The sequence below is a fragment of the Prionailurus viverrinus genome, chromosome C1, assembly GCF_022837055.1.
Source record: "Prionailurus viverrinus isolate Anna chromosome C1, UM_Priviv_1.0, whole genome shotgun sequence".
Lineage (NCBI taxonomy): Eukaryota > Metazoa > Chordata > Mammalia > Carnivora > Felidae > Prionailurus > Prionailurus viverrinus.
The window spans coordinates 79,882,061-79,954,149 of NC_062568.1; positions in this window are offsets into that span (position 1 = coordinate 79,882,061).

Sequence of the window (72,089 nt, forward strand, 5' to 3'; positions counted from 1 at the left end):
AATCTATTTTAATGAGTTGCAGATACAATGAAGCATGATTAGAATAACAAAAAATGCAAATTTAAGACTACAACATGAAAATGAAATGTTAAGTAAAATACTTCCCTATTTCTTGAATGTTAGTTGAGACACACTGACTAATTGAGGAGAAATATTACTAATAATATACTGGTTTGAAAATATGGAAGTTTCTATTAAAAATTGAAAACAATCTTGCTTTTCAAATATGTGCAATGAATATAAACAAAAATAATTATTGATTTTTTTTCTTCTGACATGATAAGTCCTTGGAATCTCACAATATGACTTCTAAGGCTATCAGTACTCATGCACCATTTTTGAAAATTATGTTCCTAAATGACCAGTTTCATAGAAAGTGTAGGCAGGTTTTACCATTGCTATCATATTTTGGCTTCCTCTAGTTCTTTATATGCTACAGACACCTTGGATTTCTTACTACATGTAAATGGTTACCTTCTGATTCCAAGTAATTCTGTTTATTGTTGTTGCTTTTGTTGTTGTTTTTAATAAGACTGTTGTTAAAAGAGACAACAGAGTTCAGAAATACTTACTCTGGAACATCTGTCTCTATGCATACTTTGCAAGATTCCCAGTGGCCCCTGTACCTCGACTGTAATACTGGGAAAGATGATTAAAGAGAATCCTCATTTGACTTGTTCTACAGCCTAGAACACTAGGTCATATTTACTGAACAAAGGTCAATTGTTGCAGCAAAACCATCCTATTTAATGACTGAACAATTTAACTTTTAGCTAAATTGACCTCCACCAAATCAGTGGCATTGCATATGCATTCTATAAATATTTTTGTATGTTTACTGTGTGATGTGCCCTCTTATAAACATTCAGGATAGCAAGTCTGAGACTTAGCAAACACTAATAATGATTCTTCCAAAATCCCTAGAATAAATTGAATTACCATGTTGTCACCTACAAAATCTCTTCCACTTCTTCTGACTTAAATCATCTAGGTTTATGGTAATTACTTACTTATGTCTACAACTATAAATGAAGTCTGGGAGTCAGGCATGACACTGCCTTGCCCACAGTTAAATCCCCAATATCCAACAAAGTGCTGACTTACATAGGATAGTTGTTCAAGAACTCATTGTTGAATACAAAACATATCCAAAGCGTAAAATTGAGTCAAATGTGGCTTTGGTTCCACTTTGGTATTTAAAGAGAGAGATAAGTCTAGATAGTAAAATTAATTAATTAAGTTAGAATATGATAAGTAAAAATCAAGATTTTTCATTTTAATCCTTTATATCTAATCAACTCCTTGCCTTCATTTCCCTGTGATTTATTGCTAATTTTCTATATTAAGGTCCATAGGTGCTTTGTATCTCTAGCTAAGTATATATATAATGTTCACATTAAGTCAAGTGATGTCCTCATAGTTATGTTCTGTCTTAAAATATGTCAAATCCCTTATTAAATTAGCTGTATGTAGGATATTTATACTATATGTGCTTGAATTTAGTTAGAGCAAGTGAGTGAATCATAATAGTGTTAAAGCAATTGAAAACCCTGAGGCACACAAAAAGTCAAATGGAACTATGTGTATAGCAATTTTAATTTTATATTGAAACATGCACTCATGTTTCTAAAATGTAGTAAATTATTTAGCTACTAATCTTGTACTAAACTTTTAGGACTATTTCTGATGTTCTTCCTAATAAGAAAATTAAGAGTTCTAAAATTATTTTTTTTAACGTTTTATTTATTTTTGAGACAGAGAGAGACAGAGCATGAACGGGAGAAGGTCAGAGAGTGAGGGAGACACAGAATCGGAAGCAGGCTCCAGGCTCTGAGCCATCAGCCCAGAGCCCGACGCAGGGCTCGAACTCCGAGACCGCGAGATCGTGACCCGAGCGAAGTCGGACGCTTAACCGACTGAGCCACCCAGGCGCCCCAAAAATTATTTAAATTATTTTCAACTCAGTTGTTTCCCTGTTCTAAGTTAAGATACAGACCTCTCATTTCACTGCTCTATATTTCATTCATAATCTAATAATGCAATATTGTATACCTTCTATCAGGGGAATAATTACAATTAGGCAAAGAGTGCAAACATAAATATAATTTCTAGATTATCTCTATCTCAAGTTTATTATTAGATTAGTTTTGAAAGAACGAGGCTCAGAAGAGGGGAGAAAATAACTCCGCATATTGTATGAATCAGAATGACAAAGGCAGAAAATTATGTTTCTGCCTACCCTTCATTACCTGCTAACCCCAAAGATATGTTTGAGTCTGAAGTATAAATCAACTATGATTTGGATTATTTTCTGTTGAAACGGAAAAAAGGAGGGGGTTGTATTTCTAAGTAGGGTATAGAAAGGTAGAAAGCTGAAAGAGAATATAACTCTTCATTGCCAAAGAGAAAGACCAAACAACCCACAAAATTATTCTATTTTTTTTGAGGTTGTAAGGTAACCAGAAGAACTGAACTCCCAAAGGAGACAAGCCCCTCTGAAGAGAGATGGGGAAAATGGACTCTTTAATCTTTGCCAGAGAATGGGAGAAGGTGACTGTCTTATAAATGGATTGGAACAAAACATCTAAAGTCATTAATGAATTCTCAAATAACAAATGCGTTCTAGTATGACAGAACAGGAGCCCTGGAAGTTTCTGACACAGCTTGAATTGGCACTCAGTTCCAAGTTCTTTTCACACTGGTCTGTACTAGTAGTTCATGAGAAAGATTAGGGCAGAGTAGGAGACTGGGGAGAGCCACACCCAGGGTGAGTCATAGACATGAAGTTGCATGAATCTTCTAGATCTTTCTGTCATGCATAGGAAGCATTAAACTCCTATAGGAGAGTGAGGAAATATGCCAATTCTCATGGCCCAGATAAAGATCCTTGACTTCTTGCTGGTGGGAGTAAAAGCAAAGGTCTCTGCCCTGGGGGAGGTACACGAAACCTGCTTGGACCGAGAATTTGCACCAACCCAAGTCAGGGACTGCTTCAAAGTCCTTAGAAAAGTACTGGTAAAACAAATCCCATAACATATTAAAAAGATAGTGCATTATATCTAAATTGTATTTGTCCCAGGAATAGTTAGGCCACTAGATACATAGAAAATAATATGTATAATTTTGAATATCAAGAGGCTAAAATAACAAATACATGTATTCATCTCAATAGCTTTAAAAAGTTAGTTGACAATATTTAAAATCTATTCATTATTTAAAAGAAAAAAAGAATGAATACAGAAAAGAATAACAAAGAACTTCCTCAACTTCACAAAGGACATGGATGAAAAACTACAGCGAATGTCATACTTAATGGTAAAAGATTGAGTGGTTTCTCTTCAAGATTGGTATTAAGGCAAGCGTGGTTTCAACATTTCTATTCAATGTTTCATTGGGGGTTCCAACCAATGAAGTTAGACAAGAAAAAGAAATAAGGCATTATTATTAGAAAGAAATAAAACTATCTTTATTTGATGTCAACACGATTGCCTTTAAAAATGTCCTATAATACCAAATCAATATGTCATTACACCTTAAACTTAACACAGCATTATGTGTCAATCTTATCTCAATTACAAAAATGTAGCATGGAATCTTCAACATGTATTGTAACTCTTATGTGTGTGTATTTTAATGTTTATTTATTCTTGAGAGAGAGAGAGTGTGAACAGGGAAGGTGCAGAGAGAGGGGGGCTGAGTAGAGGATCTGGAATGGACTCTACCCTGACAGCAGACAGCTCAATGCGGGGCTTGAACACAGGAGTCATGAGATCACAACCTGAGCTGAAATCAGTTGCTCAACTGACTGAGCAGCCCAGGTGCCCCTTTTGTGTGGTTCTTAGCAAGGTTTCAGGTTACAGGATCATATACAAAAGTTAATTGTATTAAAATGCATTAACAGCACACATTTGGAGATTGAAATAAAAATAAGACAAAATTGATATAAAAATGAAAATTTAAATAGTATTATAAAATATCAAATTTGTATAAATCTAACAAAATATGTGCTAATTATTGCCTACTGAGAACCATAGAACTTTGCTGATGGAATTAAAGAAGATATATAAAGGAAGAAATATACCATATTCAGAGACCAAAAGGTTTAATATTGTTAGGAAATTAATTACCTAATTGACCAATATATTAAATGCAAAATGAATTAAAAAATCCTGCAGACTTTTAGTAGAAATTGACAAGCTGCTTATAAAATACAGGCAGATAACCTAGAATATGCAAATGATTTTGAAAACAAAAAACAAATTTAGAGGAATTCTACTACCTGATATCAAGATTTACTATAGAGCTGTAGTAATCAAGACAGTGTGAATAGACATATAAATAAATGAAGTACAGTAGAAAGTGAAAAAGTAGGCCTATAAATATGTAGTCAGTTGATTTGTGAAAAAGGGGCCAGTATAGGGAAAGGATTCCCTGTATCTCAAATGATGCAAAAGTTAAGATATTCATTATATAAGAAAATATGGTCCTCTACTTTTATCTCCCATCACATGCAAAAATCAACTTAAACAGGCTCATAAACCTAAATGTAAGAGCAAAACTAACTTCAAGAAAAAATTCAAGGAAAATATGTTTGTGACATCTGGCTAGATAAAGTTTTCTCATCTAGGCTACAAAAATCACACATCATAAAAGAAAAAAATTGAACTTTATCAAAATAAAAAATTTCTGCTCTTTAGGGGTTCCCCAGGTGGTTCAGTCACTTAAGCGTCTACTTGATTGATTTTGGCTCAGGTCATGATCTCATGGTCAGGCTCCACAATGGGTATGGAGCCTGCTTGAAATTCTTCCTCTTCATCTCCTTCTGCCCCTACCTCACTAGTGAGCACATGCTCTTCTCTCTCAAAAATTTCTTCTGCCCTCTAAAATGGCTTGCTTAGTGTGAATAAATTGGAAAGCATCAGATTAAATGGGCAAATTCCTAGGAAAAACATAACCTACCAAGACTGAATCATGCAGACATTGAAATTCTGAAGAGACCTATAACTAGTAAGGAGATTGGATCAATAATCAGAAATCTCCAAAGGAAAGCTCAGGACCAGATGGCTTCACTGGTGAATTCTGCAAAACATTTAAAGCAGAAAACATTTAAAGATTCTTCTTGAAATCATTCCAAAAAATTAAAGAAGAGGAAACACAAACTCATTCTATATGGACGTTATCTGATACCAAAGTCAAACAAAGACACTACAAGGAAAGAAAACTATACACAAATATTTTTAATAGATACTGATGCAGAAGTAAACACACACACACACACACACACACACACACACACACAAAACAAAAACAACAAAATACTAGCAAACAGGTGTTCAACAGCATATTAAGAGAACTACATGCCATGACCAAGTGGGATTTATTTCTGGAACACAAAGATGGTTCAACATATGAAAATCAATCTATGTAATATACCACATTTCCAGTATGAAGAGAAAAAACAACCAACACATGATCATCTCAGCTGATACAGAAAAGTATTGACAAAATTCAACAACTTTTCATCATAAAACACTTAATAAACTAGGAATAGAAGAAACTACCTCAACATAATAAAGGGCATATATGCAAATTTTACAGCTAACAGTATACTCAATTGTGAAAGACTGAAAGCTTTCTCTCTATGATTAAGAACAAGACAAGGATGTTCCCTTTCACCACTTCTATTTAACATAGTAGTAGAGGTTTTCACTAGGGAAATTAGGCAAGAAAAAAAATAAAAAGCATCCAAAACGGAAAAGAAGAAGTAAAATTATCTCTCTTCACAAGTGATAATATATGTATATTATAACATATATAATATAATATATATATTGTATCCCTAAAGACTACTCACACACATACGCACATACACACTGTTAGAACTAATAAAAAATTAGCAAAGTTGCAGGATACAAAGCAACACATAGAAATCAGTTAATCAACACACAGAAATCAGTTGCACTTCTATACACTAACAATGAATAATACAAGAGGGAAATTAAGAAAACATTTCCATTTACAATAAGCAAAAAAACACTTAAGAACAAACTTAACCAAAGAAGCAAAAGACTTGTACACTTAAAAATAGTTCTGAGAGAAATTAAAGAAGACACCAATGAAAAGAAATACATTTTGTTTTTGGATTAGAAGATACAGATGTTAATGCTACCCATCCAGTGCAATCTACCCATTCAGTACAATCCCTATCAAAATCTACATGATGTTTTTTTGCAGAGACAAAAAAGTCCATTCTAATATTCATATGGAATCTCAAGAAAACCCAAATAATTAAAATAATCTTGAAAAGGAATAAAGGTGAGTCTCATACTTCCTGATGTCAAGCTTACTTCAAAACTACAGTAAGCAACACAAAGTTGATAACGACCCCAGAAATAATCCTCCCTGTATGATTTTAAGTCATTTTTGACAAGGGTGCCAAGAGCATTTAATGGGGAAAAGAAACTCTTTTAATCAAGTGGTTTGGAGAATACTGAATATTCACATGCAAAAGAATGGAGCTGGACCCTTACTTTATACCATATACAAGAATTAATTCAAAATTGGTCAAATATCTAAATGGAAAAGCTAGAAATATAAAACTTTTAGGAAAAAAAAACATAGGAGAAAAGCTTCATGACTTTGGACTTCTTTTATATGATACCAAAAGCACAGGGAACAAAAGGGAAAGTAGATAAATTGGACTATATGAAATTAAATCTGCTGGGCATCAAAGTACACAATCAATAGAGTGAAAGGCGACTAGTGGAATAGGAGAAATATTTGCAAATCATATTTATTTTTTTATTTTTTTTAATGTTTATTTATTTTTGAGACAGAGAGAGACAGAGCATGAACGGGGGAGGGTCAGAGAGAGGGAGACACAGAATCTGAAACAGGCTCCAGGTTCTGAGCTGTCAGCACAGAGCCCGACGCGGGGCTCGAACTCACTGGCCGCGAGATCATGACCTGAGCCGAAGTCGGACTCTTAACCGACTGAGCCACCCAGGCGCCCCTGCAAATCATATTTCTAATAAGGAGTTAATATACAGAATATATATAGAACTCCTACAACTCAACAATAAAAACAAAAAACCCAATCCAAAAAATGGTGACAGTTTGAATAGACATTTCTCCGAAGAAGATATATAAATAACCAATAAGCACATTAAGAGGTGTTTAAAATCGGGGTGCCTGGGTTGCTCAATTGGTTAAGTGTCTGACTTCAGCTCAGGTCATGATCTTTTATGGTTGGTGAGTTTAAGCCCCATGTGGGCTCTTTGCTGACAGCTCAGAGCCTGGAGTCTGCTTCCAATGCTGTGTCTCCCTCTCTCTCTGTCCCTCCCCAACTCTCTCTCTCTCTCTCTCTCTCTCTCTCCCTCAAAAATAAATAAACATTAATTTTTTTAATTTAAAAAAATTTTTAAAAAGGTGTTCAAAATCACTAATAATTAGGAAAATAAACTCAAATCACAATGAAATACCTTCTCACACCTCTTAGGATGGCTACTATCAAAACAACAGAAAATAACTGGTATTGCAAGATTGTGGAGAAACTACAACCCTTGTGCACTATTGATTGGATTGTAAAATGGTGTCACTGCCATGAATAAGTAGTATGGCTGTCCCTCAAAATATTAAAAATAAGATTTAGGGCACCTGGGTGGCTCAGTCAGTTGGGTGTCCAACTTTGGCTCAGGTCATGATCTCAGGGTTAATGGGTTCAAGCCTGTGTTGGACTTTGTGCTGACAACTCAAAGCCTGGAGCCTGCTTTAGATTCTGTATTTACCTCTCTCTCTGCCCCTCCCCACTCATGTTCTGTCTCTCTTAAAAATAAGTAGTTATTAAAAAAATAAAAATAATGTTAGATCTAACAATGCTACTGTAAGTACATATCCAAAAGACTTGAAAACAGAGACTTGCACAGATATTTGTATACCTATATTCATGGCAGCATTATTCACAATAGCCAAAAGGTGGAAGCAACCCAGATTCTTATCTAGGGATGATTGAGTAAACAAAATGTAGCATATACATACAATGGATGTTTGTCAGCCTTCAAAAGAAAGGAAATGACACATGATATAACATAGATGAACTTGGTGGACCTTATGCTAAGTGAATAAAGCTAATCACAAGATACCTCTCTTATATGAGGTATCTAGAGTAGTCAAATTCCTATAGACAGAAAATAGAATGATAATTGCCAGGGTTGAGGGGAGGAACAGGAAACGGCGAGCTGTGTTTGAAGGTTATAAAGTTTTTATTTTTCAAGATGTAAAGAGTTCTAGAGATATATACAGTGATGATGATCATGCAACGTGAATACACTTAATGTCAGTGAAATGTATTCTTAAAAATGACCAAGATAGAAAATTTTATAAGTATTTTATCCCAACTAAAAAGAATAGTGATTGAAAAGTTATCTGTAAGAAAATGAAAAAGCGCAATAGAAGAAAACATTCACAAAACGTATCTGATAAAGGATATGCAACCATATTACATAAGAACTCCTGCAATCCGATTTTTTGAAAACAATCCAATTTTTAAAATAGTGAAAAAGTTTGAACAGATACTTTACCAAAGAAGATATACAGATGGTAATTAAAAGAAACGATGTTTAAAGCATTAGTCAATTGGAAATTGCAAGCTAAAGTCAAAATGGAATATTATTATATACATACAAAAATGTCTATAAAATAAATAAAACCTAACCTGACAATATCAAGTATTGACAAGTATGCAAAACAATTGGAACTCTTATATATCCTTAGTGAGAATTTAAATAGTACAGCCCCTTTGGAAAGCAGTTCGACAGTTTCTTAAAGTTAAAAATACACTTGCCATAGGACCTCACTATCCTGTGCCTAGAGATATAAAAATTTGCAAATGTCTACAGAAACTTTATTGATAATTGTCCCATACTGGAAATAATACAGTGACCTCCAACTGATGAGCAGCTAAACAGATCGTGGGACATCCATAATATGGAATACTAATCAGCAATAAAAAGGAACAAACTACTGATACATACAACAACATGGATAAATCTCAAACGCATTATATTTTATGAGGATCCAGACACAAAAGGCTAGTATTACATGATTCTGTTAATACAATATTCTGATAAAGGCAACATATATGGACACATAACAGATCAGTGGTTTCTAAGGACTGAGGATGGTGTTGGGGTTGAATGAAAAGGAGCTTGAGGGAATTTGGGGGGATGATGGAAATCTTCCATATCCTGACTATGGCAGTGGTTACATAATTGTGTACATCTTTGTACATGTGTCAAAATTCATTTAAATAAACACTGAGAGGCAGGGTGTATTTTACTAACTGTAAATGATACCTCAATGAAACATATTTTTTTTAATGTTGTAAAAATGTTAGGGAAAGAGCTACTGTGGAGAAAGAATTCTCAAACAATCTTAAGAGGAAACTTGGAGCTGTCTGAGTTATAAGTGAGATAGCATACCCCATGAAACAGAGAGATAATAGTGTGATGGGTTAAGAATACAGCTCTGGGGGCGTCTGGGTGGCGCAGTCGGTTAAGCGTCCGACTTCAGCCAGGTCACGATCTCGCGGTCCGGTCCGTGGGTTCGGGCCCCGCGTCGGCTCTGGGCTGATGGCTCAGAGACTGGAGCCTGTTTCCGATTCTGTGTGTCCCTCTCTCTCTGCCCCTCGCCCGTTCATGCTCTCTCTCTGTCCCAAAAATAAATAAACGTTGAAAAAAAAATTAAAAAAAAAAAAAAGAATACAGCTCTGAAGTCTAGATTCAGGCATTTAGAAAATGGTACCTCCACTCTAAGCAGTGTTACCCTGGGCAAGTTCCTGACTTGCTCTTCTACAAGATACAGAGACAATAATAGTGCCTTCTTCATAGGATTATTATTAAGATCAAACTAATACAACACTTACAGCTGTGCCTGACATATGGGAAGCACTGCATAAGTTGTTTAACAAAAATACATGTACTATAATGAATCATCAAGTCACAAATATGTCCATTAATTTATTGAATAAAATAAGTAATACAGATCAAAGACAGCCCAAAATATTGGGACTTTTAAAAGTAATGGTTTGTTTTGAGAGTAGAAGGAAACCTGTTTAATTATTTTTTCTTCTGACAACCAAATGTTTATAAGGACTATGATGCATATTTGAGTTACCCGGTGCATTTTGATAACCATTATTACTTACAGATGATGTGGTTTTGATTAAAACAATAAATGGAAATGTGTTCAGCCAGTCATTAAGCCAATATTTACTATTCTGTCCTAGGAGCTTGGCATAAAGCTGTGTTCTGGGGGTACAAAGATGTGTGAAGTCCCAGTACTGATTTTAATGCATTCACAGTCTAGTGGGGAAGGAAGATAGGTACACAAAAGTCCTGGAGGATAAAATGTGCACAATGAAATGGGAGCTCTGGCAGCTCCTGAGATTAAAACAGAAAAGGAAAAGAAGCAGTGAGCTTAAAGTTAAAGGGGTTTAGGCTTGCCGGTCACCCTGGGTGTTGGGTCAACCCTGACTTCTGCCTGAATGATCTTGAGGGAGTAATTTAATTCTTTAAGCCGTGGGTTTCTTATCTTGAAACATGTAAAATAACAGTGAGTATATCATAGGGTTGCTGTGAGGATTAAGCAAAATAATACATGTGAAGTGCTTAGGCAGTAGATGAAACTAGTATTAGTATTAGTCCTTGGTTCTACCTACTTAATACATCATGCCATCACTGTGCCAAAGGTCCCTACTATTTACAAAGTGTTTTTATATGTGATTAAATTCCCTGTATCCTCAGCAGTTATCTAAGTTAGAATGGCAGATTTTATTGTCCTCAATTTATAGATAAGAAAATCAGGATGTCTCTGTCTATACTAAGATACAATTTTTTTTTTCACGAAAGCCTATATTCATTTCACTTTATCAGACTGAAAGGATTTTCTTAATTTTTACTACAATGTTGTACTCATAAGCTGCCTAAAACATTCATGTATTCCGTTTCTCCCTCTCTCTCTTACACACACACACACACACACACACACACACCACACACACAGTCACACTCATACGACTCCGTTTATTTTCAATCTATTGCATAGCCTGTGGTTCTTTAATATAGTTTTTGATTAATTGGAACTCCTTTTATTCTGGCAAAGTCCATTTTTCCAGTTCTTTATACTTTTAATTGGGTATGTTTCATTACATTAAAAATATTTCTGTCAGAAATAACAAGAACCAAAGTAGCAAAATAACTTTGAGCTGTAAACTTGAGGCTTTATACCCAAGTCTATTTCTAAGGGTATAAAGATAAAAGAAATAACTTCATAACAAAAAATGTTCTGTTAGTGATTTATCATGCCTTATTTGCTTTTTAAAAATACTCTTTGTTTTTTTAAATAAAATATTCACACTCCTTGACTAATGAGGAAGGGGAGACAAGTATTATTCAGTATTACTTCTTAGACACCTGGCAGACAAGAATATCGCACACATGAAAAAGCAGCAGAAAGGAGAGTAGGTGAAATACGACATGAGATTAAGCTCTTTCATTCTATTAAAATTTATAAGACACAGACTTGAAGATACTGTTTATAACAATTCACTGATTCAATTTAGCTAAATTAATCAACTTTTTAAAAATATATAGACTTTATGAATATGGCTACCAGCTGTTGAAGTTGGACTTAAGATTTTGATTGCATGCAAATGATTTTGGAACCAAAAAGAAAGTCAAAGTAGCATCAAGTAAAAAGTAAGCATAAAAATAAAATAATGGGTCATTTTGATAATAAATTTCTGTCATCAAAACAGTGTAGGTAAGGTATACAGCTAAGTAATTATCACATCTGAAATCCAGATATTCTACCACCAGGAAAAATATTTGTTGGGAGTAAAAAAAATGACTCCATGTGTTGTTGATCAATCATCAAGTTAGCTTCCTGCTGGTACTTGTGTAGGTCTATTACTGTTGTGAATATTTTACCTGTGAAATCAGGGAGAAAAGGTAATTAAACACACATTAACCAGACCTAAGGGTTTGAATGTAGCAATCTATTAATCAATATTGATTGAATATTATAATAAGCATCATGAAGGAGATGGGTTTTAACTATGTCTTGAAATATGAATAAGGTCGGGATGGCAAGAAAGCAATGGGGTGAGAAAAGGATATAAGAGAAGAAATTTCAGCTAGAGGAAATAATGACATTTCCATAGTTTCCTTATCTGTAGTGGAAAACTGTATGTCTGTTCATTTTTTTCAAAATCAAAGAACTGAATATACACATGCCTTCTTTTCTCATTCTATCACAAGTTATAAATATGAGATATGTTAATATGTAATTTTGAAGTGTTGTTTCTTAAACATGACTCAATCCTAAAATAACACCCAACAATATTCACTTAGTCATACATTCTCTTCTTTCAAAATTCTTATCTACTTCTCACTTCCCACTTCTTTCACTTAATCCAAGCTTTCCTTGATTCAGCCAGTATTTCTACATATCAGTTATGTACCTGGCACTGTGCTGGGAATATAAGGATGAGTAAAATGTGATACGAATCCCTGATTTCAGGAACCTTCCAGTCTAATTAACGGGGACAGAAATCAATCAAATGATTCTATAAGTGAATGTAAATTCATCCTTGAGTTCAGTGCTAGAATAAGAGATGCATGATGCATCCGTGCATATGAGAGAAGTTACTGACCAGGTCAAGGATGTCAGGGCTTCTCTGAGGAACTGACAGTTGAATTGCAACCTGAAGAATGAGTACAGATTAACTAGAAAGAGAGACACATTACATATGGAAGGCAAATCTTATTCAAAAGAGTGTAGTGAGAGGACGTTTGGCAAGAAGGAAGATCTTAAGGATGCTAACGTTGTTGGATCAGGCAGAGCAAGGAGGAGTTTGTTGCCAGGTGAGGTTGGTTGTTTCTCGGCTGGATTATTGTTGGACACCCTTTGGTTTGGCACAGTACTAGTTTCTATTCAGTCCAGTCCTACCATCTGTGCTTCACTAAGTAAATATGATCATATCACTCCCATAGTAAGCATCATCCCTCATGGAGACACTGCACTTAGGTGGAGTGTGGATCTCATCATTGCCAAAATATGCCCTGCCTTTAAATGGCCTTTGAATTTGACACCCTTTCTTGATCCTGGAATTCCACTTGTCTGGATTGTCCTGCTACCAGCCTGGTGATCTAGTTCTCTACACAGTAGATGTCAGATGTCACTCTTGTGAATTGAGACCTGTGAATCCTACAAGCGGTAATCTTCCCTCTCTGTGTTTACATCACTTCATGTACCTCCCTGTCCACACCTCTGTTTTCAGGCCATTCTAGGAGAACTGCTTAGGGTCGGGGATCTATTCTCAGGCTTTTGGGTACAATAGTAAGTGTCCAAAACATCCTGGTACCCAGTAAATGGTTTATTTTTTTTTGTCAAATTTAAGAATCATGTCAGTCTTTCAGGACTCATTATGGTCACTTAGAAAAAATCATTGTGGGGCACCTGGGTGGCTCAGTTGGTTGAGCCACTCTTGATTTCTGCTCAGGTCATGATCTCAGTGGTTTGTGAGTTTAAGCCCCGCGTCGGGCTCTGAGCTGACAATGTGGAGCCTGCTTGGGATTCTATTTCTCTCTCTGCCCCTCCCCAGCTCACACACACACTTTCTCTCTAAATAAGTAAACTTAAAAGAATGATTTTGCCTGATTTGTTGATTCAAAACAATAAATCTTAAACTGGTTAATTTTAAAGGTAGTCTGTTTTTTTCATAATTAATTATTACAATGACTGGTTAACGCTTTCTGTGTAAGCCCAGATAGGGCATTACCTTCTCATAGCTAATTTCTTTAATTAAATATGAGATGAAGAAATATTAATACCATTAAAACATAACCTTGAACAACTTACTTAATCTCTCCTTGCCTCAATTTCCTCATTTTTAAAATGGAGATAATAACAGTTTCTATTTCCTAATATTATTATGAAAATAAACTGGTTAACATTTTCAGAGTGCTTTGAACAGTATCAGGGACAAAGTAATTCCCTCTACCAAAGTTTGTGAAATGAGTAAACAAACACACATGCAAATAAGTCATTCACTGACAGTATTTCTGAGCAATTTCTGTGAGCTGTATGGAGTATAGAGGTGAATTCTAAATATGTTGATCATCCTTTGCTATATCACTTTCATACTTACCCTTATTAATCCACTATTACTGTAGAAACACTATGCCTTTCCCAACCCTTTATGATTCCAGGAACAGAGAGAAACTCCATTCCTTCATATTCCTCTCCCAAATCCATCATACTATTGGACCTGGTGATGAGTCCATTGTTTCTTGCCTTTGCTGATAAAAAGAGTGTTTTAAAGCTCATGCCATTAAAGAATACCATACTCCCTTTCATGTAACACTATTATTTGTAGGACACTGACCATTCTCTCTCAGCTATTTCATATTTTAACCTCTGGTTAATTGTCACTATCTCCAATGCTATGGCTGTTGTAATTCTTTAGATTTAGCCATATAGATGATTCTCTCAGTTCCCTGGCTTCAAAATTTCTTGACTCTCTCATGGGGCGCCTGGGTGGCGCAGTCGGTTAAGCGTCCGACTTCAGCCAGGTCACGATCTCGCGGTCCGTGAGTTCGAGCCCCGTGTCAGGCTGTGGGCTGATGGCTCAGAGCCTGGAACCTGTTTCTGATTCTGTGTCTCCCTCTCTCTCTGCCCCTCCCCCGTTCATGCTCTGTCTCTCTCTGTCCCAAAAATAAATAAACGTTGAAAAAAAAAAAAAATTTCTTGACTCTCATGCCTCCACAAATGTGTCATTCATCCTACTTCAGCCCTCACTCTCCTGGTTTTAACTGAGACATCAGCACTGACTGCAACTGTAAACTCTCCAAATGTCAGTCTCCAGTATAGCACCCCTGTCCTTTCCAGGCTCCTTCTAGTCACCCAGCTCCAAGAATTTCTCTACCCATGTCTGACTTATACCTTATTGATTCTGCTACCTTTTCACTCTCCCTCTCTAATTTCATTCTTTACTTCACTCTTTTGCCAGCTGGGGTTCAGTCTATCATTTATTAAAATGACTTAACAGCCTTTCCTTCTCTCCATGCATTGTACTCACCTGGTAAAATTCAGGTGAGTTTAACCTTGGTTAAATCAGAGTCAACACCGATCTCATGCTCATTCTTTTGCAACTAAAAAAAATTGGAGGAAAGCATTACAACTGGTTTTGCTTCAAATTTATGACTACTATATTCAAGAAGAGAGCCACAAACCATACTATATTTCTTAATTATTTTATTCTACCACTCTCCTAAATAACCAAACCATGTCCTCATTTCTCAAACTTTTGACATCTTCTTCCTTCCATGAAGAGAGAGGAAGATTATTTGTTGTGCTTCTAATTTCATTGAGAAAATATGTATACTGAGGAAACATTACATACTCCTCCATCAGAGCTAGCTTCCTGACAGCAGGTGCATCTTATTCTGTTTCTTTTTAATTTATCTGTGTCACCATAAGACTAGTCCTTCTGTTTGTAATTTAAATTTCATCCCCTTTCACGTATTCAGAAACACCACTTGTTATGGGCTGAGATATGTTTCCGCCCCCCAGAGTCATACATTGTAGTCCTAATCCCCAGTACTCCATATTTGGAGATAAGATTTTTAAAGAGGTGATTAAATTAAAATGAGTTATTTAGGGTGGGTCCTAATCCAATATGACTGTGTTCTCAGAGAGGAGTTAGGACACAGAATCACAGTCCCTGTACTCAGGGACTAAGGTGCAACCATGTGAGGATACACAGCAAGAAGGCACCTATCTGCAAGCCAACAAGAAGGGGCCTGGAATAAACAAAAATCTGTCAACACCTTGATCTAGCCTCCAGAACTATAAAAAAGTCACTGGTTTAAATCACCCAGTCTGTGGTATTTGTTATGGCAGTTCTCACAGCTAATATACCACTCACTTAATACAGTCTCACCATCTTTTCTTCAGATCTATTGTTTCCCTCTTAATAGAAATATCCCATCAGGATCTGAATATATGTTTATTTCTTCCATGGCAAAGAGAAAAATCTTATTTGGACCACACATTCTCCTCTGGTTGTTGCCACATATGTTTCCCTTTTACAGTATAATTCTACCTCTAATTTTTACTCTTTCTTTCTTGAACATAATTCAACCAGGCTCCATGTTGCTAAATATAGCACTCAATATTTATTTGTTATCCCACTTGACCTCTAACAGCATTTAATATGAAATCACTCCTCCCACTTTTTGTGACATTTTCTGCATTTTGTTTAAGACTTTACCTCCTCTTGTTTTTTCCCCTGTCTCGCAGACTTTTCTTCATACTTTCAACTTCTAAACACTAGCATGTACAAGGACCCCATTCTTGGGACTTTTGTCTTCTCTACTTGGCTCATTTGATCCAGTATCTTGCTTTATATAACATTTGAAGATACTCAGATTTTTATCTACAGACTGGTTATCCCTGCCTAAGGCCAGACTCCTGTATGTCAGAATACCTACACTCTGCTAGCTAATATGTTTCCCAAATTCAACATGTCCAAAACAGAAGTCTCTTGTAACTTGTTCTTTTCAGTCTCTCTCACATGTGGCACTTCCATTCTTCCAGCAAAAACAAAACAAACAACCAGAAATCCTTGTTGTTATCCATGAATCTTAGAATTCTCACTCCCTTTATCAAATCCATCATCAAATGTTATCACCTATACCTCCCCAAACTCCAGTATCCATTAATTCTATCTCTATCTCTCTCTTGGTTGGATTGCCCCAATATCATCTTGCACCCTCCTCCACTTCACTCTCAACACCACAGACAAGGACGTCTTTCTTTTTATTTTTTTGTTACTGTCAAATATTTTATTTAACTCATTGATCAATGAGGAAATCAATAAGGTGTTAAAACTGGTTCAAAGGAGAATTTAAAGCACAGACCTATATAGGCAATCAAGACTGATAATAGATGAAAACTGGCTAATAACTTAAAGTATATATTTTTAAGTTTATTTATTTATTTTGAGAGAGAGCGAGAGCACACACATGTGTGAGTGGGATAGAGGCAGAGAGAATTCCAAGCATGCTCCACACCATCTGTGTAGAGCCCAACACGGGGCTCAAACCCACGAACCATGAGATCATGACCTGAGAGGAAACCAAGTATCAGGATGCTTAACAGACTGAGCCACTCAGACACCCCTAAAATATGATGTTTGAGATGATCTTTTCTATAGAATAGAAATGAATTATATCTCTACAGTACATAACTCACTTGCATTGCTATGGATGAGAATCATTTAAGAAATATCAGTTTTCTACAAATTAATTTCTATGCCTACAAAGTTATAAAATTGTCACAGAAAGATAGTCAAAGGTGTATAGCCCTATAATGTCTCATAATCCCTGAAGGGAATCTCTAACACTTTTTTAAAAGGACAGTCATCTCTTTTGCTTATTTCTAAATCTTTGAATTTTTTCTTGACAAATATAACATTCATTATGTGACTATTCTATCTTCTTGTATAATGTCCCTACAGAAAATGAATTTTTTTTAATTTCAGTATAGTTAATAGACAATGTTAGATTAGTTGCTGGTGTTCAACTGAGCAATTTGACAAATTTATACCTTATGCTATGCTCACTACAAATGTAGCTAACTTCTGTCCCATTACTTTACTCTTACAATATCATTGACTGTATTTCTTATGCTTTGCTTTTTATACCTGTGACTTACTCATTCCATAACTGGAAGCCTGTATCTCCTTATCCCCTTCACCCATTTTTCCCAACCCACCATGCCCTCCCTTCTGGCAACTGTCGCTTTGTTCTCTTTATTTATAGGTCTGATTCTGCTTTTTGTTTGTTTGCTTATTTAGATTCCATTTATGTGGAACCATATGATATTTGTCTTTCATTCTGCCTTATTTCACTTGGCATAATATCTTCTAAGTCTGTCCATGTTGTCTCAAATGGCACAATGTCATTCTTTTATGGCTGCATAGTATTCCTGTGTGTGTGAGTGTGTGTGTGTGTGTGTGTGTGTGTGTATCCCATTTTCTATATCCATTCATCTGTTGATGGACCCTTAGGTTGCTTCTATATCTTGGCAATTATAAACAATGTTTTAATATACATAGGGGTACATATATATTTTTCAATTAGCATTTTTGTTTTCTTTGGGAAAATACCCAATAGTGGGATTATTGCATCGTACATCTTTCTGTAACATAAGGCAGATCATCTACAGTATTGCTCTAAACTCTTCAGTGGCTCCTCATCTAATCAAAGGTTTTGCAAGGTATCCTAACATATTTCTCTCTCCTTTGTTCTCTGTCCCATGAACACTCCAAACCTTTCACATCAGAACTTTTGAGCTTATTCATTCTGTCAAGAGTACTGTTTTCTCCAAATATCTGGATGTCTCGCTTGTCCACCCTGCTTTTACCATCTGATAAACCACAATTTCCTCTTTTTCCCTCTTCTCTTCTACTATATTTAGCTCTATGAAAGTAGGGGTTGTAAATTGTTTTGTTTACTGCTGTATCTTCATGCCTAAAGCAGTGCCTGGCACATAATAAGTACTTGGTTAACATCTTGAATAAATAAGAAAGCAAATCTATTAATATGAATATGATAAACGCTCTCTTTTTGTAATATGTTTATATGGCTAATAAATAGCTTCTTAGTCCGCCTTTTACTGAAAACACTTCCTCAACACCACTGGTTGAATCTTGCTTCCTGTCCTGGGCTTCATGACAGAGATGTGGAAACCCACCTGGGTATTCTGATCCCCTGGCAAACCTAGGATTCTGAGAGAGTTAACACGTGAGAGGGCAGTAGTTGACCAATAGAGGATGGTTGCTGGTGGGTAAATACTCCTGCTTCCATTCCATAAATCCTAAATCGGATTCCTCACTGCACTTTAGAGTGTCCACAGCATGATCAAACCACAGTTGCCCATTATGGTAACTTAGTGGTAATGCAATCTTGTATTCACTTTAGGATCTTTTTCTAAAATAAACTGCCTGCACTGAAGCCCTTGTTTCAGGTTCTGCTTTCTGGACAGAACCCAGGCTAATTCAATTTTCCTGTAAAACGAAGTTACAAAATATTCCCTAGTATATAAAGGCACTTTATAAACATTTGCAGAATAAATGAATTGGAGAATCCATTATAAAGGCAAAAACCCGTATTCTACATTTATAGATAAGTTTTATGAGTTCAAATTAGTCTTATTTATATCATCTCCTACTGCTTCATTTATAACTATATATCAAATACCAGAAACACAATGTCCCAGGAGTCAATAATATTTTTAATTCTTTTTTTTAATTGACTAAAAGGATCATGGAATGTTTATAATCAAAGCTTTAGAATACCTTCTATTTTAATGGGGAAAAAAAGACAAATTACAGTATGAAAAATTTCATTAGTGCTTTTTACTAAAACCTACTCCATTGGAAGATTAATGACTTCTATAGTTTAACTCTAAAATTCAAGTAACTATTTTAATTTGCACTTTAACTAAGTTCTCTTCCTTCAGAACAATGTGTATGGTCATTGAATTTCTACAAGCTTCTCCATGGGTAAAATTCAAACCAAATAGTAGGAATGAGAAGTAAATGACTTCATATGTCTTGACAAAAGTAAGGTAAGGGACAACATTGGGGTGGTTTATAGTGATCCTTATTCCACATTTATTTATTTTTCTCAGCAGTAAAAAATTAACATCTTTATTCCCCAGAGTACTTCTGGCTAGTGGAATCTGACACGAGTATCATCACTTCCTGGTTCCAGTTAGGTTAAACTAGGCTTACACTGTAGAATAGAAGTATAGGCACAAGGATTCAGTGCACAGAGGAGACAGTGAATGGGCTTTCATACAATCCAGTTTCTTCCCTCACTACATCTTGCTAGGCTTGCAACTTATTAGTTTTTCATACACACCCTAGTCTATGTTTGTAAGATCTATGCATAGTAAAAGATGGTAGATGCACTTGGATTTGCCTTTCTGCCATTCAAACAAAATGAAATTTTGCAACAGCTGGTGTCTTCTCTTGGTGTATTGAGAGTGTTTGGGAATGGAAGAGAGAAAAAAGTTACTCTTTTGTATACACAATGATAATGACTAAAACCTCAGTTCAAATTCCACCATGAAAATATTTCTGAAATTTTTCTCATTGTTTTACATTTTATTTTTTATTTTGATGACAGTTCTATGATAAACTCTTCCAGTATCTATGAAAATTTTAGCTCCTAGAATCTCCTTGACTGAGTCTAAACAGGCAAAATGAGTAAGTACAAATACTGGGCTAGCACATATTTTCAGTAATTTATTATTCCAAGCCTATCCATTGTACATTAAAGTATCTTATCAGTCCTAAAGATAAAATTAGGTGTTATAAGGGAACCCACCAACTTATATAGTCAGGTGATTTTATTTCATGAATGATTAAATAACTCTGTTGTAATGAAAAATGAAAATGTATCTTTGCAAGTGTTGAGAAATATTTTATAACATATTGATAAAACAATAAGCTGCATTGCAGAGCTCTTTCACTTTCAATACACCTTCTCATACATTAAAGTTTTGAACTGTCCAGTAATCCCTTTGGAAAGCTGAGACAAATGGATTTATCCCCATCACACACACTACGGAAGCAAGGTAGTTCAGACCTGTTAATCAAGTTGCTTAAGGCACACAGTTTGTAAGTAATTGAGTATAAGCTTAGACTCAGGTTATTTTTAAATTTTTAAATAAACCAAATACCAAAAGAATGAAAGGAGAGCTGTTTTCTTCATGGAATCCAGGCTTTGTTTTCCACAAAAGTTTTAAAATGAAAACATAACATAGCAATAGTCATTATTACAGCTTATGACTTTGTAATCATAAATAATGACAAAACATAATCAGACCTTATGAGAGTAATGTAAGATGGATTATCCAAGTCAGTAAAAACTATCTTTTATTACCAAGTATCTATTGCTGTCATTCTGAAAGACCATCCGAGACCCTTTGAACCCCTAACTATACACTAAAGTACATGCAGCTTTTTTAAATTGTGTGATAGCAACAGTACACACACTTGAATATAAAAAGTACAACTTTTTTTAATGTAACCAAAATTTTCTTTTGATTTTCCTGTTTGAATTAGCAGCTGAAATTTTCCCATTTTTAATTAAAGATCATAAAATCACTTCTAGCATTAAGTGTAGTATAATCATATTTTAAACTCAACCAATCCAATATTTTTATTCCCTCCTATCTGCTTCCTCCCTTCTCCCTGTGAACAGTTTGAATTTCTAACAGCTAACCTATCACATGTAGTGAGCAAAGGGACATGGCTTCACATGACTCTCTCTGGCCACGGGCTTTGGTTTCATGGTATCTGGTCTCTCCTGAATTTGGCTATCATCATGTGGCTAACAATTACCAGTGGCATCCTCAGTTCTTCTATAGCCTCTGCTGTATCAGTGAACATTTGCAATATCGTCCAAATCCCAGCTTTTGACTTCTAGTTTGCCAGAACTTTCTAGTTCCACTTGAGAATTGACTAAAGTTACTTTAGCTTGCAATACACCTCTAAACATAGTTGTTGTTATTTTTCATTTCGCCTCTATTGATGGGATGCCTCCTCAGATACTCACAGTGCCTAAATTAGAGTCATATTTCCTGCAATCCTTTCTTTCCTTAAGGTTAGTCAAAATCTTCTTTGTCTTTGGGAAGGAAAATAATTTTTTAGTTGTCATATTTGCCCCAATATGTAGCTTATGTTTTATAATCCTTCTCAGTCGTATGCCTTTGGTTTTGATCATCCATCAGAAAGTTTAAGGAAAGATTTTTGTCTACTATGTACAATCAAAAGTCATGGATTTTTGGATAATTCTTCATTCAAGAGTATGTCTTCCCACCTGTGAGGAAAGTGAATAGGAAAATTAGCTATTCCTAAGGTAGAAGGAAGAGCAGTGGACCAAGATGTTTAAGTCAGTGAATGGGGGGAGGGAAGGGACCACAGTTTAACCCAAATATATTACCTCCCTTCATATATTCTTTTTCCTCTTATTGTTTATAAATTTAATTTTTCCATTGATCCGTAGTATAATAACTCTTGCATTCCCTTTAAACTTAGTTGTTGTTATTTTTGCAACAGCTTTTGCAAGTAATGCTTGCAAAGTCCAGGTGTGTTAGATTGTTGTTGTTGTGGTTGTTCCAACATGAAGATGACATAGTCTCTGTCTTCAAGGTCCTCACAATTTTATTAGAGGTGGCCACATAAACAGATAATTAGAATGTCATGCATAGAATGTTGTAAAAATAGAACACTATGAGTAGAGTATTCAACTTAGTCTAGAGAATTTCATAAAAGCTTCATAGTGTTGGTCGTTTGAACTTGTGTAAGAGAGATGAATAGGAATTTCAAAGTGTATCAGTGTAAAGTGAGAAAAATAGTTACAGTGATTATTGGACAAAATCACTGTTGTCTTGTTAGATTTCTGTGTAACCATAGGCATTTTTGCATTTTATGAGGGCAACACCTGTACTCTAGCATTAGAAATCCAGGAATCAGGTGTGCCTAGGTGGCTCAAACGGTTCCGCGTATGACTTCGGCTCATGTCATAATCTTGTAGTTCTTTGGTTCAAGCCCTGTGTCAGGGTCTCTGCTGTCAGCACGGAGCCTGCTTCAGATCCTCTGCCACCCTCTCTCTCTGCCCCTCTCCCACTCGTGCTCTCTCTCTTTCTCTCTCTCTCAGAAATCAATAAACATTAAAAAAAAAACAGGAATCAAAGAATCAGAAATAAACCAAAGAGTAAATTACTATAGATAATCCCAACACACATTTTGACACTTTGCATTTCTCTGCCGGCAAGAACTGATCAACTGGCTGTTACAGAAGTAATTGGTTAATTCAGTCAAACTGGCCATTAGATTAGTTGAATGGGCAAATCAATTGTTCTTACTAGGTTGAATGATGAATAAAAAATCTCAAATTGTATGTTTTATTATAAAGGCAGGAATCTGTTCTCAAGTATTACATTTCTTGTTTAAGATGTGCCTGTAGATTTCTGAAAATCATGAAATGTGTACATTTTTACATTGCTTTCAATGGAGTTTTTTACAACACTGTAATGTTAGTGAGGGACATGTCTTTGACTCCACTTTACCGATGGAAAGATTAACATATATCAAGGTTAAGTGACTGTCGATTGTAGTACTGCTAATAAATGTCATGTTTAGGACTTGATCCCAAGGGCTTCTGTCTCCAAATCAAGTATCCTTTTTCTCTAATTAATGCAGAGCAATGGAATTCTGTGTGGGAAAAAATTTAGAGCTGTCAATAATTAAAAGATATTCCAAGTTATGAGGAATTTTTATATCACCACAGAAACATTTCTTTGCCTTAGTGATTAGAATGGTGGTAGTATTTATAGCTTTATAGTTGAGAGACAGTTAAGGCAGATGGATGACCTTGCACGACATTATTGGCGGTAAGGTATTATCAAGAAAAGTATGTGTCATCCATCATTATCATGGAGTTTCTCTAAAATTACATAAATTGTTATAGGATCTCATGTGAGCTTCACTCTAATATTAGCTGGATGATATAGAATCCTGAGGTCTATATTATTTCCCAGTTGAACAAGAGTATTTATTAAGGTACATACAAAATCACTGGTACAACTGAAAACAGAAAAAAATGAAAGATGCATTTTTTCTTTTTGAAATATTTTCTTTCTCTCCCTCCCTGTCCCTTCCTTCTTCCTTCCTTCCTTCCTTCCTTCCTTCCCTCTCTCCTCCTTTCTTTTCTTTTCTTTTCTTTTCTTTCTCTTCTTTCTTTGCCACAAGCATTGACTGAATGCTACTTCATGGTCACTAGTGCATGAACATGAATAACAAACAATGTCTAAAATATTGTCTATCTCCTGGCAAAGCTAGCAGTCTAGTGATAGGGGCAGAATTTCCACTTATTCAAGAATTAGAAAATTATATTCTCACTTCTGAGTTTCTAACTAGAATTGCACAGTCATGTAGAATATGGATAATAGCTGATTGGTTTAATCCATTAATTGAGTTTAGCAGAACTCAAATCTCTATGGACAAGTGAGAAAAATAAACCTTATGGAACTGTGATACCTGTAGATCACAGGCCTGTCTAGCCCTGTTCCTCACTCAGTGCATTGTAGAAGACTACTGCTTGCAGAAACTCGAGCTAAGCACTGCTAAATTACTGCCACCCCCTGTTTTTCTAGGAATGTAGAAATTAAAGTTATTGTGTGAAATTTTCCAATCTTTACAAGTGGAAAATAAATAACACTCTTAGAAAAGATTGTATAGACAAACTAAAATAATGGTGGCCATCAGTTTGCAAACCGTATTTTTTAAAAAAATTTATGTAACATAGGAATTATAACATATGATAACACTTTTTATCAAGACCTCAAGTTTGATCAAAATTGAATTTGTTTCTGGCCCTAGGAAAATTGTGAAACTATAAATTGAGAAGTAAAGCACTCAAAAGAAGAGACAAAAGGAGTGAAGGAAAAGGAGGAGTTGACGAGGGAAAGAGAGACAAAGATCAGGTAGGGGAGGGGAGGAAAATTATCTCTTTTTTCACACTCTTTGGGGTGGCTAAATTTGCACTCTCAAATTTATTGAAAGAGGAAAAAAGTTTGTGTTAATTTTTTTAAGGAATCAATTAAAGAAATACTCTCAACCTGAAATTTTCTTATGAGTGGTCAACAGATGTTTCTCCAAGTTAGTGAGTTTACTTAAATGTCAGAGGCTGGACATTTGTATATAAAATCTCTCTTTAGTCAAAAAGAAGCAAATTAGAGGAATCTCTTACCAGTGTAAATATTTCAGACTATAATAAACTCCATAATGCTGTGGCACAAAATGCTTGGCCAGAACACATTAACTTGTTCTCTCTAATTTCAATAAGAGTAGTATTTTCCCTTTTGAGTTTGAAATAACAAATCACACTTAGCACAAAAATTCTCTAAATGTAGGAATCTTTTTAAACTCTGACTCTTTACCATGTGAGCCTCATTCCTAAGTAGTAAAATGACAGACTATTAACTTTGTTTTCCACTTCCTTTGAGTCATGACTTGACTTTCAAAACATTTTGGTCAAGCAGACTCAAAGTCTCCTTGCAGAAGAAACATCGAGGAATCCTGTACTTCTCTCGTTTTACAATTCCCCTTCAGGGCAGGGCACACACAAGTGACCCTGGCTTTTGACAAACCTTAGCTGAACAAAATGTAACAAGCCCTGTCTGTTTTGAGCAGAATTTTCTATTCTGACAGATACAGCTCAGGAGCATTTGATGTCTGCTTGCTGGTCATAGATAATGGTGCATCTTGGGACCATTGTCATTCCTGTCAATAAGAAGGCCTGGGGGGACATGCAACAAAGCTACCTTTTGATTCACCGTTTTTCTTTCCTTCCCAAGACATTTGTAAGCCTGTGGTCAGCTAGGTCATTTTATTTTATCCTGATGTGCCTTGATAATAGCATGATGTCTACAAAAAATTTGACAGGCCATCGATGTCTGTTTCTCTGACTCCTATGTTGTTTTTCAGTCCTTCTCAATGTCAAACATACTTTGAAAGCTACTGATTATGTTGGTTGGGACTGTATTTGACAAGACATCTATTCTTTGATAAAATTAAACTCATGGGGGTTGATCTTGGAATTTAAGGTAATTTTTTGAGCAATGCAAGAGACTGTTGCTTTAATGCTGGCACTCAAGAAATGTTTGAAAAACTGTGAATTCTTTTTGGTTCAGATAAACTAAGTTTTTTAGTATGAATTTTGAAGACTGGAACAAGAGGAAACTTGTAAGTGAAGAAAAGACAAATTATTACTCTGTCCCGTTAAAGTGAGATCTAATCTCCCATTTATTGAATTAGGAAACTCTGCTACAATTATGGATAATAAAATGTGTAGGAATGTATATATATAAAAAGAGGAGTTTGCATAGAGGTCAGTCTTAGAGGGGAGACTCTTCTAGCTGGAAGTATATGTGTATAGGTATATGCATTTTTGTGTGTGTATATATTCTCACACCCAGATATATGTTTCCATGTATGTAAACACATGCATATGCAATGTTTATATGTCATGAAATAAAAAAAAATCATTGCATATAATGTGAATGTCAAAAGGAATATGCAAATATCATGATGGCAAGTCTTCAAAGATAATACTGTATCAGGGGTTTAGAAAGGTTTTCACATCTTGCTTCTTGTCAGATTCTCTGGGTGTCATTTTCCCTACTTTATAGATAAGTAAACAAAGTCTTGGAAAACTTGTGTGGTTTTCCCATTGACACATAGAGATTGACAGAGCTGAAAAATAAAACCAAGTACTTTGCATCAACTCCAAGATTCTTTCCATCACAACACAATAATGTGTGTAAAGTTCTTGGCACATAGTAAGAGCTCAATAAATGTCAGTTTGCATTATCAGAATTATGTAGCATATGTTGAGAACTTCCCATAGTTCACTGTATTATTTCATATCTCCTACTAGGAAAGAAACATGTTTTTTTCTTAAATATGAATAAACTATTTATTCATATACACAAAAGCAGCTTTTGGTACAGCTCCATCAAAATATTTGAACATAATAGTTAACTAACTTAAAACCAAATCTACATAATTATTGGGTCAGAAATAAATATTTGTTTAGGTTACGAATAAAGAAACAGTACCTTACTGATAATGACTTGAAATGCTAGCTGATTATCAGTCTTTGTATAGTATCATGGCCTTTGGATAAGAACAAGGAAATTATATCTGGAGGTTAAATATATTTTTTAATTACATCAAAGGGAATTTTTGTCTGATTCCTTACACTATTTTGTTTTCATCAAAGATACTAAACTTCTCAAATCATCACGTTCTACAGAACATGTGTCTTTGGCTGAGTATACCTGTGTGAGAGGAATCTACAGAAAAAGAACCACTAGAATGGAGTAGACAGACTCTTATTGAAAATTAGGTCATGATCCCACCAATCAGCACGGCAGAACTTTTCTAATCAATGAGACAAGTAGAATCCTCAGATTATGACCTTAGTAGTGCGGCAAAATTAGCCATTGAGCAGAGGTTTCTCTGCCTTGCCCCAAAAGCTTAAAAGGATCCAACATACTCCAAGGATCCAACCTCAGAAGGATCCAACATACTCCAAGAACTTATCTGAACTTACCTGTTATCTCCAAGAATTTACATGGGAACTTTTGTTCACAAAAGTGAATACTATTTTTAAAAATACAATGAAACTCAGTGACCAACAATGTAAAAATTTTAAATGTGTGGGTTAATTTCAGGAATGCAAAGTAGATTTAAAATTCAGTCAAATGAATTACTTTACCTTATTAATAGATTAAAATTTTAAAAAGTGTGATTATCTCAATAGGTGCAGAGTTCAAGTTCAATTTAAAAATTTATTATATTTTATATACCAATTAACAATAGATTTGAAATTGAAATTTAAAGTTCTATCTTCAATTGTGTGAAAAATATTCAGTTCAGTACTTAAGAATAAACGTAACAAAATATATGTAAGACTTATACTTTGAAAATTACATAAAGTTTCTAGGAGAAATTAAATGAAACCTAAATAGAGAAGGATACCATGCTTATGTATCAGAAGAATCATCATTTTTTTCAGTTCATTAATTTTTGAGAGAGAGAGACAGAGAGCATGAGCAGGAGAGGGGCAGAAAGAGAAGGAGACACAGAATATGAAGCATGCTCCAGACTCTCATGAGTTGTCAGCACAGAGCCTGACGCTGGGCTTGAACTCATGAACTGTGAGATCATGACCTGAGCTGAAGTCAGACACTTAACTGACTGAGCCACCCAGAAGAATCATCATTATTAAGATGTAAATGAGCTACAGATTTAATGAATCTGTATATGTAATTTGTCCATACATTCAACATTATCCCTATCATTTCTCATCAGGTTTTGGTTTGGTTTGGGTTTTGGTTCAAATTGGTAAGATGATTCTAAAAAGCAAAGAATCTAGCAAAGGCAACATAATTTTTAAGGGAAAAGAAGGACAAAATTGGAGATATTAGAATACTAGATTTCAGGACATATTTTAAGGCTACTATAACCAAGAGAATGTGGTATTGACATGGATAGATATACAGGTCAATGAAACAACATAGATTCTATATATAGACGCTCAGTTTATTTTTCATATTCGTGCTAAGATAATTCAGTGGGAGAAATTTAGCCTAATTTTGCTTATCCTAAATTTAATCTATTTCAGTTTTCAGATTCAGGTTAATCCCCCCATCAGTTCCAAAGACATTCTAGGGATCTGCAAACTGAGAAAACTTTCCCATGCAGATCCCCTTTGCAATCTTAGATTTGACTTTCTCCTACTCTGCTAAGTCATTTATTATTTTCCACTCTCTCCATCATGAGATATTGTGGGTTAAATGGTTAAACATATCTCTTAGCTTAGACAAATTCAAGTTTTCATTCCTCTTTCTTGTTCTCCTTATAGTTTTGAGATGAGTTTTGAAAGAAGGATAGGGAAGAAAAAGGCATTTCTAACATATTGAGATTTATTTTTATTCCTGGTCCTACTTTGCCTCTGAATTCCACACAGTAATTCAATTTAGAAGTTAAATATTTTTACCTGTATATTGGAAGATGATATCAGGGTATTTTTACACTCTTTGGAGCTAAACTGCTTTGGATTTCTCCAAATGATCACATACTCTATTTATAGTTTCTTTCTTTGAAATAATCGCTATAATAGTCAAGGCTTATTGAACACTTATAGTATTCCAGGCAATGGCTGATAGATTTAGGAGACATTAACTCTTCTGTTATGTGGAGGTGGGTAATATTATCCCAGCTTAACTGATAAAATTAAAGAAAAATGAGACAAAGAGAGCCTAAGTAGCTTGCCTAAGGTAATACAATCTGTAAACAATTTGAACCCAGGTAGTTTGACTTTAGACTCTACATCTTTTAACTACTATTCTATATAATACGGTGGAAATAGGAAGTAAGATATAATTACCTCCCTACAAGCACACACACACACACACACACACACACACATAGAATTCAATTTTAAATGTGTTTCCTCTTTTTTTTCTCTGACATCCTACTTAGAAATCTAAATTATAATTTATAGGAGGAAATTGGGGTGAAAAATAAGACTTAAAATATTTGACTGAATTATATTCATATATCATGATGCTAATCTTGTCTCTTTAATTTTTTTAAGTGTATTTATTTTTGAGAGAGACTGAGACAGCATGGATGAGGTAGGAGCAGAGAGAGAGAGGGAGGGAGAGAGAGAATCCCAAGCAAGCTCCACACTGTCAGCACAGAGCCCAATGCACATTGGGCTTGAACTCATGAAACCATGAGACCATGACCTGAGCCAAAACCAAAAGTCGGACACTTAACCGACTGAGCCAACCAGGTGCCACAGTTTTATCTCTTCAGAATGGAAGAGTATTGTGAGGACCTTGAGCTCTGATGGAACAAGGAGGAGAGAAGCTACAGTGTAGCAGTTACATTTGCTGATGCCAAGAGGACAACCTTCAATTCCCCAGATATTCTTGGTTGGTTAGACTAGAATATAATTCTGATATTTCCAGGCAAGGCCTCTTTCCCTCTTTCCCTCCCGTCCCTCCTCTCCTTCCTTCTCTTTCTTCCTTCTTTCCTTCTTTCCTTCCTTCCTTCCTTCCTTCCAGCTTGATTGGCTTACAGCAAATGCTGGGAATAAACTAATAAAATAAGCAAAGTCTTTGAGCTCAGGAAGCTGTGAAATGGCAGATAACTATGCAGTGCACACTTGACTTTATAATTACTAAAGTGGTGTGCTTATCCTACAAAGGAAAAGTACAGGTACTGTGAGAGTGTAAAACACATCAGCTAAGCCAGCCTTAATGACCAGGGAAGGTCTGCCTGAGAAAGTGGCACATAAACCAAAAATGAAAGACAAGAAGGAAACTCTTGTTTTGTGGATTTATGAAAAATTCTTGGATTCATACAATGTAAGTCAAGTAAAACTTTTAAAAAAGACTTTATGTCCCTTAACGGAGTTACAAGGAAAAAAATAAAATGAATTGGCATTGTAGCGTAATTTATGAAAGCTTTCATATACTTTAGGAAAATGACCTAATCTTTCTGAGACTCAGTTGCCTCATCTGTAATTGCTTTTAACAAAATTCCCCACACATGTTTGCTGAGAGGATGAAATGAGATAGCCTTTCAAAGAGAGGAATTGTTTATTTCTTTTTTCTATTTTTAAAAATCAATCATTTTGTAATCTAACATAAGGACTTGTCATCTCAGTCAACAGCCATGCAAATAAACTGTTATCTACACCCAAACTACCAGAACAGCAGCCCCGTTATACAGAAAATCCCCACATACGCTGACAACACTGTTCCTATTTCTTTAAAATCAGTATACTCACTTTGTGCTGGCAGGGTTATTATTTTCACTCCTCTTTAAAGAACAGAAAGAAGAGAGTAGTGAACTAAGGAAAGAATAATAAATTGAGATTGAGAAAATTTGGAAGTCAGGAAATGTAAACCAACCCTGTTTCCTTTCATCTCCTAGTACCATGAGTTTCAGGACAGGCAGAGCTTGCTTCACAGCCTTCCTCACCAATTTAGGCTTTCACTTGGGAGCCTTAAGCCCCAGGATGTCTTTCAGGTAAGCCTGGTCTTCTTGGAACAGACGTTCAGGTTGCCCTATATTTTTCTAAGCCTCTCACATCTTTTATTTATCAGGACACATTCTATGGTTATCTCATTTATTTCCTAGTTCTTTCTTCCACGTACTTGTGACCCCACACCATGTTTATCTCCACTCTCATGATGTACCCTGTGTGCTGGCACATTCCAATATTTATCTTTTGCAAGGTAATAGTTGTCTAATGAATGAATCCATGTTGAGAGGTTAATAGGAGTAGGCTGAGAATAAAGTCATCTGTATCTTTTAGCAGTAGACTTCTGCTTGTTTCCATAAAATATTGCCAGGCTCTGAGTTCAGCAAAAATGACATTTTATCTATATCTGCATCTCTAATGTAATGGTATCTTTCTTTATTGCTAATATTTTCCATTTTATCTCTCACAGTTAATTCATATTAACTTTGGATAACCCTGGAATATAAATAGGATTAAAGAAAAAGAAGTCCAAAAGATCACATGTTTATTTAAAATTTTATAGGATGACATCTCAACGTCCAAGGTAGACTAGGTGTTTGGGAAATGTCTGTAACTCTTTTCTCTTCAGTCATTTCCTTGGTGTTCCCTCTGATACTGGTTCTGATTAATTCGTCCTGTTTGAAAACACTTCTGTCCAAAATTTGATCTAAACTTTTGCTCTCAAACATCATCTCTCAGAACTTTTTCTTATATACAATATGCTAAAATTTCTCAACAATTTAGCATATGTAAACCATTTAGTGGATGTTTCACTCACACACACACACACACACACACACGCACACATGCACGCGCGCGCACACACACACACACACATAGCCCCATCAATTTTATCCATATTAAAAAAGAATTTATCATGATGTAAACCTACCGAAATGAAGCATGATGTGTCATTCAGTTTGCTTCTTCAACAAGGCAACTTTATTTTTTTTAATGTTTATTTATTTTTGAGAGAGACAGAGACAGAATGCGAATGGGTTGGGGCAGAGAGAGAGGGAGACACAGAATCTGAAGCAGGCTCCAGGCTCTGAGCTGTCAGCACAGAGCCCAAGGCGGGGCTCGAACCCACGAGCTACGAGATCATGACCTGAGCTGAAGCCTGAGGCTCAACCGACTGAGCCACCCAGGCGCCCCTCAACAAGGCAACTTTAACTCATAACTCTTTGGTAACTAATGAGTTAAGTCAATAAAAATATTTATTGAATGTCTGTTATTTGCTTAGAAGCATTCTAGATACTTGAATATATCAGGTCTGTAGAATATAGCAGACAAAATTTCCAATCTGTGAGGAACCTATATGTTAAAGGGGGAAGACAGGCAATAAGTGATATATGTAACCAACAAATAGATTATCTAGTACATTAGAAAGTGGTAAGTGCTATACATCAGAACAGGGTAAGAGTAATGAGCTGAGGGTTTCGTGACAGTCCTAGTTGAGAAGGTGAGATAAGGAAACTTTGAAGGAGGTAAGAGATTTAGGCAAGTGGATATCTGAAGAAAGTGATCCAGGTGAAGTGAATAGCTAGAGTAAAGGCTTGGGATTGGCAGGTCCAAAAAACATTAATGACACCAGTGAGTCTGGATCAAAGTGAGAATGGGGTAAATAATAAGAGAATAGATATTCGAATGAAACATAGAATTCTCACCAGAGACTACTTTAAATGTATAATAAATACTAACTTAAGCAGCTTATCATTCACAATTTCAAGATTTGGTGATGGAAGACAACACTGATAAAAATCACAATTGACATGTAACTGACATGAAAATGCCTGTATTGAGAGACCATGTTTTTTTCAGCTAAATTATTGTAAAGTGGAACTATTAGTATAATACTTTCATTAGCACAACCTTTGAGAGCAGTAAAGCCTAGAACGTAGCAAAGAATAAACACCATATTGTTCCATTTAGTACTGGATGACATCTCTTCGTATTCTGTGGTCACATTTCCAAAAATACGTAACTAGTTAATTTTTCCCAGTGGGTGAAAAATATCACTAAGTGAAGGTAAAGTTTAAAAAAGAAACAATAAGAAAAAAGAATGAATTCACTTCCTGGGCCCTGAATCAAATATAACTATTTACTCTTAAAAAAAGAAGGAACGATAATTGTCACTTGTACCATAGGTAATAATGATAGTTCATCCTCAAGTTAAAAACACTCATAGTATATCCAGAAAACAATAGCTTCATTCTTTTTGAGATGTTCATTATTTCTATTTGAGCTTTCTTCTTGAAATCACAGTAGGCATTTTTTCCTGCTGTTTTCAATGCCTTCAAAGGACTTATTTTTGTTTCATCCCTGATGCAGAACTTTCCCTTCAAAATAGCATGCTTCAGGGTGAAAAATAAAGATACTCCGTGCCCGGAGTGTATGTAATTGTACATAATTATGACATTGTGCATCATAATAAATTTGTATGTAGTCTCAGTTTTCAAAATTCTATTCAACATGGAATCAAACTTCTAGGTATATTATTGAATGACAACTGAGTGTTGCAAAGAACATAATGGAGGAATAATTATTTCCAGTGTAAACTTTTTTATTGACTTACCTGACCCTTTCTTGCCATACTCTTCAATGATCCAGGAGTCCTAATCCCAAAGCACTTTTCGAAATCCATGTGACAGGTGAGAAAATCATCTTACTGTGAATGACATATCCCTTTCCTGTAGCATGATATTTAGTGATAGAGAAGAGACCTTCTTCCACTAGTTTACGTATCACTTGCACATTTTCATTCACCGAACCTCGGTGTTCTTTTCTGCTGTAAAGCAAGGTATTTGATGATACACCTACATGACACTAATTGCTCTTCAGGCCATATTCCACTGAATTGAAACATTACTTATCAAAAGGAGCATGTGGCACAGAAAATTTTGCCAATGTCTCATTCCCTTTTTCTCTCCTATAATAGATTTGTCTTTAACTTGTTTGCTAGTTTGTGAGAGCTTCCTGTGCTCTGTTAAAGAAAAAAAGGGGGGGAAATGTTGAAGGCTTTCTGTCCATGGCAGACAAGGCAGTGGGTCTTAGAGATTGGGGGGCTGATGGTCCAATAAAATCTAATTTTCCAAAACACATTATCATGATTCCTATCTTTAGTTTTTCCATTTCAGGTTCTTGAAACACTCATCATACCTGCAGAGTTAGTTGTTTTAGTACCTAACAGATTTCTTTTGTTTGCTGACATCAGCTCCTAGTAACAATATGCTTTCTTATATTTACTATTATCTTCCCCACTTTTAGATCTCAGTTCACCATTTGGAATCAATGATCCATTTTGTTTAATTAGTGATGAACAATAGTACAATGATAACCCCCCAAAAATTAAGACTCTAACATACAGAGGAAATAAAACCTCAAGTAAAAGAAATTGAATTTTTTTTAAATTTTTTTTTCAACGTTTATTTATTTTTTTGGGACAGAGAGAGACAGAGCATGAACGGGGGAGGGGCAGAGAGAGAGGGAGACACAGAATCGGAAACAGGCTCCAGGCTCTGAGCCATCAGCCCAGAGCCTGACGCGGGGCTCGAACTCACAGACCGCGAGATCGTGACCTGGCTGAAGTCGGACGCTTAACCGACTGCGCCACCCAGGCGCCCCAAGAAATTGAATCTTAATCACTAAATGCTGGTTGATAATATAACCTTTGCAGAACACAACAGCCCTTTAAAATATAAATATTATTAGGAACTACCAGGGCACCTGAGTGGCTTAGTCGGTTAAGCATCTGACTCTTGATTTCGGCTGAAGTCATGATCTCATGGTTGCGAGATTGAGTCCCCATTTGGGCTGTGCTTTGGGTCCCATGCTGAGCATAGAGTCTGCTTAAGATTCTCTCTCTCCTATTCTCTACCCACTTTCATGCACGTGCATGCTCTGTCTCTTAAAAAAAAACCTACCACAATTTCTGCAGAAAATATACTTAGGTTCATATCTATTATATATGTATTTCACTCATTTTTAAATTGCCAAGAATATTTAGCATCACTTGTGGGAATCACCACAGTAAATATAGTAAATACTACAGATTTTGAGAATATCCTATGTTTTGTTGAAATAGACTCTTCTGATAATTTTTTTTATGTTTATTTATTTTTGAGACAGAGAGAGACAGAGCATGAACGGGGGACGGGCAGAGAGAGAGGGAGACACAGAATCGGAAGCAGGCTCCAGGCTCTGAGCTATCATCCCAGAGCCTGATGCGGGGCTCGAACTCATGGACCGTGAGATCGTGACCTGAGCTGAAGTCGGACGCTTAACCGACTGAGCCACCCAGGCACCCCTAGACTCTTCTGATAATTAAATAATACCTTAGACTTTCCTTTGCTGATATTGTGGATTCAATTTGAAAAGCCTCTATTTCTGTCCTTTTCTTTCACTTTTCTGATCACTGAAGGTCATCGTAACCTTCAAGGCCCAGTTGAAATGCCATCTTCTCCACTAATTCTTCCCTATTCCCGAAGCCAGGATCAAACATTACCTCATACGTATTCTCATAGCAAATAGTTGGTGTTTCTCTTGTAGCACTTATCACAGTTTGTATTGCTTTCTTTCATTCACCTTTTGGGTAAGAAAAATCAATTTTTCATGCTATAGCAAATAAGTTGTAGAGGAAGGAGTAGACCTTAGATTTGTTAGCTCTCAGTCCAGTGCTCTTTCCACTATACTGTACAAAGCTACCTCCTAAATCTCCATCAAATTCAGCAGACATTCCATTTCCATTATTTTTATTCCTTATTATTTTGTTTAAATTTTTATGTTTTTTTTCTATTACAGAGTCCCCTCAGATTGTAGTTTACAATATACACAATGGACACAAGAGATAGTGCTTATTTTTTTGTGAAGACCTTAAAAATTCTCAACTCCATAGGCAACAAAGGATGTTTAAATGATGATAAAGAAAAAGGAGGATGGATAGAGAAGCAGAAGAAGAAAGAGAAGGAAACAGTGACAGGGAATGAATAAAATAACAACCATTACAGTGACTCTTCATGTCATTTCAAAGGAAGAAAACACATTTCAAGGATAAACAGAGGTTCCATACTCCTACCTTCATTCTGGAGGTAGGGAGGGGAGGATTATTAGCAAATCCATAGAGCAAGTAGCATTTGTCACCAACAGGGAATCATCATTAGATGGAATTAGCTTCCTAATTACATTGGTGGGAATGAGGGACAAATACTTGGCAGGGAGGGTGAAGTTAGAATATAGTTCTCAAGTGACTGAGAAGAATGGTTGCTTCCATCAATCCTTCTCAACATCACTCAAAACAGTATCTTGGAAAACAGTAGCTTACATTCCCCCTCTTTGTGCTCTCTCAAATTCAGGTTGTTTTCATTTTCCTGTTTGTTCCAAACATGAAACTTGGAATTTGTTCCCTTTACAACTGTGATTGCATTTGTTCTGTTTAGGTTTGTTTTCTTCACTTGTAAGTCTTCATTAGATTTTAAGCTCTTCAATGGAAGTTTCTAATTAGTTTCAAAGTGGCCAGAGGGCAAGGCAGTTGCTTGATTCTTCACACGTGGCACCATTAACCCCAAAGAGCTGGCTGAAAACCTAGCACTATGCCATGTGTTCGGAACAATGCAAAACTTTAAAGGACTACCATCTTTGAAAATTATATATATGCTGGAGTTTACTTTGAACTGACACTGTTTACCCACCACAGTTGCAGAAATAAACAGAAAAACCTTTAAATACTAACAGTTGCATTTGATTCTTGATATTCCTTGGCAACTAATCACAACTCCTCTGAAAGACCTTACCCATGACATGTAAATATTTGACAAGAAGGTAAAATATAGCTATCTGAGCCTCTTACACATTTAATGATCCCACATCCAGAGCCAAAAAGTAGACTGAGAGTAAAATGTCAATGCAGAAAAAGGGCAATGTAATGTAGTTTACTACCAACATGATGGCACACTTTTAATGGCCTACTGTATGTGCTGATAATGGGGAGATTCCATATTGATGGTTTCCGTTCATGATATTGTTTACTAAATGGTTTGATCTGCTTTTGGTTTTATAGTATTAAATTAGTTTGAATATCACTGTAGAAGACTTTTGTAGAATCAGAGGAGTTTGCACTGGAAGGGCTTAAAAAGCACAAGTCACAAACTAAGATCTCCAATTTAAACCCAAATTAAAATGTGTTATTAAGCTAATAGATTTAATTAAGGAAAAAAAAAGAATCTGCACACCCTTCAGCTGGACTGGAGCCCAACACTTACCCAAATCCCCAAGCCCTTTTGTCTTACATCTCACTTGAATCACATAAATGCATTATCTGCCTGTCTCCAATCTGCATGTACTCATCATTTTATGAGTAAGGAAACTGAGACTTAGTGTGTGTCATTAGCATGCTCCAAACGATACAGCTAGTTAGAGTACAGTTGTAACTTTATAACCTAAATTTCTTGGTTCCAAGCTCAGAGCTTTTACTGTATTCTACAAGTTTGAATGTGATTGAGTATCATGTAGGATGGCATGATTGTTGCATGTAATTGTATGTATTTCTCAAAATATTGAAAAACTCAGAATAGGTGTCTGGGTATATTGGCAGAGAGATCTTGTCTTAGACAATGGTGAAGCTGTTGTCCCTGAGTGCACACAGAGACTTGGCTTGTTCCTCAATTAAACAGGATTAAGAAGACATGACTGCACTTTCCAGCTGTATCTTCTTTCCTACCAGAAATACCAGTAAAGCACAGAGAGAATGGACATTTCCAGCCACATCAACCCATCCCTCATCTGGAGAAATATGCAAGAGGCCATGCTAGACACCGGTCACGTATAAATATGTTTACTTTTTTGATGAGAGGAGCTGAGAAGTGAATTTACCAGCATTCAGAGAAAACCCAGGGATGCAAAAGAATACACAGACCATCATTTCATCAGTATGAGAGACAGTATAAGCTATAAAGTGTGAGACTCATTTTGGAGAAACAGAATTGGTGAAAACCAAAAGTTTCTTTGCCACATTGATTTGGTTTTGGTACATTAAACTAACAAAATCAAATTTAAGAAGGGTGCTTCCTTTAGCACAACATGTAGGTTAACCAGAGAAATCCCTTACCCGTCACACTTTCTGATAGTGTGGGAGCAGCTTTTGGAAACAGAAGCACACTATTAAAATGGTCTGTTCATCTAAATTTATTTTCTCTTGTTAAAAATTCCTCCTCTGGATTGCAGTCTCACTTGACTCCTTTGGCATCAAAGAAGTGTTTAATAGCATAAAATTGAAAATGAAAGACAAGATGCTTAGTAATCTGCTCTGTGTGCCAGGCTAACAGTGGACTGTCAAGGCCAAGTGTTTTCCTGCAGATGATTCATTGACAAGAGGAGCCAGCATAGACATAGAAGAACCAGAACTTTGAAATCCTTAGACCTCAAATATTTTACCAGTGAAAATGAGAATTTATATCTCTAGGTGTCTTTTCCATTCCCCTTTCATCAGCAATTAATGTTTATTTTCCTTCTTCTTAGATGTTTCTGCCACTGTTTGTTTAATGGTGTGTATATGCTTTTATAATTTGCGTGTTATCACTTTGTATAATTATTATGTGTGATTAATCCTGCATGTTCTGGAAAACTGTTAGGTTTTCTTATTTAACCAGAGGGAATGTCTTTAAGTCTTTGTATTATTCACATATAATGCAAGTTGACAAGAACTCCTGTGAATGGAGCAGAGTATGAAAAGTCTGTATTTAAAAGTCTGTGCTGAAGTAGCTCAGAAGATGGCATTATTTTCTCCCCTTATGCCCATCCCTGTGGTACTTGGTAAGTACAGATGAATTTTACATGTGGTACAAAAATATTTTGGATATCAGAGTAATAGGCATATTGTATTTTACAATAGAATAAATTGCAAAACATGATAATGCTCCTGATAGCGAAATAGGGATGCTACTGTTATCAAAGTATTTATGACATAACTCTTGGTGCATGGATACCAGTCCAAAGACCGTGATATTAGATAGATGGATGGATTTTAGATGGATGGATGGATGGATGGATGATAGATGATAGAGAGACAAAGGGAGAGAGAGGACTATAATATATCCATACAAGACAAATAATAAATTACTATTTTGACAAAAGAGGTATTTCTCCTCAGATTTTCAGCTTATGATTTGCAAAATCATCTCTCTTAGTAGGCATTAGGACTTGACAATGACAAATGCTTCTTGCCAGATTTCTGTTCAAATTACATTGGACAAAAAAGCCAAGCACATCGACAGCAAAATATCAACTTTTGTTCTAACCGAGATGGAAGTATGTACCTTATGAATGACACAGTCATAGGCTCTGCTCTAAAACTGACACCTCACTCCACAAGGACAGGGGCTTTGTCTCCAGTTTATGGGAGGCTAGGAGCAAGCAGGGCTACACATCTCAGATCCAAAGTGAGAAAGGGACGGGAGAACTTAAGCTCCATGTGCCCAGTTCTCCACCTCAGACGCACCAGACAGATGTCTCACTGTTTCTTGGTAGAAAATCATCACTTAAATTCTCCTTCAGAATATCTTTTCAATCTCTGACTTCAAGGCCATTCTTCCTTGATCATCTTTCTTGCACTTGAAGTGTCTTTATTCTTGTCTAAACTTTATTTCATCACATTGATCATTTATGCTGATACCTTTTACTTTTTTAGTTTGTTTTGATTCAAATATTTCACTTTCATAAATTTCCAAATTCTACTGATTACACTAGCTCTTGAGACTAGCATTTTTAAAAACACCTTTTAAAAATTCTTCTCTAAAAGTTTCTTGGCTTAATGGCACTAAAATGAATTTTAATGAATATGATCAGAGCAGAGATAACATGGAGAAAAAACAAATTACAAAACCGTGCACGTGGTTCATTCAATGTACACATAGGTAATGATATTGGGAATTACAATTCCACAACAGCCAGTCTCCCTTCCTAATGAAAAGAACCTCTTAGGAATAAAACAGTGATTCCCCCATATTAGATGCTAATAGGTAACACTGGGTGAACAGTGTTCCACCAGTAATGAAAGTTTTAATGTGACAAATAAGTGTACTTTTCACTTATTAACTTCTCTAAAATAGGTTGGATTGATGGCACTGCTACTCACAGGGGATGATACATAACTAAATGGTTTCTATGTTTTGTTTTAATACCACTCAGAGTTTAGAAATGAGTCTTACTGGGCTTCCCCTCCTGGAAGCTCTTTTATGGGTAAAATAGATTTTAAAACAACTTCAGCACACTAAGGATATTTATTTTTCATGATTATTAAAAATGAAGCAAGTTATGTTGTGTGCATCAATCCTTCATTAGTAGCAATTCTAATAATTTATGTTGTAGAATTATGGTTTCATTTATATTATTGTTTAATGAAATAAATGGCTTCTGGATCCATGAATTTCCTATGAGCAGATATTCCTTGGGTGGAAAAAATTGGAGATATTCTACAAAATTTATATGATGCTCCATGCTAAATTTGGCAGATGCATAGCAGAATCATTATCTACCTCTTGAAAACCAGTTAAATGTTGGAATGTGTCATTACAATCTGTTGGAAGCCTCCAATGTCTCACTTTTAACTTTTCTTTGACTTTTTCTTCCACTGGAAAAATGTTGCATTTCATTCTTGCATAAGCCATAGGATTATTAAAAATGACCAATATGTCAGACAAATAAACAAATATGCCTGCTTTGTTCACATCTGGTTCACAGCTGGAATCAAACTGTTTTCTTACCTGACAAAAACACCACAAGACCTTTTCTTAGTGCATATGTTCTTGATAGATGCTCTAACTTCAATAAACTTATTAGTTCAGCCTGCACTTATAATTATTTAAAATCACTTTGTGTTTTATCACTTAATGATATTTAAATGAAAAATATCAAATATAACCCATTAGCCTTTACATAATTTATAATTTTATTACATCACTAAACATGCTGTTTAATTAAAGTGACTATTTTTTTTTTACCATAACGTTTTAAATGAAGGAAGCATTGTGCTCTTTTACATTCTGGTACAAGCTCCTTAATTAGAATAACTACTTGAAAATGTTTCTCTGCCATTGCAGCTTCACCATTAGAATACCCTTGTACCCAACATTTCCCTTTTGAACTACATTTGTCGGCAATAAAATAAGTCAGTTTTATGGAGTGCAGAGGTAGTTGTGTTTGTTTAAAGAAAAAAAATAAGGAAAAGTGTGAAAGAAAAAAAAGAGAGAGATCTTCCATCATAAAATCATCAGGTTTAAATCTACATATTCAATGCAATCCGTATCAAAATAACACTAGCATTCTTCACAGGGCTAGAACTAACAATCCTAAAATTTGTATGGAGCCAGAAAAGACCCCGAATAGCCAAAGCAATTCTGAAAAAGAAAAACAAAGCTGGAGGCATCACAATCCTGGACTTCAAGATATATTACAAAGCTGTAATCATCAAGACAGTATGGTACTGGCACAAGAACAGACACTCAGATCAAAGGAACAGAATAGAGAACCCAGAAATGGACCCAAAACATATGGCCAACTAATCTTTGACAAAGCAGGAAAGAATATCCAATGGAATAAAGAATTCATCAAATGGTGTTGGGAAAACTGGACACCGACATGCAGAAGAATGAATCTGGACCACTTTCTTACACCATACACAAAAATAAACTCAAAATGTATGAAAGACTTAAAGACAAGACAGAAGCCATCAAAATCCTTGAGGAGAAAGCTGGCAAAAACCTCTTTGACTTCGGCTGCAGCAACTTCTTACTCAACATGTCTCCAGAGGCAAGGGAAACAAAAGCAAAAATGAACTACTGGGACCTCATCAAAATAAAAAGCTTCTGCACAGTGAACGAAACAATCAGCAAAACTAAAAGGCAACCTACAGAATGGGAGAAGATATTTACAATGACATATTAGATAAAGGGTTAGTATCCAAACCTGTAAACAGCTTATCAAACTCAACACCCAAAGAACAAATGGTCCAGTAAAGAAATGGGCAAAAGACATGAATAGACACATTTCCAAAGAAGACATCCAGACACATGAAAAAATGCTCAACATCACTCATTGTCAGGGAAATACAAATCAAAACCACAACAAGATACCACCTCAATCCTGTCAAAATGACTAAAATGAACAACTCAGGGAATGAAGATGTTGGTGAGGATGTGGAGAAAGGAATGTTTTTGCACTGCTTATGGGAATGCAAACTGTTGCAGCCACTCTGGAAAACAGTATAGAGATTCCTCAAAAAATTAAAAATAGAACTACCCTATGACCAGCAATTGCACTACTAGGCATTTATCCAAGGGATACAGGTGTGCTGTTTCGAAGAGGCACATGCACCCCAAGGTTTATAGCAGCACTATCGACAATAGTGCAAGTATGGAAAGCACCCAAATGTCCATCGACAGATGAATGGATAAAGAAGATGTGGTATATATATATACAATGGAGTATTACTCGGCAATCAAGAAAAATCAAATCTTGCCATTTGCAACAACATGGATGGAACTAGAGTGTATTATGCTGAGTGAAATTACCCAGTCAGAGAAAGACAAATATATGACTTCACTTATATGTGGAATTTATGATACAAATCAGATGAACATAAGGGAATGGAAAAAATACTATAAAAACAAGGAGGGGAACAAAACATAAGAGATTCTTAAATATAGAGAACAAACTAAGGGTTGCTGGAGGGGTTGTGGATGGAGGGATGGGCTAAATGGTCAAGAGACATTAAGGAGGACACTTGTTGGATGAGCACTGGGTGTTATATGTAGGAGATGAATCACTGGATTCTATTCCTGAGATCATTATTGCACTATATGCTAACAAACTTGGATGTAAATTTTTAAAAATAAATAAAAAGAAAAAGAAAAAAACCATCAAGCTTAAATTGTCCATATGTTAAAAGGAACACCTTTTAACAATATTTCTGCATCAATCAAGTTACAGTGAAAAATACTTTGCTAACATTGTTTGTTCTAACTGGCCCTCAGTACCTGAATATGTTCAAACATGGTGTGTCATTGACAAATGGCACTTGAATTACCTTCTTTGCAGCAGTCACAAAACACTTCCAAGCAAACACATATACTGCAGTAGTTCTAAATGCTTTTGAAATTTTTTATGTTTTTCTCAGTCTTAGCAACCCAAAGTTCTACTTCATAAGAAGCTTGCAATGCACTCATGTTTATGTGTAAAATATTGAACATCTGCTTCTGTTGACTTTTTAAGTTAATAATCTGTCTTTCAAATAGTTCTTTGGTTCTGAACTTAATTCTTTACGCTTTTTATGTTAATGCCATGTAAGTTTTGAAAGTTTAATTGCCTCATTAGCTATTACATTTCCACAAATAATACAATGTTGTTTCAGCAACTTACCATCAATTATGGTAAATATATGAGAGGTCATACTTTTAAGTAAAACTAGTATGAACTCATTTGATCCCCTTTCTTCAGAATCATTTTTATTGTCATCATTTGGTTTATTTCTGCTGCTGCATTCACAGAGTTGAAGCTTGTTTCGTCAAATGCAAATTAGGGTTAAAATGAATAATACAATGTTTACTTCCCTAATGTAGCTAATAATATTAAACTATAATTTTTTTAAAGCTCAGTGAAAACTTTAAACGATTGTATAAATTAAAAGTTATAATAGATTGGGTCTATCATAGTTATATAACAGCCTAAACTTAAATGTCTTACGGTGCGTCATGTTTCAGCTGTGCTTGAAAGCACATGCAATTTGTCACACAGCTTTGATAGCAACCACAGTCCTTTATGCTCTTTAACAACAGGACTGCACCAGTCACTCACTTGAATGATAAAAGCACTATAAAATTTTCTAAGTGTTTATTCTAATTTCTGCATCTGTCTTCTTGTAGACTGGTAGCAACATGTGGCCTGACACCGCTCATGGACCACTGCTTTCTGAAAGGCGCCATCATTAGAGGGAGTTTCAGACAGAGGTGAATGTCCCAGCTGGTTTCAGCTTGCCCTCCCTGCTACTCATACAGCATGCCACTCTCTTTCTGCTGACCAAGGGTCACCACACATCCATCACCAGATGCTCAGTCAGGTTCAAAATAACTCTAGGTCACTCACTGCTACTTGCTTCTCATTCCCTCTCCCCCAATTTTGAACAGGTGTGTCTATCAGAGTCATTCAGTCCCCATGTCACCGTTATATGGTACAAGTATGGGGACAGACACTTCTCTTTCAACCTGACAAATCTCCGGATCTCTGGTTGCCACTACTGGGGAGCCCCGGTGTTAACCCTAGATGATGCAGGTCCTGAGACACTGACATATTTTGTCCAGTCACTAGGATTTAATAGATAGTGATTCATCCATTTCTGTTCACTTATTCTACTTATTACATTCTATTCCACCCTAGTATTTTTCACTCTGTGACCTTCCATCTATTTTCAATTTACTTCCCTTTCCAGAAGTTTTTGTTTTGTTTTGTTTTGTCTTTTTAAGCAAGGCGACTTCATTATTATTCATTTTTTTCTCCCTCCTTCCCTCCCTTCTTTTCTTCCTCTCTACCCTTCTTCTTTCCTTTCTTTTTCTTATGTCACTGTAGTAACCGAGCTAAAATGTTTCTTCTCATTACTCTAAAGACTGGCTAACATATCCATGTTTTGTTCCTTCATGTGTCTTCTTCCTGTTGTCTTACCTTTATCTCATGGCCTCCTCATTACTTTCAGCAATTCCAGGGCTGGATTCTTCAACCTGGCCCTAATGTGACAGTCCACATTTTTTTCTTTTGTAATCATTGCTAGGTTCAATTCACAATAGTGTGATTTTTGTTAGACAAGGGACAAAACTTTTTTTTAATTTATGTACCTCTTTTGTAACCTTTTTCTTTTGCCTAAAATAATTTTTCCTATTTAGACATTACATACATCAAATTTCTGTATTCTTCCTTTTTTCTAATAGATTAGCACACACATATGAAGTTGCATAAAACATGCATTTGGAGTGTTAAAAATAATTCTGAAATATACACCATATAACCATGAACCAAATCAATCAACAGAACACTTGCCAGCAGAGAGTCCCCGTTTATTCTTTTGTGATCACACACACACTACCTCCTTGCAGAGAACCAGCATATTCTGACTTTTGTGGTCATCATTTCCTCATCTGTTTCTTTCTACTTTTAATATGCTTGTTCATATAGATTAGTTTTTCTTGTTTAGATCTTTAGGTACCTGAGAAAATATTGTGTGAATTTTCAGTGTTTGTTTCTTTGTTAAACATGTGTTTCTAGGATTATATTATGGTATGTAGATCTAGTTTGTTCATTTTCCTTTCTGTATATCAGTTCCACTCAAAGTAGTTCATTCTCAAATGACAAGTCCACAAGGAATGTAAATGAACACACAAGAATGTAAATCAATGTACTGCATCTTCATTGGGAAAATCTTCCTAAAACAAACAAAACCTAGTGTGATTAGTGAAGTAATCGATTGTTTTATTCTGGTAAAAATTCCTTATCTCTTCATAGATCAACAACAGGCATTTCTTTTGCCACTGGCAGTTAGCGGACCACATTTGAAGTATAGTAAAATCTTGGTTTGCAAGCAAAATTCATTCCAGAAACATGCTTGTAATCCAAAGCACTTGTATGTCAAAGCAAATTTCCCCATAAGAAATAATGGAAACTCAGATGATTCATTCCACAACCCCCCCAAGAAAATTCATGTAGAAATGATTCTAGGGGCGCATGGGTGACTCAGTCGGTTGAGCCTCGGACCCTGGCTCAGGTAATGATCTCGCAGTTTGTGAGTTCAAGCCCCTCACTGGGCTTGCTGCTATCAGCCTGCCAGTGCAGATCCCACTTCAGATCCTCCGTCCCCTCTATCTGCCCTTCCCCCACTTACGCTCTCCTCCCAAATGAATAAATATTTTTAAAAAAATTATTCTAATACTGTAATATAATACCAAATAATGAAGAAAATACAAAATACAAAGAAAAATCAAAAAATTAACTTTCACTTACTTTTGAAAAGTTTTGTGGCTGGTATGAGGGAGGAGAGAAGAGAGTTATTGTGTAGGAAGACTTTCACTATCACTAACAGAATCATTGCTGTCTGTTGGCTCAATGGAATCTTTTTCTGCATGGAGGCCATTGTATACACTCACGCAGATGTTGACTACATACAGTACAGTATTAATAAACTTTTCATGTAGTGTATTTAATCTAACTGGCAATAAGGCAGCAAAGGAAAGGGTCTATATCTGCAGGCAGCCTGACCTAGAATGAAGCAAAGCATTCCTAAGCTACTCTTGCATGGAAAAGCAAAGAACTGTCCATGGGTGCTTTGAAGTGACAAAAAATACACTAGTGCCAGTCGTGGGCACCTTCCAATGTTCTGAAAAATCACTGATTTATGCCAAACACTGCAGCCTGAGACTGAGCATCTGAGCATGGGAGAAGATCACCCAAATTCCCACAGCAAGAGAGAGAGAGAAGAACCATTGGCTCAGTTGTGATCATGTGACATTCTACAGCAATACTACTCGTACTGCAAGACATCACTCGTATATCAAGTTAAAATGTATTAGAAATGTTTGCTCATAAGCATAAGAGACTTAAAAACTGAGAACAAACTGAGGGTTGATGGGGGGTGGGAGGGAGGAGAGGGTGGGTGATGGGTATTGAGGAGGGCACCTTTTGGGATGAGCACTGGGTGTTGTATGGAAACCAATTTGTCAATAAATTTCATAAAAAAAAAAAAAAAAAAAAAAAAGAAATGTTTGCTCATCTTGCAGAACACTTGCAAAACATGTTACTTGCAATCCAAGCTTTTATTATACTTAGAACTGCTATATAGGATTTTATTGATTAACATGCCACATTCTATTTTTCCATCCTACTATTGATTGAAAATTATGTTGTTTCTAGTTTGAAACAACATTAAAAAACCCAGTTGTTTCATATCATCAATAAACACTTGGTAATGTTAATTTTAAAATGTTTCCCAATATGGTAGGTATAGAGTAGACTTTCATTATGGTTTTACTTGGCATTTCTATATTATTACCTTATGGTATCTTTGAAGAACAAAAATTCTTAATTCTTGAATTTGTTAATCTTTTCTTTACTGTTTAGTGCTTTCTTTTCTTGATTAAAGGAGCTTTTTCCTATCCAAAATAGGAAGATATTTTTCCATAATATCCTCAAAGAGTTAATAGTTCTGCATTTTATACTTACACCTATCCCAAATGATTTTTGTACAAGGCAGGGGCTCATTTTTATTTTTTCCTACAAGTTTCCCCTCCCTCTCTACACTCGTACCTTTGTGATAAATCAAGAGGTGTGTTTCTAGCTACTCTTCTCTGTATTGCTCTTTTTCTATCCTTGTGTCAATATCACAATGACGGTAGATTCAAAGTAATCCTTGATATCTGACAAGTAATATTTTCCTAGGGTCTGAATTTTCAAGTTTAATTGCATAAAGCTGTTTATAATATCTTGGACATCATGAAGGTTTGTTGTGGAGACTCTGGATACTCTTCTAGTCCTCTAAGAGAGATGACGTGTTTTCTTTAGAAGAAAATTACTCTGGTTAGTCTCAAACTGAAAACTCAGCCTTGCCTAAGTACACAGCATATTGAATCTTCATTTTCCTTACCATATTTCAATCTTAGCCCAGAATGTTTTCAGTTTACCTCATGAATGCATGTTTTGAAGGTGAGCCAGAAACATGAACAGAATTTAGACACAGAAACGTTGAGTCTTTTCTCTATTTTTGGATCTCTCTCTCTCTCTCTCGCCTTTCTGAAATTCTATCCAGGCTGACACAACTCATTCCCTATTTTTCTAGCCAGAACAATGAAAGGCACTCTATTTGAGTTTTGTGAATCACCGCAGCTACCCTCAGTGTAAAGTCCCCAAAACAGGAAATTCACCCAGGCCGGTAACCTCCTTAGATTTTGGGTCCTCTTCAAAACTGGCCTGCTTTTCCTTACTTTCGAGATCTTCATATTTTGCCTAGATATTACAGTTGTTATCTGTGAGATGTTGGTTTATTAAGAATTAAGTTTTCCACAGTGAAAGTAGAAATTCTCTTTGCTCTTTCTGAAAAAGAAGCAAATGTCTTCTAGGTTCTCATTTTTTCCTATATTTTGACTATTTTATCTCTCTGACATTAAAAAAATGTATTGGTGGGGGGAAATTTTTGAAAAAATTTTCCTCTGTGAGAGGGTTATTGGCTCAAGTAACATATTTCCACTGAATGGGTAAGTCCTAATGTGATTTCCAGAGTGTGTTGGTACTTTATGTAGGTTTCCTAGATTAGCTAAAAAATCTTTGTCTCTCAAGGATATGGACTACCCAAGTAGTAAAACTGTGGAATTCTAGACTTTGTTCTCTTTGGCATATACAATTAGACTACAAACTAAGGAATCCACACTAAAAAAATACAATTATCTAAAATGGGTGTTACATTACAGAGAGTTTAATATAATTATTAGGATGACCCTGTGCAACAGTTGAGAGAGCCTTTGAGTGTGGATGACGTTCAAACCCATTCAAGTCTCAACTACAGTGTGGTGCCACCTGGTGGTACTTGTCAGATTCAATTTAAATATTAATAGATTTTTGGCTCTAGGGGTTATTAGAGTTTCTAGGACAGTGTCAGTCATTCCATGAGTCTTCCTGTTAATTGCCCATATCTCTAGGCCTAAGTGGAAGAGACCTAAACAGAACACTGGAGCTCCTGGGCCCACTTCCATCTCCCATCTCTTCCTAAGTCTGGGTTGCCTGTTGTTTACCCACTTGCACTGTTCATCCACTCCAACTGCCCCTTTATTTCCCTCCACAGAAGGTAAACACTCTAGCTTCCCTAGGTTGAGAACTGGATGTGGGATGAAAACAGAAGTTTATCTCCGATCTTATGTCAAAAACTTTATTATAATAATATTAATTATTGGGGCAGTTAATTATATATTCTCAATCCAAACTCCAGACTTGCAATGGTAAATGTACTAGAAATGATGACATGATTGCAATGGTTCCTTAGGCAAATATTCCTATTTAAAAAATATATACAATTTTGACTCCTCTAAAGTTCACTTTTCCAAAATGAGCATTTTTTTTTCTATTAAGTCTCCAGGTATAAAACCAGCTAACTCTAGATCTTAACTATAAGCTTCTGCTTACCCCCAAGAAAGTTATTTACCACTTGGTTTCTTTGGGGGCTCATTTGGAAGATGAAACAAAACAGTGTCACCACAAACCATCCTTTTGGATTACTACTCACAGCAAATCTCCTCTTAACATGCCTTCTCCTCCTCTCTTAGCCACTTATGAGATTCATAGATTGTCAAGTTTCTCTTTCATTAACTTTTTCTCTTCCTGTTTGCTCCTCCCCAGCTTTTATTTTCAAATAAGAGCAAAGGACACTGTACATTTAGTTAGAAGTCAGTGAGAAAAATTCAGGTCAATGTAATTTTAAAAACACCTGTGTTTATCTTGCTGTTGTTATCACTTGGTTTAGACTACTCTACCCCCCTCCCCCTGTGCTTACCTTACATGTAGCAGGCTGTCAGTGTCCCAGCTTACCTTCTTTGCCATGGTGTCATCAGTTATTTCAACTACTAGAATATATATGCTCTATATATGCTCACTCTATATATGCTCACTTCCCTGAAATTTAGTAACCTGGTTATTTTTTTCTTACCAACATACATGCTTTTTGCTATTGTTTAAGACCATTTCATGTTTATGTTTATGTTTAAGGCAATGATGAGCTGTCAACATGTGAGAAAGAATGGACTAATGCAACAGACATGCAACTTACTTTCATCTATGAAACTTCTGGTGTTATTAGAAAGAGTATATCCATGAACATTATTAAAGAATGTTATTTTACGTGAAGTATTCAGAAATATTTCCTACACTTTGAATGTTTAAGAAATAATACTTACATTGCCATTTTCAAATTAAACTTGTCACAAAATCTCAGAGGTAAGCTTATGCGATATTTTTATAAGATAAATGCAAGCAGACATAGTATAAGAGCACTATATTCTGACAGTTTATTCTTCTGGGATGGAATAATGACTATGCATAAAAAACTCTCCCAAGTACCAAGATACACTACCTGAATAGAAGCTGAATTGCAGTAGTACTGTGATAACTACTCTATATAAGAAGCAGATTCATTTAGTGTTTTAAAGCATAAAGTCTGGGAATTAGATTTAATGTGTTTAAATTACAGCTCTGAGACATACTATAGATATTAGCTGTCAGATCTTAGACAGGTTATTAATTTTTTTGTACCTCCTTTGATTTTCTCTGTCCAATGTGCCAAATAAGGGTTATTGTGAGGATTAGGTGACTTAATGAGTAAAAGCATGTGGACCATATGTGTTTACTATTATTATTACACAAGATAAAATATCATGTATGTATTGTTGCCAGTTTTGTTATTATTATAACAATATTATTGCTTTATATAAACATCTATCTATCATCTATATATACATATATAGTAACAATGTTATAACATATATGATTATATGCCAAAGTACAGAATGTATTCTTCTTCTTCTTCTTCTTCTTCTTCTTCTTCTGGAGTCCTAACAGTACTTGAATATCACTTCCCTAGGCAACAGTACAGTGCACTTATTCATTTGTTCAAAATAGAATGCCATTGTCTTTCAGGAGGACCCAGGAGAGCACCAGACAAGGGTCCTTCACATGTGAATGTGTGTGTTCTCAAAAAATCCATTTGTAGCATTTGGTAGCAGGTATTTTACTTCTCTGCCGTTTTTGACAAAAGACATTGCATTTGGGTGCCGGAAGTAGTTGTCCCAGGTCACTCAGTTAATTGGGATAAAGGCCCCTCTGTCTTGTCATAAAATACAGTTGGCCAGTCACAATCCCTTCTACTTAGTGACCACAAAGTCTTTCTATGGAGAAAACACCATCAGAATTCCAAAAGGTATTACCATGGAAATAGTACATAAAAACCGTTCTATTCAATTGTATTTGAGCAACAAAGCTATAATTCTAAGAACCGTGTATAGCTCTTGAGAAAAAAATTCTTCCAAATTTTTGAGTTTCGTCAATCATCATGTTAATATTACTATCTGGTATCACCAGAAAAAATAATTGATGTTTTCATCATAATATATATACAAACAACAAGGAAATACATGCAATGTTTATCAAGTTTTACAGTGAAAATCAAAAGAGGGAGAAGAGAATTAGTAAATATGTGAATACTTTGAATATATTGATTTGCATGCATTGACCATTTCTTTCTGGGGTAATTTGAAAAGTGAGCATTTTCAAGTTAGGAAAAATGAAGTGTAATAGCTTCAAAGTGGAAATTAATTTTGAACATTTACAGAATAGGGTGAGGATATTCATTCATTTGAATTAATGTTGTACAAAGTTCAAGTAAAAATTTAAATCTAAAAATAAAGAGGAAAATAATTTTCTATTTAATTATCATGCATATTATCTATCTATCTATCTATCTATATCTATATATATATATATCAGTGTTACATACTTAGTGCAACTTTTAACAAACTCTAGTAAAAAGTCCCATTATTGTGAGAGAGAGAGAGAGAGAGAGAGAGAACACTGTCTTGGAAATTACCCTGAGATTTATACAGCTTGTAAGTAAACCACAATTGTGTTAAAAACATCAAAGGATAGAATATTTATAATACAGTGACATCTATTAATAAGATGGCAATTTTTCTGCTTATGTTATCTTTATTAAACTTGTAAGTATTATGCTTACTGAGATGTTGTAGAGATTATAATTGAATTATTTGGAATAATAGTGCTATGGAAATTTAAAGTATCTTAATAATAATTTTTAAAAAACCTATCATGTAAACCATTTCAGAAACTAGCTTAGCAAACCTATAACATTAACAACAATTCTAATTAAATAGAGCAACACATGTAACAGCTTTGTTACTCAATCTCTAGCTAGGGGCATTCCCAAAATTTCTCAAGCTTTTTTTGTTGAAAATATTTCTAAAAAAAATTAATAGTGTATCTTTTTTGCAAAATAATAGAAACAAGATTGTTCCAGGTTTTAGGATCAAGTAATAGCACAGGGTCACCATTATTACTGGTTCTTTAAATAATAGATATAGAACTAATGGTGATAATGGTGACCTTGTACTATTATTATATGTTATATAAACAATATATATAAGCAATTTATGTGAGTAATTTCTTACATATAATTTGTTTATATAAACTTTTCCTATATATGTATATATGTAAATTGTTGTCATTCTTTCTATACGTGTGTGTGTGTGTGTGTGTGTGTGTATAAACCTTCTTTCTCTTTCTGTGTGTATATATATAATTTCTATAAACGCATAAAACATACAGGGTAGAAACTTAAACAGACTAATATTCTTTTACTTTTAGTTATTTTATTTTATTTTTAAGTAATCTCTATACCAAGAATGGGGCTGGAACTCACAACCCCTAGATCAAGAGTCTCATGGTCTATCATCTGAGTCAGCTAGGGGCCCCTAGACTGACTGAGTAAAGATCCTGATACTCAGACCTTACACAGATTAATTGCATCGGAGATTCTAGAATGGAAACCAGACATCAGTGAATTTAAGACTCCTCATATTTGAGAACCACTGTACTTAAACATAACTCAAAGTTACCTGCAACATCAAACAAATCCTTAATGTTAGCTTATTTTGTTGCCATTTTTCTGTTGATAGTTTGATTGGAACTTCCAGCTAATCAAATTTTTATTGTAATGAATATAATGGCTTACATTTTAGGCACTTTTTGTTTGTTTCTCCAGGCCCATTACTAGCAAAAGGTAGATTCAAAGCAGTTACAAGTGCCTAATTATGGGTATTATACTTCCCATATAAATAACAGGAACAGAACACCTGTGGAAGTTTGATTTAATATTTAATATCTAATTATCTTTCAATTTTCAGCTTAATTTCAATATTGTTTAGTTCATTTATTCCTGTGATATAGATGCTTTCAAAATGTAGTGGCTTAAACAACAAAGATTTTGATTTCTCATAAATAGATTTCCCTGGTGGTTCTTCACTTCCTTTCACTTGCGCTCATGCACACTCATCCATTTAGATGAAGACTAGAAGAGCCACATTCTATTTACCAAAACAGTTTACATGTCCAGCCCATACACAGGAGAATAGACAAATAGACTCCACCTTTTGATGGTGAGAACAGCAACCTGCAATGTCATGTTACAAGGTGTACGATTAGTTGGGAAATATTATAATGATTTACCACAAATATATATGCTCAAATAGACACTCAGTTTGCCTACATGTTCAAATTTGCCTATGCACAGATCAACCAATTCTGAAAGCAAAACTTCACTCAATCCCCCAATAACATGAGAATCCAATTGATGCATTAGTGGTCCAGCACTTCTTCCATTCTTCTTTTAGAATTATAGTTATCTATTTTGTGCTCAAAATATGCACGTGGTGGCGATTTCATCTGTGAAAACTTGGGGGACTTATTATTAATCATTATAACTGAGTACAGATCCTTTCTCAGCATGACTCATAAATATCTTTGAGTTTTAAAGCTCTTTATAATAATATTAATTTAATCTGTAAAATGACATTGCTTGCAATAAATTCCATTTACAAATCTGAATAGGCAATGAATAGAAAGTGGTAGTGTCATTGCAAATTTTTGATGGAGAATGAAAAACAACGGAGCATTGGAAAACATGGAAATATCTTCTTGCTTCTAAAAGATCCTGCAAAGCTGTGACACTAATGAAGATGGAGTTGGCTCCGATGGATTTGCCTATATGCCATTTGCTGCCAAAGAAATTGTGATCTAACTAAAAATCTATTGTTGGTTATTCAATTTAGTGTTTCTATATTTAAATGTTATTCAGGTTAGAATCATGTTGAAATTTGGATTTCCCATCTTAGCACACTGCTGCTGTGGCTAACAACAAAAATGTTAAAATAAAATCATCTTAAGAGTATGATATGGCCAATGGAGGGCTGTTTCCATTTTGTGGTTCATGGCTTCTTCTTAATATCTGATAATGCAATTATGTTTCAGCAAAGAATGAATCTTCTCCATAAAGTAGGTCATGCCCAGAAAATTAATGATTTAAATAAAATAATATCACAGACTTAAAAAGGGTCTTCATTTAGAGATGGTTTTTGCCATGTAAAATATTATTCAAAAATGAGATCTTACCTCCCTCCACCAGGAAGAAATGTGTAAGAGTAAGGATTTGGTCTCAAATTGTTGAGAGATAATGTTGTTGAAATTGAACTTGCTTTTTTTTTTCCTTCTATATTTTACAGCATAACAGTTAAACAAAGGGATTGTTTTTCAGAAACAAAGAAGTGTCTTAAAACTACTCAACACAATTTGAATCTTTCCTGAAACTTGATCTACATATTTCCCGGCAATGTATTTTTACCAACCTTCAAACTAAACTTCTTTGTTAAATGTATGACTTGATGGCGATGTCGGATATGAAACTACTGTAAGTACTTTCCCTTTTAAATTTCAGTTGTCAAGTCACGTTATCTAGTTTATACTTCTCTGAATTATATTCAGTGCTTTCCCATTCTTTGCTAACACAACATCTCATAAAATCACATAGGGTAACATAATATGACAGTTAAATTTAAGAGACCTCTTATTTTATTTGAAATTCAACCAATGTTCCAATTTAATGGCAATAGATGATTAGAGAAGAAATGACATCCTCATTTCAAAGATATTTTTACTCCAATGTATTTTTAATGCTCTCATGTCTTTTATTATTTTGACAGGTTTTCAGAAACAGTTTCAGAAGCCCTTGTTTGGGGCCTGATTTTTTCCAATGAGAGATATTTAAAAGTTTCATGAGCACACTATTGTAATATATGATACTATTGAATGAAAATATTCTTAAAAGGTAATTTAAATATTTACATTGTTGATAAAACCTTCTAGTGACAACACCTGCAAAATAACTAGGAGGCAAATGACTTTCTCTACTCAATAGCATGCAATCTGAACCAGAACTCACCAATAATGGTATTGAAAAAGTTCTGATGACACAGTGATGGCACTTACTGAAAAGGGGTCATGATATGTAAGCATATGATAATATATCTGATAATTAGAAGCAAAAGACAAATCAAATAACAAAAGATGCATACACAAGATCGGATGTTGATTTAAAAAAAATAATATACTCTTCTTCCTGGATATTTTAAGTGTCTTAAAAGATATGATCTCTATGGCACAAAAACAGACACATAGACCAATGGAATAGAATAGAAACCCCAGAACTAGACCCACAAACGTATGGCCAACTCATCTTTGACAAAGCAGGAAAGAACATCCAATGGAAAAAAGACAGCCTCTTTAACAAATGGTGCTGGGAGAACTGGACAGCAACATGCAGAAGGTTGAAACTAGACCACTTTCTCACACCATTCACAAAAATAAACTCAAAATGGATAAAGGACCTGAATGTGAGACAGGAAACCATCAAAACCTTAGAGGAGAAAGCAGGAAAAGACCTCTCTGACCTCAGCCGTAGCAATCTCTTACTCGACACATCCCCAAAGGCAAGGGAATTAAAAGCAAAAGTGAATTACTGGGACCTTATGAAGATAAAAAGCTTCTGCACAGCAAAGGAAACAACCAACAAAACTAAAAGGCAACCAACGGAAAGGGAAAAGATATTCGCAAATGACATATCGGACAAAGGGCTAGTATCCAAAATCTATAAAGAGCTCACCAAACTCCACACCCGAAAAACAAATAACCCAGTGAAGAAATGGGCAGAAAACATGAATAGACACTTCTCTAAAGAAGACATCCGGATGGCCAACAGGCACATGAAAAGATGTTCAGCGTCGCTCCTTATCAGGGAAATACAAATCAAAACCACACTCAGGTATCACCTCACGCCAGTCAGAGTGGCCAAAATGAACAAATCAGGAGACTATAGATGCTGGCGAGGATGTGGAGAAACGGGAACCCTCTTGCACTGTTGGTGGGAATGCAAATTGGTGCAGCCGCTCTGGAAAGCAGTGTGGAGGTTCCTCAGAAAATTAAAAATAGACCTACCCTATGACCCAGCAATAGCACTGCTGGGAATTTATCCAAGGGATACAGGAGTACTGATGCATAGGGCCACGTGTACCCCAATGTTCATAGCAGCACTCTCAACAATAGCCAAATTATGGAAAGAGCCTAAATGTCCATCAACTGATGAATGGATAAAGAAATTGTGGTTTATATACACAATGTAGTACTATGTGGCAATGAGAAAAAATGAAATATGGCCTTTTGTAGCAACGTGGATGGAACTGGAGACTGTGATGCTAAGTGAAATAAGCCATACAGAGAAAGACAGATACCATATGGTTTCACTCTTATGTGGATCCTGAGAAACTCAACAGAAACCCATGGAGGAGGGGAAGGAAAAAAAAAAGAGGTTACAGTGGGAGACAGCCAAAGCATAAGAGACTGTTAAAAACTGAGAACTGAGGGTTGATGGGGGGTGGGAGGGAGGGGAGGGTGGGTGATGGGTATTGAGGAGGGCACCTTTTGGGATGAGCACTGGGTGTTGTATGGAAACCAATTTGTCAATAAATTTCATATAAAAAAATAAATAAATAGATGGAGTTCTTGCTACATAGAAAAAAAAAGATATGATCTCTAAATAAACAATGCTTTCATAGGAAAACAAACACACCTTGGTACTTTTCAGGTAGTATTTTATACATTGCAAATTCTAGAAACAAAGTGGATTCACATGTATTGCACCACGTGATCCTCACAAACATCTGCAACCCCATTGATTTCTCCTGTTAATCAATGGAAAACATGAAAATCTCCAAGATCAACTGGCTTCTATATTCCACAAAATCATGTGGCAAAGCCCCAATGATGATTTCAAGTTGCCGCTTTACCACAGGTAAAGTGCTGTCTTTAGTGACATATGCTGGTCTGACCCTCTTCTCCAAGCGCATTATCCTGGACTCATGACTAACCAAAACTCCAAGAGGTTTTTGTTTGTTTGCTTGTTTGTTTTAAATGTTTTCAATTTATAGCACTTGTGCTTACATTTTGTGTGTAGGTCTCTTTGCCTTCTAATGCAGTAAAATTTAATGCAGTAAAATCTTAAGTACTGAAAATTTATAAAGAGAAGCCATGAACCTCTTTTAGCAGGTGCAGTTGGGCGGAGACAGATCCTATAGGGCAAAAGAGCCATCAGAGCAATACAGGGCTAAAATATTACCTGCTGTTTACAGAACAGCCTCTAAGGAGTTTAAAGCACGTTACAAATCCAATTTGACTAATCCCAGTGAAGGGTGTGGAGCTCTGCAGAGAACTGCAAATGATCACTGCCCTCGTTTACCATCTCCACTACACTGAAGAGGGACTGTGCCTTCTACTCGAGTATCATAAATCTGTGACACAGCTCAGGCTGGTGCAACACGAACGAAAGCTGAGGAATGAGGCAGAGAAAGACAATGGAAAGAGGGAAGAAGCTAAAATTATTAAAAGAAAAAAACATTGTTTCCTTGCCTCACTAAAGCCTTCCAAGGTCTGGTCTACCTCGACCACATGTCTGACACTGCTGCTCCTCTCTCTCCATATCTGTCGTGTTTAATATTTGAATGTATTAAATCATGGCAGCTGGTCATTTTAAAGTTTTGCCCACTTTATCAGGAGACTAACATCCCAATAGTGTTCATAGTTTTAGGGGGACGGCTTCCAATTCTACCAAGGTTTATCTTTTTTAGTTTTTCTCTTCAAACTTAATTGCTTAAGTAGTTCATAAATATAGTAGCTATCTTTTCAGGAGCACCTCTACAGTGACAGCCACTCTTAAGGTGCGATTTTCCTCCTTATACGATTTACTCCTCATTCAAACTTACAAGTATTAGTGTACAAATATGATTGAATAGTATTCAACCTCAAAAAAGAAGGAAATCCTGCCATATGCAACAACATGGATGGACGTGGAGGACATCACGCTAAGAGAAACAAGCCAGATACACAAGGACAAATACTGCATGATTCCACGTATATGAGGTATCTAAAATAATCAAATTTGTGGAAGCAAAGAGTATAATTGTGGGTTTTAGGGGCTGAGGGAGAGCAGAAATGAAGATTTGCTGATCAATATGTATAGAATTTCAGTTATGGGCGATGAGTAAGTTCTCATGAGCTACTATGCAACATCATGCCTATAGAAAACACTTAAAAATGTGCGAGGGTAGAGCTCATGTTAAGTGTTATTACCCCAGTAAAAGAAACATAAAAGGAAAAATAGACTCCATGCTCATTTGAGTTATGAAGAAGCAGAGATTCAGAGATGTCAAAGAAATGTGCCAGGGTTATAGAGATGGTAAGTGGTAAAGCAGAACCCACTTTTCATTCAAGGTTCTCAAGACAAATATGAGCAGAAACTACAGATGGAGATTATAATATTATCTATTAGCTATATGATACATAATATTATTATATATACAAAAAATATATATAGAGAGAGACTTGAAGGTGTTGACTTATGTGATTTGGGGGTCTGGCAAGTCCTAAATTCACACTGGAAGGCAACTGGCTGGAAACTCGGGTAAAATTTGAAGTTGCAGCTTGAGTCCTAAATCTACAGGTCAGAACATCAGGCTGGAAACTCAGGAAAGGATGTCTACATTACAGTTTTGAGGAAGAATTCCTTCTCTGGAAAACCTCAGTTTTTGCTTTTAAGGTTTTGGACTGATGAGATGAGTGAGGTCTACCCACATTTTTGCAGGTGATCTCCCCTACTTAAAGTCAAATGTGACCTTGTATCTACAAAATACCTTCACAGCATCATCTAGAGAGAACTTGACCAAGCAGCACTGAGCACCATTTCCTAGCCAGGAAATGGTTTTAGTTGACACATAAAATCAACTTTCTACAATACCTAAAACCCCAAACCATGTGCTGAAAGTCACATGGCAATGCATTCAATATCTGAAATTTTTGGAGTTCACTATCTTACCTATAATTATGTAATATAAGTTGTTGGCATTCCAATTACCTATTTACTTCAATGCATTTTTATTATGTAGTAAATATGTGTGTGTATGTGTACATATATGGATACATATATACATCTATATGTATATACTAACCAATTTAGACTGAGACTAATAGTTGGCCAATCAGAATTAACAAAAAGTAATAAATAATATTTTTTTTAATGTTAACACATTTTAAAGCAAAGAAGGTGTAGTTTACATAAATTTCATTAATTAGCAATTTATACTATTTTGGTGATTAATGCTGTGTAAACTTTTTATGTTAAATAATTCTGTAAATCAAACCTCTCTACCTATATATTTTTGACCTTTTTAATAATCTATGTGCCATGTAAGTGGCACCAATATTTTCCCTCCTCAGGTTGATGCACAGAACCACAAATTAAACTTGATATTCACCATGTGTGGTATTACATTATCTCAGACACTGTGTCCCCTTTGAAAACCACATAGATGTGCAAAACAGTAGTCTAGCTTGTTATAGGTATTCGCTGCTATTTGGTCATGTACGCTCATCCAAAATTTGCTCTGATTAGTAAGTGCTTGTAACTTTTATTTTGGTAAAGCTTCATTCTGCTAATCTCCTAAAATGGATCAAATCTAAATCTATGGCAGATAAGATCACTACAATTTTTCTTTGTAACCCGAGGGAGAAAAATACTCTAATATTTTTTTTATAAAACCTCTGCTTGTGGAGACTTTTCTATAAAATTAAATTTATCAAAAATGTGTTTTCCCCAAAACAACGTGTGTTGAAATGTACGATTTTAAGATCACATTTTGTTTAGATATTTTATAAATAAATGTCCCTAAGTAATCTGTAAAGCAGATTTTGTATCAGATTAATGCTTTAGAAATGAATTTGGTGGCATTCTAATTATAATTAATACCGTACTTAATATATTACAATAACTACTTTAATTCCCTTAAAAACTTGTTAATATTTTTATTAAAATTGAGAGAAAAATCTTCAAAGCTGTCAATAGTCAGAAAGACATTTGCTACCATAAATGACTTCTATGATAATTACAAAAATGTGGACCTTAAAATATTATGTAAATTTTATTAAGTGACAAAGTCACACAGGTTTTGAGAAATTACACCACAGTTGCTCATTAACAGGTCTACATTAATGTAAATCTCTTTAAAGATTTATTTTCTCATTGTTTTGAAGAACAGTAACTTTACTGATATATTAATGACCTAATTGTGACTAGCTGATCCCATTTTCACTTGAAGGATCGTTCCCTTGATCCATTCAATAAATACTGTATATGGGAAAACGGAATTTGGATTGATGGGCAAGAATTGTAATCAGCACGCACAGATTTATGGGTTGAGGGAATAATGTGATTATGCAAAGAAAAATGAAAAGATGTTTATGGGCCATTGAAGAACAACACAGAGTATTTGTGTTTAGTATGTCATGACTATGGAAGGTAGCAGGAGGAATTGTATGAAATTCTCATTGTCTTGTAAGTGTACAGGAGACAGAGTACTAGAAGTCTGTGTGTTGTGCCTTTATTTTCTTTTGTCAGTGACAGAATAAGATGGACTGTTGAAGCAGCAGAATCTTTGGAAATTCTCCAGATTCATATTTCTAAACAACATTAGTCCCCAGCAGTATGATTTTTGTAGGATTATATTGTTCTATAAATCATTGTCCAGGGGAATTCGGGAGCCAAAAATTAGTATTATCTGACAATTCCTGAAGCAGATAATCACCAAAATAATTTGAGTTGAATATCCTGACATCAAACAAATTATTTAAAAGTTAATGGATGAAGTTGGAATTGAAATTGTCTCGACATGAGATGTAATCATTGTATAAAAGAAGACAAAAAATGGCATAACACAAAGATGAATAAATTTGAGGACTAATATATATATTAGTATACATATATATTTAGGATTTAGACAAATAAAATCATCTGTGTAATTCCACAGTAGACCTTTCCTCCTTTTTCAGCTAGATTCGATGTCCCTTGTCTAAAAGTACCCAACAGAGATGAATTGGCATACTAAGAGTTCTGCAGATATGAAAAATGGATTCAATTTTTATATCAATTAGCTAATCAACAGCAATTAAGATTGCAATTAGTGAAGTGCCAACTTCAAAAACTGTAGAGCTTAGGCTCTCTTGGAGTAAACTGACAGTAAAGTATGTTGCCTCTTCAGAGTTTATTGGACTTCATCAAATTTGCTGATATAACCAAACTCACCTGAATGAACTATAAAAATTGATTATCTGTGAACACTTTATCCTGAAATGTGGATTTGTGTGTGATTTTGAAAACTAGGGAGAGTTTGTTGGAAAGTTGAACTTCATCTTTGCTAGTTGCTTCTTTTTATTTTTGACATTTTTATTGCCCCAAATGTAAAGCAAACAAAGTTTGCTAATATTTTATTCTGATTTACAAGCTTCACAATAGGTTTCAAAATTGTTTCCTGCTAGATAGAATATTTTAACTAGTAATTTTTAACTATTAAAAAATTGTGCATTTCCCGTCAATAACTAGATGAAATTTTGTTTCCTATAAGGAAGTTCATATGACTTCATTACAAGTGAATCTGATGTTTTCAGAATTTCCTTAGAAAAATGTCTCTGCATCTTGTCATCTTAATTCGTAATTGTTAGCTCATTATATTGATTCCCTGAGATAACAGTGACATGGAAACCTATGTTTTGCTAGCATATAACATAGGCCAATTTGAAAACAACTTGATTCCCATGTAGGTGATTTGTACTAGTAAAAAGTGTAAACATAAGGGGTATGTTAAATTAGTTTTTCACTTTGAGATGGGCATTCAAATAGACATAAAATTAATACCTGGCACTTCTGTTTTCATAATAATGGACTGTCAATGGCACTAATATTATTCAAAATTGGGAATTCAGTTTGAGTTTATAGTTCCACTATTTAAGAAAGTACATCCCCAATGGCTAAGATAGCAATCTCAGCAGTTAGAGACAGATGGGGCTAAGTCTTGCTTGTATTGCCACATCTTATATAGGGTTAACAGGGTTAACAGGGTTGCTTTTTATGTAGCAGGAGATCACAATGCTACCTGGATCTTAGGGTTGCTGAGATGATCATATAAAATGATATGTATCACTTACCAAGCCCACAGTAACTCCTAAAGACTTTTCTCATGCTTTCCTTCCAACACCCCCTTCCAGCTCACCCTTATTCCCCAGTCTAGACAGGATGAAGTATGAGCTCGTTGGCAAACCATGTCCTGAACTTGCCCACTTTTTATACCTTTGCTGAGTCACCAACCACCACCCACGTTGCCTTCTCCTAGTTTCCCCTTTTAAAAAACTACCTACTTTTTAGAGCAATGCTTAGATGTCCTTATTTATGAAATCTCACCCAATTTCCCCAGCCTCATGTTCTGGCTTTCTATGAAGTTATGTTGCTTCTTTTTACACATTTCATATTTTTCCTGGGATTATATGAATTTGTGAGTGTGCAGTTTTAACTTCTTATAAGTAAACATGGATGTACAAAAAACAAAAATCAAACCATTATAAAGTAGTAATTATGTTTATTCGTCTATATCTTGTCTTTCTGTCTCCATCGCTCCACCCATCAATCCATATTATCACTAACTTTGCTTTTTATCATTCTTCTTTTGCTCATTTTCTCTCTTACAAGTTTGTTTCCTACATGTCCATTAAATTTCCCCACCTATAGTCTCTGCACTGGCTATAGTCTCTGTTGTGGATTATATTTCTCCCAGATGTTTAACAGACTGAGTCCTTCACCTCTTTCAAGACATTTTTTTTTATTTTTTAACGTTTATTTATTGTTGAGAGACAGAGAAGGACAGAGTGTGAGCATGGGAGGGGCAGAGAGAGGGGGAGACACAGAATCTGAAGCAGGCTCCAGTCTCGGAACTGTCAGCACAGAGCCCGACGCAGGGTTTCAACCCACCAGCTGTGAGATTATGACCTGAGCAGAAGTCGGACGCTTAACTGAGCCACCCAGGAGTCCCTATCCCTTTTAAATCACTACATATGGACTTTTTTTTTCCTTAGCACTAACTACCTTCCAGTTTATATTACTGATTTATTGTGCTTATTGTGTATTTTTATGTAATCACGCTATAACACAAACCTTGTGAATGTTGTTAGTGTCTAAAAGAGAAACTTAATTACAGAGACACATATAAGATTTGTGCATGGTGTGTGGCGGTAGTTTCTTTATTCTCATTGCTGAGCAGTATTCCATTGAATGGGTACAATACAATAGCTTATCTATCCTATTCTATTGAAGGTAGTTATTGTTAATTTGGGGTTATTGCTAATTTTTGACTTTTAATGAAGCCAAAATATGGTTCATTGAAAATATCAACAAATTAATGAAAACTTAACTAGACTAATTGTATGAGAAAGAGGAAGAACACAAATTGTCATTATCAGAAATTGAAGAAGGGTTAAAAAATCCTAAAGACATTAAGAGAATGAAAAGAAGTAAGTGCACAGTTTTTAACCAGCCAACTTGGCTACTTAGATACAAATTAAAAAAACTTTGCAATTGTGAGTTAGACAAAAAATTTTTAGATGTTACAAAAAAAACCCACTAACACACAAACAAAAATGATAAATTTGAGTCTACCAAATTAAAACCATTTGATCTTCAAAATATAAAATGAAATACAGGAAAAAGCAAGTGACATAATGGGTCACATAATTATATGACGCAATACATATAACTGACATAGGACTTGTAACCAGACTATATAGTCACTTCTTATACCTTCATAATAAGGAGGACAAAAACTTGAGAGTATGTTAGCAAAAGATATGAACAAGCATTTCAAAACAGTGATAGCGTAATGCTGTGAACACATGAAAAGATGCTGAAAATCATTCTGTCATTAGGGAAGTGTAATTTAAAACCACAATGAAATACACATTTATTAAAATAGCTAAAAATACAAAGTAGGCAATAGTTAAGTGTTAAATTAATTACACAAGGCAGCTGTTAGACTGAGGTAGTTCTAATGCTGTGGCTACTTATCTAAGCAAAACAAAATCTAATCCTGTAAATGCCTCAAAGCTACAAAATCAAAATGCTTAGGACAGTCAATCACAAACAGCCAATGAGGCTTTAAGCTATAGGTCATCAAATAATTTCTTTTCTGCTTCTGTACTATTTCTATGTAAGTTTTTCTTGCAGCTCCTATCAGTGGAGCCCTCCTAATCACTTCCAGTTTGGCACTGCTCACTTGGAATAGATATTGGCTCAAATAAAATCTTATAAATTTTAATATGCTCTAGTTTATCTTTTAATGCAAGTATTGGTGAAGATGTGGAGGAAATGATACTCCAATAATCTGCTTAAGAGAATATAAAAGTATATGGTCTCTTTAGAAAGTACATCAGCATGAATGAATCTCTGAATTGCTATACCAAATGCAGGGAGCAAGGCACAAAAATTTTAGACATGTTAATGCTAGAAAATGCACACCAATTTTTGGCACAAATATGACAAAAAGCAGATTGGTTGTGCCTGGGACCAGATGTGGGTAAATAACAAACTGTAAAGTGTCACAAGGAGTCTTTTGGAGATTGTGGGAGTGTCTTATATCCTTAGTGGTGGTTGTTGATGTGTGTGTGTGTATATATATCTATATATCTATATCTATCTATCTATATCTCTCTCTCTCTCTCTCTATATATATATATATATATCGCCATCAAAACTCATTGAATTGTACAACTGAAATGGATGTAGTTTATTTTATGCGTATTTTCACTCTCAATAAACTAATAAAGAAAATAGTTGCCCCAAGCAGGTGGGATATCCTCAAAAATATTGAGGGAAAAACAAGAAAGAAGGAAGGAAAAAAGAAAAAGAAAGAAGGAAGGAAGGAAAGGGAAAATAAATGAAAAAGGAAACAAACTCAGAAATGGAAACTGGCCATTTGATTCTATTTTTTTTTAATTTTTTTAATGTTTATTTATTTTTGAGACAGAGAAAGACACAGCATGAGCAGGGAAGGGACAGAGAGAGAGGGAGACACAGAATGTGAAGCAGGCTCCAGGCTCTGAGCTGTCAGCACAGAGCCCGACCTCACGAACTGTGAGATCATGACCTGAGCCGAAGTCGGACACTTAACCGACTGAGCCACCCAGGCGCCCCTGATTCTAATCTAATCTCATGTTCAATGTGTCTCCTCTGACACCTCATGGGCTTTTTATTAAAAAAAATATTTTTTAATTTTTTTTGTTTATTTATTTTTGAGAGGGAGAGAGACAGTGTGTGAGTGCACGAGGGGCAGAGAGAGAGGGAGACACAGAATCTGAAGCAGGCTCCAGACTCTGAGCTGTCAGCACAGATTCCAACACAGGGCTTGAACTCACAAATTGCGAGATCGGGACCTGAGCTGAAGTCGGACAGTTAACCAACTGAGCCCCCCAGGTTCCCCTAGAAGAAATATTTAACTGCAAAATTGGTTCTATAATTACCCTCCAGCCAGATGTCACCAGAAACATATCCGTAATTGTTATGTTTATTAATTGTGTGTCAAGGGAAAATGCTCACCACAGAATATCACAGTAAGAGGGTTTAAAAAAAAAAAACTTATGAAAGGATTTGGACTCATTTTAGGTGATTTTTGTAGGGGAGAAGGGATTTAAGGAAGTGGGACTGTCAGAAAGTTGGAGTACAGGCATATATTGTCTTATCGTGCTTTATCTGCTGCACATTGCAGATAATTTTTTACAAGTTGGAGTAAATAGTAACCTTGCATTGAGCAAGTCTCTCCAACAGCATATCCTCACTTAGTTTCTCTGTGTCACATCTTATTAATTTATATAATATTTCAACTTTATCATTATCATTATATTTGTTATGGTGACCAGTGATCAGTGATATTTGATGTTGCTATTTTAATAGTTTCAGGACACCACAAATTTTGCCCATATAATACTGCAAACTTAATAGATACACGTTGTTTATGTTCTGACTGCACTACTGACCAGCCATTCCCCCATCTCTCTCCCTCTCTTTGGGCCTCCCTATTCCCTGAGACACAAGAATATTGAAATTAGATGAATTAAGAACTCTACAGTGGCCTCTATGTGTTGAAGCAAAAGGAAGAATCACACATATCTCACTCTACATCAAAAGCTACAAATGATTAACTTAGTGAGGAAGGCATGTTGAAAGCTGAGATAGGCTGAAAGTTAGACCTCTTGTGCCAACAGCCAAGTTGTGAATACAATGGAAAGTTCTTGAAGGAAATTAAAAGTGCTACTCCCATGAACACATGAATTATAAGAAGGCAAAACAGCCAGATTGCTGATAGGGAGACAATTTTAGTGGTCTCATCAAACCAGCTACAATATTTCCTTGAGCCAAAGCCTAGTCCAGAGAAAGGCCCTAATTCTGTTCAGTTCTATAGAGGCTGAGAGAGAGGTGACGAAGCTGCAGAAGAAAAGTTTGAAGCTAGCAGATGTTGGTATATGAAAGAAGCCATCGTCATGACATAAAAGTGCACAGTGAAACAGCAAGTGCTGATATAGAAACTTCAGCAAGTTATCCAAAATATCTACCTAAGATAATAAAGGTGGCCACAATAAACAACAGACTGTTCAATGTAGACAAAACATTCATATATTGGGAGAAGATGCCATCTAAGACTTCCATAGCTAAAGAGGAGAAGTCAATGTCTGGCTTCAAAGCTTCAAAGAACAGGGTGACTCTTTTATTAAGGGTGAATGCAGCTGGTGACTTTAAGTTGAAGCCAGTGTTCATTTATCATTCCGAAAATCCTAGGGACCTTAAGAATTGCACTGAGTCTACTCTGCCTGTGCTTTATAAGTGAAAAAACAAAACCTAGATGGGCACATCTGTTTACAACATGGTTTATTAAATAGGTTAATCCCATTGTTAAGATCTACTGCTGAGGGGAAAACAAACAAACAAACAAACAAACAAAAAAGATTCCTTTCAAAACACTGTTGCTGGTTGACAATGTACCTGGTCACCCAAGAGTTCTGATGGAGATATATAAGATTAATGTTCTCATGCTTGCTAACATAGCATCCATTCTGCAGCCCATGGATCAAGGAGTAATTTTGACTTTCAAGTCTTGTTATTTAAGAAATAAATTTCCTAAGGCTATAGCTGCCACAGACAGTGATTTTTCTGATGGGTTTGATTTGCTGCAATCTCGTGATAAAACTTTAACACATGATGGTTTCTTCTTATGGATGAGCAAAGATGGTGATTTCTTCAGATGGAGTCTACTCGTGGTGAAGATACTGTGAAGATTGTTTAAGTGACAACAAAAGATTTAGAATATTACATTAACTTAGTGTATAAAGCAGTGGCAGGTTGTAAGAGGACCGACTCCTATATTGAAAGAAAAAAAAACTTGAGTAAAATGCTCAAACAACATCACTTACAACAAATTAATCATTTGTGAAAGGAAGAGCCAATTGATGCAGCAAACTTCATTATTGTCGTATTTTAAGAAATTGCCACAGACACCCCAACCTTCAGCAACTTTCACCCTGATCAGTCAACAGCCATCAACACTGATGCAAGACCTTCCATTAGTAAAACGATTATGACTCACTGAGAGCTCAGATGATGGTTAGCAATTTTTAGCAATAGAGTGTTTTTAAATTAAGATATGTACATTTTTTAGACATAATGCTATTGCACACTTGATCAACTACAGTATAATGTTAGCTTTTATATTTACCAAATAATTCATTTGACTCACTTTATTGTAATATTCATTGCAGTGGTCTGAAACTGAACCCACAATTTCTCCAAGGTACACCTGTAATTCCGTACCTGTTTATTTTAGCAAATTTTATCTATTAGAAGCACAAGGTTAAAGCTGTAATTAGTAAACAGCCAGTAGTTACTCATATTCATCAGGATAAATGTATATTTAATTGTTTTGCATTTTCGACAATAGTCTTGTTTCTTTACGTTCACACAAGATTATCGAGTTGCTTTGTCTTTGTCATATATATATATATATATATATACATTTTATTTATTTTTGATAGACAGAGAGAGACAGAGAACAAGTGGGGGAGGGGCAGAGAGAGAGGGAGACACAGACTCTGAAGCAGGCTCCAGGCTCTGAGCTGTCAGTACAGAGCCCTACGCAGGGCTTGAACTCACAAACGGCGAGATCATGACCTGAGCCAAAGTCAGATGCTTAGCCGACTGAGACACCCAGGCGCCCCTGCTTTGTCTTTGTCTTGACCCATCATGGTCACAGAGTGGCCTTTTTTGATATTTATGTTTCATGAAATTGTTTATGCTTAACAGGAGAGCACCTAGAACTAGAGGTGAGTGAGTGCTATGCTAGCTCACATCAATACCAAAGCCTGGCTGATTGTACTTGACTAGCTCATGGATGTTGGGGCTGCTTTTCTCTCTTTCTCAGATCAAAAAAAACCCTTGGAAAAGTGTCCTCACAAAGGAAGGGGGGGAGTTTGTTTTTAGTGATATTTGAGACAACAAAACAATATGCAGGTATTAAATAATTTTATGAATAACTGTTTAATAATATACACATTCCTAGAAGTTGAAGAAGTGCATGATTTTAATGAAAATGAATTACCAAAATTGACTAAAATTTTAGCCTGAATTGATTTCTCTACAAGTGGGCTAGACTAATCAGATTTTTTTTCTGAAATTTGGAGTTTATCTGAGTAAAGTTTGTAGTCCTCCCATGTGCTTTGATCTGAAAAAGTTAGTATTTTTATGTTCATATTCTGCCATGTGTAGCAGGATATAGATTGAACTAAAATCTAATGAACAAAAGAAACACATATCAAAAGTAAAACAAGAAGTACCTTCTTTGACTCCCTGATGTCTCTCTAGTTTCCATTCCCATTTCTCTTCATGATCCAGCTGCATTATTAGTCTTGACCTTCATGAGATAGCCAGTATCATTATTATATTCCCATTTTATTTGCCTAAAATAAAAAAACTTTGTGTTTCTTGCAACAAACAATCCCAAGTAATTCAAGATTAAATATCACTTCACTGTAACTATAAATATTTAATACAGGAATGAAAGGATGTTATATATTGAGAACATATATTCATGTAATATATGGCACTAAGAGGTTAAATAATAATCCCTGCTTTGGTAATTTTAATTTATGTCTCTCATTGTTCATTCTTTATCATAACAGATATAAGACAGACATGCGCTTCAGAAATAGCTAAAAAAGATTTTAAAGTTTCATGTTCTTGTGTCTAATACAAGATGTCATGAGTTTGAGTATCCCAGATTGATGCTTAGAAAGGGAGGGGAAATAAAAGGAAGGAGAGAAAATAAGTATATTTCTGTCATTAATATTAGACAAGTTTGAATTCAACAAAAGCATTAAATGATATAAAGGGAATATTTATCAAATTTATAATCTATAATAAAGATATAGCTTTCCCAAATTCATGTGAATCTAATAGAATAATGTTAAAATTGGGGTGCCTGGGTGGCTCAGTTGGTCAAGAGTCCAACTTCAGCTCAGGTCATGATCTCACAGCTCATGAGTTTGAGCCCTGCATCAGGCTCTGTGCTGACAGCTCAGAGCCTGGAGCCTGCTTCGGATTCTGTGTCTCCCTCTATCTCTCTTTGCCCCTCCCCTACTCAAGCTCTATCTCTCTCTCTCTTTCAAAAGTAAATAAATAAACATTCAAAAAATTTAAGAAAAAAAAGTAGTATTAAGATGTAAAGTAGAACCTGAGAAAATATAGTAAAAATATGGCACACTTCAATATATTGGAAGACTTTAAAATATTGGTCCAAATCCTTGAAAGTCTACCTAGTTAAAATATATGAGCCTATATATGGATATGTATATGAAAGATACTGTCTATTCTGTTGATAAAATATATATGTATATTAGTTCAATGTGGATGACAGACTCTAAGGTAACCCATGACCCCCCTCTCAGTGTTCATGCCTTGGTCTAGCACCCTCCCCTTTCGTGTAGGTGGGAACTATAACTTGTTTCTAACCAATAGAATATGGCAAATCTTATAGCATGTCATTCCCATAATTTTGTTACATCATACAAGATTTTGTTTTGGGAAGACTCTCGCTCTTTTGCTGTCCTTGAAAGAGCAAGCTGCCAAGTTTAAACTAAGAAAAGGCCACATGGTTGAAAACCATGACGACCTCTAAGAGCTTAGGTGGCCCTTGGTTAACAGCCAGCCTAAATCTGAAGCTCTCAGTCCTGTAACCTGAAAATGAATTCTGCCAACAGCTTAAGTGAGCTTCAAAATTGACTCTTCAGTGACCCTCCGCCTAAAAACCCATCCCAGCTGATATTTTTATTACAGCCTGGCGAAACCCTGAAGCCAACAGCCTAATTAATCCGTGCATCCACTCCTGACCTATAGAATCTGTGGGAAAATAAACGGGTATTGGTTTAAGTTGCTAAGTTTGTGGTAACTCGTTACACAACAATAGAAAACCAATATAGGTGATTCTGTAAAAAGTATATACAAATATGGAAGTGGTATTAGAACTGTAAGTGGGTGAAGACTGGAAGAATTTTCAAGAGCATGATAGAGAAAACTTAAGGTGCCTTGAGCAGATTGTTAGGGAAAATCTTCAGATAAAGATACGGTGGGTGAGGGCTCCGAAGGAAGTAAGGAACATGTTATTAAAAACTGGAGTTAGAGGGATTCTTGTGATGAAGTGACAGAATACTTAGTGCAGTTGACTCCTGCAGTTACACAGAAAGCAGAACCTTTAAGTGGTAAACTTGGTCATATACCTAATCAGATTTCCTGGAAAAGTATTAGAGATGGTCACTCTTCCTGCTGCATATAGACACAAGTAACATGAGAGAGATCCACTGAGGTAGGAAATGTTAAGTAAATGGAAATGAGGACACAGGACTTCTACAAAGCCTAAGGACATTGTCTTTCAGGTATCTCGGCAGGACCACACATCTGGAAAAGATATGTGAGTGTGACTTTGCTCTAACGGAGTGGACTTCAATAAAATAAATGTGAGACATATAAAGTTCTTGATTACATTATTTTAGTAGAAACAATGCCAGCTTGGACTAAAATGTAAATAGAGAATACAAAATGAAAGGTGATTACTCGACACCCCACAATTTTGTCTTTCTCTATATATTTATTTTAAATAAATTATGTTCTATCTCTAATTATAAATACATTTTAAAACATAACAGTCTGTGTTATTAATTTTAAAAGTATATTTTTCTTTCAAATGAAAAATACACACACACACACAGATATATATATGTGTATATATATATATATATATATATATATATATACACACACACACCTGATGCTTTCAGTTCTATTTTGTCTTTTCCAAAAAAGTTATATATAATTAATTGCTTTTTATTTTAAAATTAATATTAATTAAAAATATATTTTACTCTACTACATTTGCCTTGGTTTGGTAATTTTTTTCCTGGATTCTTGAGAAGATGTGTGTATGCACAATTTGTTTTATAAATAGATTTAATTAAGATCATAAATCTCTCATATGTTGCCACCACACTTTTTAACCTGTGAATTATTTTGACAATAAATTAAATTTTCTAAATAAATTTAACAATTTGGAGTCTCACTTACTGCCTTTAATGCTATTGACACTGGGGAGGGTATATATCAAATATTTAGAAATTATGTAGCAGACACATATTAGTTATGGATTAACCGTTAGTTGAATCTCTGCATTATGCAGTCTGTTCTCTCTCTATAAAATCGATTTCCTTAAATTGTTAATTTCATCTAAAACCATTGATGTACATGTATGAAAATCTCTTACTGTTTTTGTTGATGTTTTCCAAAGTTACTGCATAATCTGTTCTTTTTTAACCTTAAGTATTTTGAGAATCTTTCTGGTATCTTAATTGAGGTAATAAAGGACAGAAGGCCAAAGAATTATGTTTCTGATTTCCATCACTTCAATTTAAATTTCATAAGTTAATATGCAATGATCAATTATTTTTGAATGACCATTCTTGTGGAAAAAAAAAAGAGTTTCAGGAATGTTATAACTGGTCCAGAATAGGAATCTAGGGTTAGATCATAGAAGGACAGTCTCTACATTTTATCTGCTCACCCTTACCATCCTAAACTTTCCATTAAGAACCCATCATGTATGTATCTATTAGTCATAAATTTGTATGAATTCTTTTAAGACCTATTTATATTTTAATCCACTACCTTTTCAGCATAATGAGTCCTTTATGCATCTTACT